This window comes from Pseudophryne corroboree, chromosome 6 (assembly GCF_028390025.1).
Source record: "Pseudophryne corroboree isolate aPseCor3 chromosome 6, aPseCor3.hap2, whole genome shotgun sequence".
Classification (NCBI taxonomy): Eukaryota; Metazoa; Chordata; class Amphibia; order Anura; family Myobatrachidae; genus Pseudophryne; species Pseudophryne corroboree.
Window position 1 is genome coordinate 511,395,322 of NC_086449.1, and position 72,089 is coordinate 511,467,410.

A 72,089-nucleotide genomic window follows, 5' to 3' on the forward strand; every position below is an offset into this window, starting at 1 on the left:
TAGCTGAAGAGAACTGCATCTGTAGGCATTGTGACAATATAGTTGAGGATGGGTGCATCAAGAAATGTCAGTCCAGTTTTAATGTCCACATCACTCCTTAGTGGGTAAAGTGTTAAACCAGACAGACTGTTGGGTATGCTCTCAAGTACCTCAAGGTCATAGCAAATCAGGACTAGTACCATTCCCTTTAACTGTAGGAGAGGTACTTGAGTTAAGTGGTGGGAGGCCGGTGGACAAGAGGTTTAATATCTCTAGTCCTCCTAGTTTGAAGCTCCACCAGTATCATGTGGATAAGTCCTTAGTATGCTTTAACATTTCCAATCCCCGAAAGCCGGGAAATTGGGAAGTGTCATGGAGTAACCAAACCATGACATTTTCATATAGAGCCGATAGAATGCCCATAGACACAGAGCTTATACGCCAGGTCGCCAACAGTGGAAAATATTTCCGGTATAGGTATACTCTAGGAAGTAGGACCATGCGAGTTAGAGAAGTATCACCAGGATACTGTGCACATATAGTACAAACTGATACGTGTACTAGACAGATAGGAGAGTTAGGGTTAGGAGATTTCACATGGAAAATTTGTAACATGGTAATAGCATACTCCGTCCCATATGTTCTCCCCGATGATGCATATTTCACATGCGGGAGAAAGGCGTATAAGTGGCTTGCCCCAAACTCAGAGGGATTGTGTTACATTGGAAAAGTACTGCCTGAAGTAATGACTGTATCCCATTTAAAAATGAAAGACATTCACCGCGGTGCCCAAGCTCCTTATACTCACACTCATTACGAGCACATCGTTAAAAGGCACCTGATAGAGAGGACAGAGCATCCGGCCTCTGATCTGATCCATGAATCCACCGGGATTCAATTCCTACTCGCGTTAGATATCACTCGTACCGCCAGAGGAGTGATAAACTATAGATATATATCTGCGCTAGCAAACTTGTTAGACAATATCACCGAAATGTATGACGACACGTTCAGGTACACTGGGAAAGAGTTACAAGCCTACAAAACAGAGCTGGTTCAGCATAGGATGATTCTAAATTATCTCACAGCAGTGACAGGTGGGTATTGTGTCACCCTAGCGACTCAGTATGGAGTAAAGTGCTGCACGTATATTACAAACAGCACTGAGGACCCGGCCGAGGTCATAGACCAAAAGATGGATGACATTTTGCAATTGAAGTGGGAGTTTCGAAGGAAACACAATCTCACACTCGCTGCTGTGGGTAATGAGCTGACCAGTTGGGTGTCATGGTTGAACCCACGAAATTGGTTCTCTGGTTTAGGAGAATGGGCCCAAGGTATTATAATGGATGTAGGGAAATTTCTCTTGTGTATTCTGGGAGTCGTCATATTGGTTGGTCTGATATTTAGATGCGTTCGGGCTTTAACGAAGTGTAAAGGTAGTACCAGAGTGATGAGTCTGAGGAGCGAGGACACTGTAATAACAACAACTAATTTGATTTATGACCCAACGATAGAGACAATGTTGTGATGAAAATGTGATTCCACGGTCCGTTTCTTTCACCCGTTTCTCCTTTGTTTTCCTCCAAGGTACAAAGACATCCGCTTGGAAGAAGAATTTGACAACCTCTTTTATACAGACCATTGATGAACTATGCCACGGACCCCCAATATCCCTAGTGACTTTAATTTTTTACGAAAGCCCAATACTTTAGAGACTGTAAATTTCTGGACAATGGAACAGCTTTTGCTCGCTATTTACAACAAAAGCACCGAGATACATCAGACAACATGTACATCAGACAAGACATCAGACAAGACCTCAAACGGCGACTGTTTATTTAAACACATAGTTTACAACTGCATTTATAACGATTGTTTCTTATCTTCATCTCTACAACTTCCAGGTAATGACACACATAGTCGACAGGGAATATAGACACATATATCAGCATTCACATGTTCCCCCCATTCATGTATCATCAACTAATTGTGCTCCCCCATTTGTTGCAACCAAAAGCCGAAAAGAGCTCGGTAGAGTTTGACAGCCCATCCACAGACCCTTGATACGGGATAAGAAGGATTCAAATGTATACTTCGCAATACCTCGAAGCTTGATTTAAAACACGTACGGCACGATGATACATGACCCCTCAAACATGGATTTCATACACACATGCTTTTACTGTCTCACTAGGTCATATCTTTCTAACCTTCTCCTCTCCTCCCTTACCCAATCATAAAAAGGTGTTTACATGATGACATATATTTTTCTGTTTTGTTTTAGGAAGTGGCAGTTATTGGTGACTGCCAAAGGGTGGACTGGAGAAAGGAGTGAAGAAACATTGTAGTGTAATAATAAAACTTGAGTCTCCAAAATCCAAAATTCTTGGGTCCAGAAGTACAGTATTTTGGATTTCCAACATTTCAGTATTTTAGAATATTTGTATTCCATTAGGAGTTATCTTGGGGATGGGACCTAATTTATTTATTTGTCATATACACCTTATAAACATAGCTTGAAGTTAATTTTATGCATTATTTTTAATAATTTTGTGCATGAAACAAAGTTTATACACACTGAACCATCAAAAAGCAAAGGTTTAATTATCTCAGTCAAACACAAAAAAATGGATTTCAGATATTGGATATTCAGATTTGGGAGACTCAATCTCTCCAATATCTATTTCCCATATACTGTAATACCATTGTTCAACCACTGAAGTAACAACAGGCATGTCCAAGGTAAATGATGGCTAAAAAGTATTCTCATAGGATTTATTAACTATGTAGCCAGTCTTTTTTCTTTCTTAATTTCTTTCACATATGCAAAATCTTATTCTTTCATTGTGAAATGCTAAATAAAGCTACCAAATGTGGTTAAAAAACTAACCTGCTTTTTAATAAAATAATTTTAAGCATAATGCATCAGTATAGTTCCTTTTCAACTTTTATGTCTTTGAGATTGAATTAACTATTTTATTATACATGATTTGATGTTCCATTAATCCATACTGGGGATTACCTTTGATGTGTGTCATCTTGATAAGTCTTATTAAGTACTATATATGTGGAGCTAATGGAACACCAGGAATGAATTGCTATACACATATAAGATTATAATAACGATTTACTCTGTAAGTGTTCAAAATTAGCTTTTTCTGAAAACTTATTTGAAGAATATTGCACTGTTACCATTTATTATTATACTTTTAACTGTACTGTATGTCACTAAGGGATCTATTTAGTAAGACTTGAGGGAGATAAAGTGGACAGAGATAAAGGGCCAACCAACCGATCCTGTGATTTTTCAAATCCAGCATGTGACATGGCAGTTAGATGCTTATTGGCTGGTACTTTACCTCCGTCCACTATATGTCCATCCAAAGCTTAGTAAATAGACCCCAAAGGTTTAATGAACTATCCAAAATTCCATTATCCCACTAATTGAGACTTGAGATCATTCCTGAATGTCTGCAACTTTGGTAATACCTTATGAACAGTTGATATAAAATATGTTAAATATTTTATTGTTGGTTCAATCTGTTTAACATTTTTATTTATTTTTAATACTCATAAAAAGTGTAATCTTTTTAAAATAGTACAATATGGGGTAGATTTACCAAAGTTTCTTAAAATGCAAAATATAGGTGTTGGCCATACCAACCAATCAGATTCTAGTTATCATTTCTCTACTGCATGGTACAAAATGATAGACATAATCTGATTAGTTGCAATTGGCAACAACACCACTTGTCTGTTTTAGAAGCTTTAGTAAATCTAGCTCCTACATCAGGCCATTTAATTGTCTTCAAAAATAGACACTTTGCTACAGTACAAATGTTTTTTTGTAGAAAATCAAGCCAACAATCCAACATCTTCAATATGGTATAAAGTATGGGGGACATGGTATGAAGGTCCATTACATACCTTCCAACATAACCCTCTCCAGGAGGGACAGAATGCTCTGTGCCTGGAGTACTCTCTTAATGTACAATTGCCATAACCTGTGTCAAAGTCGAAAAATATAGCGACCTATGATGCCTTGTACTAACCCCATGCGCTTGCCCGCTGCACGTGCACACTCTCTCCCGTGCGTGCGCATATTCGCAGTTGCGTGACGGCGCCTCCACGGTCTTGCACTCAGGCACGTGGTATGTGCATTTACGGTAGAGTTTGTGTGTGTCTGGCGGGCGACTCGATCGTTACATAGTTAATCCAAATAATGTATTTTATAGGTTATGGTCCCCTTAATAATATCAGTAAGTTTGTTTAGTGTAACTGGTTCATGGACAGATAAATCCCTCTTTACATGATACGAAGGGTCAGACAGGTTTTGAGCAGTGGTGTTTAGTATGCAACGGTAGAGTATATTGTTAGTAACATTCCGGTATTGGTTTGAAAGAGATTAATCGCTCCTGCGAATAGTTATGGTTATAAGAAGTTTATGGACATTTACTGTATTTGCAATTCATTATCCATGCGGCGGGAATCCTGAGATTCCCTCCCACCTGAGCAGTATGAAATAGTCACAGCCCACCTGTTTGAATCAACCTATGATCTTTTGTTATAATGTGAAGACAGATTACTGTGTCCAATGAACAATGAGATTGTAGGCCCCTTTGTAGTGTACTGTATGTAGTGTATATAAGAACAGCCAGCCAGGGCCAGCTCAGTCTACTCTCCACAACGGTTTTCATCATTGACTAACTAGAGAGCTGGTTCCAGGACTGCGCAGCGATCATTCCCCAGTGTGTAAGTTTTTCTCTGTAACCAACTTATTCTCTGTTTGTATTTGCCATACTCTCTCTGTTATTGTTTAGGATTAAGAAACTGTTGTATATTGTATAATTTCTGTTATTCTGTTTAGGTGTTTATGTTAGTGCTGTAGTGTATAAGCTGTAACTGTTTTCCCCTTTTACATACTAAAATCATCTAGATAAAGGTTTTGGAACCTTACAAGGTATTGTGTGTTTATCATTACATTGCTAAGGGTATTCGGAGCGTCTCAATCGCTCAAGCAGCTTTTATATTAACAAGGTTAAGAAGCGTTATATCATTACAGTATAAGTATATCCCTTCATTGTGTTGCATACAAGGTTTACTGTGTGTCATCCTGTGAGCGTCTGCGCTGCTTGTGTTCCTCTTGTGGGCGCAGCGTATGCTATGCTAGTAGCGTAGCATTACATTACTCGGACCTCCTATAGCGTGCTCGATACCCAGCGTAAGCCGTGAGCGAACGTGCCGCTCGTGCATCTCGACCACGGCCTAGCGTCTGCTACGCTAAGCGCGTACCCTTACGGTACCCCGTACGCCCATTGCGTACTGAGTCTCTTACCAATATATAGTGAATGTTATAAGATAAATAATTAGCTTTATCACCTGTGGTGAAACACCTTTGTAATCAAGTTACTAGTTCAACACAGGTGAGGGTAATCCTACATTAAGAGGGAAGTCAAGGAGCAGAGCATTTTGTCCCTCCTGGAGAGGGTCATGTTGCGAGGTATGCATTATCTACTATAATATGTTTACGGATGTTTTGAAAGATTATGTGAACCACCATGAAAGTTAAAATATGCACATAGCTAATAAGATGAATTTAGAACAGGTTAATATTCAGGCTCTTATTCCATAGCATGGAAACAGTTTGAAAAATGTGCATACAATCTACTTGAATCAGGGGAAGGGTGTTTATCTTGCGCTAGAGAGTATGGAAATGTTTTTCAGAAAAGGTAAGCAATATAGTATGTACAGTACCAACTATACAATATATATACAGGTATAATGTACAGGTAGGAGTTCGTCACTGGGAAAACATAGGCACATAGAGCTTACTATTAATGTAGTTTTGATAGGTAGCATGAGGGGGTCTGGCTTCTATGTAACTAGATTTGCAGCTTTCTGTGATAACGGGGTCGTGTTGGTGTTGTGTTCTTAGAAATTTTTAACACATAGTACAAAATATAGTTTTTAATCAGGCGGGTGATGCATTAAATTGTAATAAGTAGTGCCATCTGCTGAGTGGGTAACACTATATTGAGCACTTTATTTTATGTGCACTTTATGCACTTTTTTATTCACTATTTGTATAAAGTTTATTGACAACACAGCTATGACTGTATGACAATGTACATATAGCAAAACGCCTGTTTGATTATGACACTGGTACATGGGATCTAAAGGTGTACATCTCTTTTTGTTGTGCAGCATTACCATGGCCACGCTGCTGGGCGCTGATTCGTCACTTCCACTGAGACGTTGGAGATATAGGACAGGAAGTCCAGATGGAGTGGCCAGTGGTGAACGCGGGAGAGGTTGTTCTTCCAAGGGGGTAAGTCACATTATCTAATTAAGCACTGTTTTGAATGTCATGCACATATCCTGACGAAGGGGGAGACCCCAAAACGTTGATTTTGCACCAATACAAGTTGTCGTGATTTAAAAGCCTCCAAGTGCCGCCTCATCTTTTAAAGACATATATATATATATATATATATATATCATATATATATTTCATCCAGTCCAGTTGGAACCCATGGTCCACAACAAATATGGCTAGTGATCCATTCTTAGTGAATAAGAGTTGGTGGTGCTCCCCTGGGTTTAAAAATATTGAGTCAATAAGTGATTTCTTTGCTACTAAAGAGCAAAAAGCAAACACTAAACCTCTTTTTGGTGGCATACTTTAATGTAGTTGAAAAGTAACTTTTTATTATTTATTTATTTATTAAAATACAGAGGGATATTTTATATATATATATATATATATATATATATATATATAGAGAGAGAGAGAGTAAACTCCTAATCTGTCTCATGAATATTCAAGTAAATCAATATAACCTCTAACTAATATTAAAATATGTATCACTAACTCTGTGTGCAACAACTGCTGCCAACACAAATACACTCTACGAGGTTTCCTTCACCCCTCACCAAAGTGACTCAACAAAAATAAAACAGAGTGTAGAACTTAGCCGGCGCTGTAAGAATGTGGTTCTTATCTCAAATCCTCCTCAAACTTCCATTTTCATAACACTCGGTTTCACCATAGGGAAATGAAACAAAGGTAATAATAGTAAAGTTTGTTTAGTACATAAACTGGTTTAAAATTGTACATAAAATGTGTCAAGTATTCCACCAGTAGGCTCCTGGTAACAAGTAAATGCGGGGTAATTACCGGAAAACAATGGAACCGTGGCCAAACAGTTCCAAACAGCGCATGAATAAATGATGAAAACTGGAAATAGTTCAATCACTATACACACCGGTCACCGGCAGTAGACTCTGCGTTCCTTGTTGTCACAGTAGCGCCCAACGTGTTTCCACCCCTATCCGGGGTCTTTCTCAAGGTATCCTGGTGAATACTGACTTCCTGTGATGTGTCAATATTTAAATGCACTGGGGTAAATTTACGAAGAATCGTATTTTCCCATTTAAGGTCAAAGTTCAATCACGAATGACATCGAAAGTGTAAATATGCAACTTTTTGAATTGATTACGACTAATTTACTAAGCTGCGTATTCTGCATTTTCGGTTTTTCCGATGTCGATGTCATTAGTTTTTTTAGGCAGTGTTTTACGTGAGTGACTTGTAAAACACTGCCGACTTTAATACAATGAATATCGGCCGGATCTGAGAGATCCGTGCTGGGATTCATTGTGCACCTTGTAAAAAAAAAAATGTTTAAACTTAAAAAAAAAATTGCATGGGGTCCCCCCTCCTAAGCCAAACCAGCCTCGGGCTCTTTGAGCCGGCCCTGGTTGCAAAAATATGGGGAAAAAATTGACAGGGGTTCCCCCATATTTAAACAACCAGCACCAGGCTCTGCGCCTGGTCCTGGTTCCAAAAATACAGGGGACAAAAAGCGTAGGGGTCCCCCGTATTTTTGAAACCAGCACCGGGCTCCACTAGCTGGACAGATAATGCCACAGCCGGGGGTCACTTTTATACAGTGCCTTGCGGCCGTGGCATCAAATATCCAACTAGTCACCCCTGGCCGGGGTACCCTGGGGGAGTGGGGACCCCTTCAATCAAGGCCCCCCCCAGCCACCCAAGGGCCAGGGGTGAAGCCCGAGGCTGTCCCCCCCATCCAATGGGTTGCGGATGGGGGGCTGATAGCCTTTGTTGAAAGTTATGAAGATTGTTTTTAGTAGCAGTACTACAAGTCCCAGCAAGCCTCCCCCACAAGCTGGTACTTGGAGAACCACAAGTACCAGCATGCGGCGGAAAACCGGTCCCGCTGGTACCTGTAGTACTACTACTAAAAAAATACCCCAATAAAGACATTACACACACACCTTGAAAGTATAACTTTAATGCATACATACACACCACCATATACACATACTTACCTTATGTTCACACGAGGGTCGGTCCTCTTCTCCATGTAGAATCCAAGGTGTACCTGTTGAAAAAATCCTACTCACCAAATCCAGTGTAGAGGGCTCCTCGGGTAATCCATTTGTAATCCACGTACTTGTAAAAATAAAAAACGGACACCCGACCTCGCACTGAAAGGGGCCCCATGTTTTCACATGGGACCCCTTTCCCCGAATGCCAGAAACCCCCTCTGACTTATGTCTAAGAGGGTTTCTTCAGCCAATCAGGGAGCGCCACGTTGTGGCACCCTCCTGATCGGCTGTGTGCGCCTGTACTGTCTGACAGGCGGCACACGGCAGTGTTACAATGTAGCGCCTATGCGCTCCATTGTAACCAATGGTGGGAACTTTGTGGTCAGCGGGTGACCGAAAGTAACCTCACCGCTGACCACAAAGTTCACACCATTGGTTACAATGGAGCGCATAGGCGCTACATTGTAACACTGCCGTGTGCCGCCTGTCAGACAGTACAGGAGCACACAGCCGATCAGGAGGGTGCCACAACGTGCTGGTTGTTTAAATATGGGGGAACCCCTGTCAATTTTTCCCCCATATTTTTGCAACCAGGGCCGGCTCAAAGAGCCCGAGGCTGGTTTGGTTTAGGAGGGGGGACCCCACGCATTTTTTTAATGAAAAATTTAAACATTTCCCACCCCTTCCCACTGAAAAACATGCACGGATCTCATGGATCCGTGCATGCCTATACAAACACGGGATAAAAAAGCAGGTCTGTTTTTTTTTAGCACTTTTTCACGATTTGCATTTCATCACGGCAGTGTTTGGCTATTGTCGGCAGTGTTTGTGTTTTGCACTTTTTAGTAAATTCCCGATTTCTACCAAATTGCAGGCGTATTTGACCGATGGTGTATTGATTCGTGATTTTTTCAGAGGACTTCCAAAATATTACGAATGCCCTCATCACTGCCGTGATTTTTGCTTAGTAAATTACCGAGATGACACTTTGAAGAAAAAACGGCATCTCGGTCAAAATCGGGACCTTAGTAAATATACCCCACTGTGTCCAATCACAAGCCGAGGTGCACAGGTGGACCCTAAACATGAATCCTCTACTTGCCCCATGGTCTTGTACTGTGCGCCTCCCTATTGTCTGTGTCCATACAGGCTTATGGGTTTCCGTGGTAACCCGTTCTCATTCCTTAGAGTTGCGTCGCGTCACTTCTGGTGACGCATATCCGGGTTTCCATGGTAATCCGGTGTAATCTCCAGAGCTGTGTCACGTCACTTCCTGTGACTCCGGGAGTGTTCATATACATAAGATTTATTATGAATATCGGCAAAATATCTATTAATTCCATGAACAATCTATTACTCCTCTTTCATAAATAATTCAATGGAAAATCCAAATACTTTGATTTCAAATAGCGGAACATCACTTCCGGTGACAGCTTAGATAAACAAAGCCGTGGTTGAACTATTGTAAACAAAATGGAATATGTTAAAAACACAATACAGAACAAAGTACATAATACATAATTGTACCATGGAAGAACTGTTATGAGCAGAATTACATTAAGAACATGATCAGTGCATCTCACACAGTAGTAAAGTGCATGGTGATTGTACGCCTAAAGTGCATCCTAAAAGAGTAGAGTGCATGGTGCTCAGCAGAATAATTAAAAAAAATTACATGTAAAAAGGGGACAATTTATAAAAAACACTCCCGGAGTCACAGGAAGTGACGTGACACAGCTCTGGAGATTACACCGGATTACCTTTTTTTTTGTAGAGAAAGCAGGCAGACACAGACACAATTATATATAATGCATGTCACTAGAAACTGTGTAAATGTTAAACTTTTATAAGTAAAGCCCTGTCAACCTCATGGTTCAGGTCTGTCTGCCATTTGAACACTGCCTATCATTTGTTCAATCTCTAATTATATGATTGTTACCTAATTTAAATGATTTGACATGCAGTGAATGCTATAATTGTACCTGCTGATAATTTATATACTAGTTTAACTGATGCACAATGTATGTCACATGATGTGTACATTCATGTCTATTTTGGTTTATTTGGTTTATTGTCTGTAATTCTATCCTTGCCTACCTAGCACTGCAGAAAATTTAGCATCTTTTAAATAAACTTTGATGATTGGTAATTGCCCTGCACACAGTTGCTGTATATACTGCTGCTAAGGGTTAGGCTGGAGCTGCACCAGTGGAGCAGATGCTGGCAGAGGCATTTACATTAGGTTGCAAGACTTGTGTTTGGCTCTTACAACCTATTTATAAATGCTTCCCCACTGCCATTGGTGAAATCATAATGTGAAACCATAGTCATCCTAGTACAGGTAGGCACCTCTACTTTTGTGACTAAGCTTATGGAAACTATGCTAAGGTCAATACCATGTTCCCCTCTAAGCGAATTGCAGAGGTCCCAACATGATATGGTGTACTGCCCCACAGAAAAATTATACTGCACAAGTTGTTGTTGTTAGCCATCATCAAATCCTTAAAGAAGTTATCTCTTTGATATATGGCAAGGTGGGATAGTACTCTATCCCACCTTGACTCGGTCCATGTGAATATATCTATCTACGTTTATAAGATCTAAAGCAATGAGCAGACTCTGATTATATTAAATCCTAATTTGGAAGCTGTGAGAAACACATTCAGGAAGCCTAGTAAAGCAACGTCACAGCCGAAGTCGAGACGTGAGAAGCAGGCACGTGATCTAGAGAGGTCACGAGGACGCCGTAGTACGCAGGCGCGTGCGTTCCACTCAGAAATGAGGTGTGGGAATGAGACGCGATGCACTCCTGCAGGCGGGAGAATGTCCGCTATTTAAACAGGACCACGGAGATATAGAGCCATACTTCTCTGAGGAAGCTGCTGAACTTGCTAAAGGCGGAGAAACGCGTAAGAGGCTATCACGACTTGTCCGGTACCGGTCTGAATTTCCAACTTCCTGCAAGCACCTTCACCTCTGTTTGTACGCTCCAGATATGGCACCTACAATGGGATAATTAAAGCACCAGGAGCCGGGAGACACCATTACATGGGACTAAAGGACTAAGCAGGTTTTTTCATCTATATATCAGTGAGGATCACTGTTACTGTTTTCAAACCAAAATACTAGAAACAGCATGCTGTACTAATCACTAACACTACCTCTGACGGCTGTTGCAAATAGTCAGCCACTAATAGTGACACTAATCACTGCTCTGCTAACTCGTTCTAATTATAAAAAGTCAAGAGACTAACTAATCAGTTGAATTGGAAAAGCTTGCGTACTAACCATTAATAATACGGCTTGAAATTAAAATTGCACTTTATTATATGCTTTGCAGTACGATGAGTTTTGTTATTAATTATTATTGAAAAATATTTTTTAAATTAATAAAGGTACATATCTTTTTAATAAGCGCTGATATTTGTGTGTGCAGTTTGTGTTTTGAGGGTAGAGTACTCTCCCTTGGTAACAGCTGCTATTAATTAGTGTGTTCCTTTATGGTAATTTATGTGCACCTCCTATACCTAGCAACTAGCGCCGAGACATTTTTTCTGTTTACATTGGCAAAACTATTCATATATCCCTTCCAATTATAATAAAATGTTAGTACAAATGAGCAAAGTTAGCGGAGTTCCCAAAATTAACAAATTCAACTGATTCACAGCAAACAGAATCTACAGTATATACAAACCTATTTTCTGGAGGTCCAGTTTCATCAGAGGCTATCAGTGTAAAGAAAAAGAATGTAGCAGAGGATGATGTTCCAATTTTTAGATCTAGGAGGTCAGTCCTTTGCATGAAGAGTCAATTTAAAGTGGTTTGTATCTTCATGATACACAAATGGGCAGTAAAACAGTTGCAATATACTGTCAAAAATTTACAAGAAAAGGATATCAGGAGGTTGTACAATGATCTCTGAAATCTCTAATTTACTTATTACTTTCTCACCACTGATCTTTTACAAATAATTGTGCAGAACATGTTTACTGTATGTCTGTGGTACAAGAGAATCAAGCACTGCTTTAGTTTTTAGCACATGTGGTATTATAAAAAAATGTTCTCAAGTAATTATACTGTTCTCTAAATTCTCAACTACATTTAAAAAAAGGTGAGTTTAAATGCCACATTATTTCAGCTCTTTTGTGACATTACTCTTGAGCTGCTACAACCTGCAGATTTTTCAGAGTACACACATTGTTTTTCATTGATATCTTTATATTCAGCTTATAACATGGGGCATCATCATTATTAATCAGATTGTGTTTTAGATATGACTGATTGCAGTTGAATAATTAATGAAGAGTTTACAATAATTATTATCAAAGATTTATATGCAGGTTTTGTATAATAATGTATATTTAATTTTATATAAATACAATAATTAAATTAAATGCAGTCTATTTATTGGAAATTATTAATTACATTTAAACTAATTTAGTATATATGCTCAAAGTTTATCTAAATTGTAACTGCAATATTTTTCTATCTTGCCTGTGCACAACCACCTGTTACTGTAAATGTTTATAAGTTATGTCTAAGATCAGCATACAGGTATTCTTAAAGCAAAAGTAAAATTCATACTACTATCTGTTTTACATAACTCAAAGGAGTACAGGACCAAATCTGTGGGTGTCAGTTATGTATTTTCTATAGAGTCATTCAGTGACTTGGTTTAGCATATAGTTCACTCTACAATAAATAGGAGGGTGGTCTTCAGTATGCCAACTGTCGGGATCCCGGCATACAGTATACCGGTGCCGGGATCCCGACAGCCGGCATACCGACACTTATTCTTCCTCGTGGGGGTCCACGACCCCCCTGGAGGGAGAATAAAATAGTGTGGCGTGCGTAGCGCGCCACCGTGCCCATAGCGTGGCGAGCGTATTGAGCCCGCAAGGGGCTCATTTGTGCTCGCCACACTGTCGGTAAGCCGGCGGTCAGGCTCCCGGCGCTGGTATGCTGGTCGCTGGGAGCCCGACCGCCGGCATATCATAGTGAACCCTAAATAGGAGATTCAGTTAGCTATGATATTCCATAGAAACATCATACAGTAGATACATAGAAACATAGAATTTGATGGCATATACAGTAAGAACCACTTGACTAATCTCGTCTGCCCCTTTTTTCCATATTTTTACCTCAACCCTTATTTGATTGTTATTTATTTCTAAGGATATCCTTATGTATATCCCATACATGTTTAATTTGCTCTACTGTCTTAGCCTCTACCACCTCTGATGGGAGGCTATTCCACTTGTCCACTACCCTATCTGTGAAGTAGTTTATCCTCAAATTTCCCATGAACCTCCCCCCTCTAGTGTCAGTGCATGTCCTCATGTCCTATTGCTTCTCTTCATTTGAAGAATGTTTCCCTCCTGGACTTTGTTAAAACCTTTGATATATTTGAAAGTTTATATAATGTCCTCCCTTTCCCTTCTCTGCTCCAAACTATACATATTTAGATTTTTTAGTCTTTATACAATGTTAGGTTGTGAGCATTTCTAATAATTATGAAGGATAAAACCTGTTAATTTTAGTCACATGTCTAAGGGTCATGAGCAAAAATAAGCACAGTTGTCCTGCCCTAATAACCTGTGCTGTGATAGCTGTATAAACTTCACTGCTAAGTAAATTTACCCCAATGTGTTTTTATTTATTTTTTTATTTATAGTTTCATATTGATAGTAAAACAGGTGTAAAATCCAGGATGATTTTGTTTTGTTATATGTAATAAATGTTCTTGTTTAGAATCTAAATTTACCCCAATGTGTTTTTATTTATTTTTTTATTTATAGTTTCATATTGATAGTAAAACAGGTGTAAAATCCAGGATGATTTTGTTTTGTTATATGTAATAAATGTTCTTGTTTAGAATCTTGGGAAAACATCCTTTACTTAGGTCTAAAACATATCAATCCATTCTTAATATGAACAATCATTTACGTTTAAGAGTTATATTTGTGACAATCTCTGGCATTTTTTCATCATTTCAAACTAGTGCCAAGGTGATGGATTATCCTAATAGTAAATGTGATGTTAGACTGTATATTTCTCTGTTTCTAGGCCAAAAGCAAATACTGTGAAGGTCAGGTGTTGAATACTACTACCATAATTCAAATCATGCCTTGTGAGGCATCAAATTACATCAGCTCTAGTGATATTAGAGCAAGCCTGAAGGTGAAACAAACATTTTCACTCTTTGCTTTGTAAAACTGGATTTTCATCTGACTATCACAGAAGACAACAGATCATTCTGATGAGACAGCTATATGTCTTGGTTATGACTTTCAATGGAATAGTAATAAGAATACAGGTACAACAATTGTATTTTTGTACAGTTATTTTTCTTCTGAGTTTATGATTAATGGCAACATGTAATTCCTGAAATAAAAACAGTACATGTTTACATATCTCAGATGGTACCAGGTATAGTAACCAATCATTCATGGTTTTCTTATATATATTGTTTGCTCAAAATAGCACAGTTCATACTGTTTATTTGAATTAATCATAGTCTGTCCTTAGGTCAAGATATTTTAAACACTTACCTTAAACTAATGAAAGCTTGTTGTAAAAATATATATTCCATTTAATATTATTGATCTTCTTGAAAAATTAACTTTCCTTTCAGAATTGTAACAATTCATAATACTAACATGTCTTTAACAACAAGATAGGTTAACACCTTCTGATAGAATAATAAGAGGTTCCTAAAAAGCTGCTCCTTTCATATTAATTGAATTTGAGAAGAAGAAGAAAAAAATATTTCTATTTAGAAAATAACAGATGCAGGCTTGGAAAATAAGAGCTGCCTCTGCTTACATTCTTGGTAGGAAGCAACCTTATAACATTGTTCTGTAAATATCCTGTATGGCCATGTCATAAAATGGTATTAACATGGAATTTAAATGTAATATGCTAAACATGCTAGAAAATGTTAGACATGTGCGGTATGGTTGTTTAGAAATCCAAACCCATCCAAATTTTAGGAATCTGAACTGAAAAGAGTCCCGGTTCAGATCTCCTGAGGATATTTAGTTGGGATCTTCCCTAGGTTCAGAATTGGGATTTTAAATAAGAAATTTGGGTTTTGGATTGCAAAAAATAAATAATTCTAACTGTTTTTACTTGAGGTTCTGATTTTTAATCCAAATCATGAACCAAAAGCACAACAATGAAATTAGAACCAAAACATGAGACTCTGCGCACATCTCTATGACATATACCCTATACTTAAGCATAAATTGTGTGCATATACAGTAAACAAATAAAAAAATGTATAAACAAAATGTGCACTTAAAGACCCTTCAACCAGAGAGGCAGCTCAGGGATGGGCTAGCACAACTTATGTAGTATAGGAGAATACACATGTACATGTAATACACTCCCAGAGATCTGGGCTGGTTAGAGCAAACAACGATTCAAGAGAAGCCCAGGTATCTTTTATGGCTCTCCTGGGTCTGATCAAAAGATACTTTTTAAGAGGATAGTCATCATCACCCATCATCATTGTCAAGTTGACGATGTTAAAATATATATGGATGTATAATTACACAGAAATATGAGCTGCTCATATCGGGTGGTATTCATGTGACCGGCGGTCAGCTGACCAACAGTCACATGGCCTACCCCACCATCCCGACGGCTCACTATCCCGATGGTCGGCATGCCGACCAACAGGGACTATTTCCACTTGTGGGTGTCTACGACACCCATAGAGTGGGAATAGAACCCGTGGCGACCGCAGGTCACCACTGAGCCCGCAAGGGGCTTGCTGCACTCGCCCCTCCCCGCCGGGATCAAGGCATCGGTATGCTGCAGGGATCCCGGCGTCAGTAAGCTGACTGGCGGTCTCCTGACCGCCAGTCAGCTGTACTACACCCGCTCATATCATAAGGCACATGCAAGCCAAAATACAGTACCCCTTTTTCTGTAACTCTGTAACCGGGAAATATAGATACAATATGTGTACATGGAGTTGAGGTCGTACTGTAAGTGAGGTCACAATATGCAAATCAATAAAAATAGCACATTTAGCTGAAACTTTTAAGTTGATTGTGTTAAACCTATTATTCATATGTTAGTTGAACAAATGTAGAAAATGCAATCAAGAAAAAATATATTTAATTTTTTTTCTTGTACAGTACATGACCCGTCCATTGTGACTTGAAAAATACCCAATTTACTTGGAAAATATCCAATATATATTTGATTTTATTTGTTTAAATGCTAATTAACAAAAATGTATCCAGCACCACTGTACATAGATTAATAATTTGTATATCAGCATCACAGACTTTAAATTAGTAATATGCAAATTATATATTTTTTTTTTATCCTGGGTACCAGCACAATCCTTTGATGATTCTAATGCTACATTTAGTAAGTGAAAGTCTTCCATGTGTGTAATAAGTGCTGCTCTTGCTCTTTTAATGAACATAGCATTACGATACATTTTAAATATGATAAACATAGCTGAATTTTAAAAGGATTTTGTTTAAAGTTATCATGCCTGCCAAAATAACTGATGCAGAATTAGATTTTGTTTATTTAAATTTGATTTTCATTGTTTGTTATTGAACTTTTAAAAATAAATGTTAATTATTAATATATTTTAATGAGGAATAGTTATAAAATAATTTTACAAAATTATAAAAAAATTATTAACATTATTTAAAGTTGGATGCTTTGTGCTATTGTTTCTTAAAATATTATATTTAGTATGTTTATACATGTATGTTATTATTAAGTAGATGTGTGAAGAAAAGATAATTTGTTCATTAACAATTGTAATACTGAGTATGTATTCTCAAAAATTGTTAACAAAAGTATATAAATTAGTGTATTTTAGTTAAAATGGTGCTCAAAGGATTAGGATTGAGTGGTATTTTTGTGCTACATTTTCATATTAACAAAATTAGATTTTGTGAAGTATTAACTGTGAATATCTCTGAATATCTGCATTGACTTGAAAGACTTGTTTGTGTTGTTCATCTTTTACTAATGCAAGTCAAATAGATGAGTGAAGGTCTCAGTGCATTGTCAAAACTTTGCTCCTCTACAAAATGGCCTGTTCTGCAAAATTCAAATTGTGCAGATTTGTACTGACATTTCATGCATCTCTAGCAGCAATAAAGCAAAATACTTGTATTCTCATGCAAGGAATGGTGATTTTTAAAATATTCACATAACCTGCTGATTGTAAAAGATAAATAACCAAGTTTCCCAGCAAACTAAACTAAACATATTGTCTTCTTTTTTTCAGCAGCTGGTTGTAGGAAATTTCACATTTAAAAAACCCAAACATCAATTTATAGAATAAATATGTTTAAACAATAACAGTATTATGAAATTCTAAATTTCTGACCTCTGTAGCTGAGTTTTAAAACACTCATAATGTATTTTACTTTTGTAGATTTGTTTATATTCTTATAGGCTTCTTAGTCATGAATATTTACCTGATCAATGAGCCCTGAATGCTAATGTTCCTGACCTGTATTAGGCATTACGGTGCTCATGCTGAATTGGAATCAATGTGTAACTACATTACAAGGGCAAAATGTACCTCAAAATAAGAGGCATATTGTTTAATATGTTTAATATGTTTACAGGAAAGCAAGGGTATGAGTGTATAGTAGTATAAGCATCTGGTGGAGTTATTTTTGTCACCTTAATCTACACAAAAAGTTATAGGAATGGATCATATATCTATAAATACCATACTTTTTGAACTTTATCACTTCTCACACAAACTTATTCTTTCTGCTGGATTTTCATATGCTTTTTTGGCAGTTTACATAACCAGTACTTCATTTTATCAGTGGATTGTATTAGAAAATTGAGATACCAATATGTAGTGTATGTGCTTGATACATGTACACTGTACATGTATCATGCCCATACACTACATATTGGTATCTGGAAGTTGCTAAATCTATGAAAACATACTGTACATTGTACAGTATGTTTTCATAGATTTAGCAAATCTAATGGCTTCAAATCTGATGGACAAAACACCATAACCTGGTGGTTTAACAAAACCACTGCTTAGTTAATTTCCTCCCATATTGGTTTGGCTAGAACAATTATGATATGGTTCAAGAAAATGTAAATGAAACCAGAAGTTTGGAATGTTTATCATGACCTTTGGAATATTTTATAAATGTATTATCGCTAACAAGAAATTAAATGTAAACTGTGTGGTCAAGGAAGCTCTTATTAAATAAAAATTTTTTTTCCATTTAAACTACTGTAGTCTTTTGTACATACAATGCATGGCTACATGCTCTATAGATGTATATGTAAATATTTATTTATGAGGACTTTTAAGCTCCTAAACAATTATAGCCTAGTTAATAATAAATTGCATTTGCTATTTAGCCATTTACAAGTCCTACCTAGATTTATTTATTGAGTGGCTGATACAGAGTTGTATAGTAAGTAAAATAGGTGCAATGTGTGTCCCCAAAAAAAGTTTCACAACTGTAAGATATGGCCTACACTCCCTGGGCAGTACATACAAAACATTTGCACAAACTACAAAAACAGATTACATATGAAAATTTTCAGTTCTGTGCACACAACCAGAAAACAACATTGGCCACAGATACAGCACATTTCTGACAGGCATATTTACACTTCAGCCAAGACTACATACAAAATTAGCCATATCCTTAATTAGGCACATTACAACCTGTTTCAGACCAAGTAAAGAATACTAAACTTTTTACATTAATGATTGAGATTTATTGTCTTCTCAGAAATACCATTAATATATTATTACCTTTAGAAAAACTTCACACCTGTTTCTCTTGGATAGACTCCATTATGAAGGTTTTAACACTAACACTTGTAATTAACATAATTAAGACTTGTAATTCTAAATGTATATTATTCTGTTACCTATATTTCATCCTGTTTTCTATCATTGCTCTGTATGGTGCTGCAGAAATTTGTGGTGCCTTGTGAATTAATGCTGCTGCTGCTAATAATAATATTATTAATAATAATAATAATAATAATAATCATCATACAGGACCTATAAATATGTATTAGCTAACAATACTGCATTTGTGAGTTTTGGATAATAACAAGGCTCATTCAAGTGCAGTTGTTTTTACTGCCTCTTTTGCTATCTTTTGCCATACGCAATTGCGATTATATGCTAATGAGGGCAGAAGCTGACCTAAGCATAGGGATGCCCACTGCAGTCACATCATTTCCATTCCACAGCTTATAATTGCTGATACATTTGTACCATCATCCCAAATCGGAATATGTTGCATAGTCTAAGTGCCTCTGAAGATATACAGGCTGAGCCGCTCTCCCCGGGACAAAGAACTCTCCAGTAGCAAAAAAATGCTAATTTATGCATGCCCAGAAACTAATGAGAGGGGGCTGGAGGGACAAGAGAGGTGGAGTAGCTGCTGGAGGGATACAGGGCATGGAGCTTCTGAAGGGCCACAGGCGGTGAGCTGCTGGAGTGACAGAGGCAGAGATGTGTATAAGGGCACTACTGTGGGCATTATGTATAAGCAGCACTACTGTGGTCATTATATCTAAGGGGCACTTCAACTGTGGACTTTATCTGTATAGGGGCACTACTCTGTGGCATAACGTGTACAAAGGGTACCATTGTGTAGCGCAATGTGAATAAAGGACACTATTGAGTAACGTAACCATAATAAGGTGCATTACTATGTGGTGTAATATAAACCAGGGGTACTACATGTGGTGTAATGTGAATAAAATTGTGCCACTGTGTGGTGTAATTCAAATTGGAGGTATTGTACTATTGTGTGACCACACTGCATCATTGCGAGAGCAATGTCTATTTATAAAGTATGGGAAGTAGGGCACTAATTTATAGTTTGCAGGGGGTGCCAAAAACACTAGCACTAGCCCTGTCTTTACTTAATGTGAGTTGGAGGGGTAAATGAGTTCCACCACCTCTCCAGGACCACTTTAAGCCCTGCAAAAAAAAACTATTTCATTACGTCATTGAATTTGGCATTAAGATGGACTTCATATGTTTCTGTAGTTTGTGTTTAGAATCTTTTTTTTGCGTACCAAGTGTAAACTTGAATTTGCAGTTGTGACAGAGAGAAAACAGAACTATGTATAGTACACAAGCAAGGTCTAATAGTAGCAAATAATGCTGTTTACTAAATGTAAACCTAAGTTTGAGACATCTTAAAGCATCAGAGGAAAAATACATGGTTTTTTACTTACAATCAGTGTGCATTGCACATATTTCAAATTTATTGCCCTGGTTGAGGTATAAAAAGTATTCTTAAAACCAACAGTTGCATTACATTTATAATTATCTCAGAGCAAATGCAACACTGCAGCTTTTTGTTTTATATGACCATTCATTGTATTTAAAAAAAACACTAAATATTTTAAATCATTTAAGATATTTATAATATTGAAATTCAAGAGCTTACATTAGTAATTATTTTTTTTATGGTTGTTCAAGCATACTGTATCCTACACTATAACAGTAAAACTTTTGAAAAGAAAGGTCTTAATGCATAAAATAGCTTTAGTTGTTCTTGCAGAATTAAAATGTAAATAACGTACACAACAGGAGATTAGTACAAAAAGCTCTTAATAGATGTTTTAGCAGAAGCTGAAGAAATGAAAAATTGATTTGTCACTGTGCATAAGTTTCTGCATATTCATTCAGGGTAGTTTCTATTTGATATGTACTAATGGGAATCAAAAGAAAACTGACAACCACCCTTGGCTTCCATCTTATTGTTCATATTCATCTTATTCTACAAAAGCATAAATATGAACATAAAGTTAATACTCAATATTTTAAGTTTCTAAAAAGTTGAAGTTTCTCAATGTGTATGGTTGGATCAATGGCAGAAAAAAGACTACCAATCTTACAATAATAATACTTTCCATCTCACTTAAATAGATTTGCAGAGCAGAATTTTCACAAAATAACTAAAGTTGTTTTACTATTTTAGACATTATAATTGTTCTTGTAAATTATACAGTTGTCACTTGAAAGGTGGACTCTGTTCACCTGTAATTGTAGTGATGTAATGTAATTATCATTGGAGAGTAAGTTGCTCTAGATAACAAAATCTTACCCCTCCAAGATACAAGATCTGTGAAGCTGCCTGTTGACTTTACAAATTCAGAGATGTTTGTCACATAGATAAACCAAGCCTGACAAGCACTTAGCATAGCACAACATGATTGGTGTCTGGAATAAAAGTCCCCTCAAACCCTCAGACAGATTCAGCAACTGCCTGCTGCCCAAATGAGAATGTCATTTCTGTGGAGAACCAAAGTGCCTGGAGAATGCATAGACCTGACAGATAGGTGAAAAAATTCAATTTAATAAGGGATACTTTCAGTACATTTGCTAAAAATTGTGTTTGACATCTAAACAAACATGCTGAACATCACTGGAAGGTTTTCTAGACTCAAAAATACCTATTTGCTAAACAGTTTGTGTGTCTATTTATTTCCAATGATGAAACTTATCACTTTCTGGCATGTCCAATCCAATTTCAGTTGACTTCAGTCAGATTTCAGGTCAAATGTAGTCAATTTTAGTCACATCAAATATGTTCTGTGCAGGCTTTGGTGTATTGTTCAGTTTTAGGAAAAATAATTGCGTAGGGTTCCCCCCAAAAGCATAACCATCCTGTGTCTAATACTGGAACATCATGGGAAAACTCCAGTAAGCAGCACCAGGCTCAACCAACTAAGGGTAATGGCGAAGCAGGAAGACACACATCATGGGGTCCCACTGCCATCATATTATCCTGACCCATACTGGTCATGCAGGCCTGGAATTTCTGAGAAGTGGGGACCTCAATAAAAGGTTCCCCCTTCCCATGTATCCCCCAGGCCTGGGGGGAATCCCTGATGCTATGCTCCACACCGCTGCCTGCAGTGGGTGCAGAGTTTATAGGGACTGATTTAGATGTTTATGCAAACCTGATGGTTTATGTAGAGTATACAGTAAATCTGATGGTGGGTGATCTGCACATGGGCAGAATAAGTCCTGCAATCACACTTACAGTGCCTGACAGCTGCAGCCTCATTGAAAGACTGTAGCCATTCAGAAGGGGGTAGGTGTGGTGACGGACAGCATTTCCATTTTCTAGTACTGAGGCCAAGGTCTGCATTATTCTCGGATGCAGCAGTGGATTACACATGCATGCACACCAGACACCTCCTGCTGCATTAGCATATGTTAATCATCTGCATGCAAGAATGCATAAGTGATGCTAGCAGTATCCACATCTGTATCAGGCCCATAGAGTAAAAAATAGAAATAAACTTGTTATTACAGTGGGACTACAGGCCCTAGCCAGCCTAACCCAGAATCTGTGCACTTGGCGAACCACAATTTCCAGTATGTCCGGAGAGTAAGGGCCCACTGGCATCTGTACCCCGACTGTAAAGAAATACTGTAAAAAAAAAGACTAAACTCACACACAGAATACATTAAGCCTTTATTAACCACCCACTCCATGTCTTGTCCAGTTCCTTTCTCCAGGTAGACATCCAGTGAGCTTGAGGAAAAAAAGCACTCTCTCAAACCCACGGACATACAAGCTTTATATATGTATAAATGTGTAAATACAATTCATCCCCAAGAATGACAGTTCCCATGTGGTATCCTGTCCCTTAGCACTGATTGGCTAAGAGTCAGACCTCTCTCAGTCAATCAGTAGGTACTGCCATAGAAACTGCTCACTGATTAATTTGTATTTGTGTCAATATTAATAGTGCAATGTTTGGGCCAATAGTGCATTGCTTTTACTTAGTGTGTTTAGTCATGTTTGAGGTGCTATTTGGATGGGAGTTTGCCTTTAGTAAATCTCTGATTTGCAAAATCCCACCCAAATCACATTAAATGCCAAATTGGCCAACATTGATGTTTAGTAAATTTGCCTCCTACTGTATATAATTAAAAATGCTACACTTCTTCTTTTATTTTACATTTGAGCTACTATACCTCAACTGAAAATGTAAAATTTATCTTTACAATATTTAGGAAAGTCCTCTTAAATGGGTTGTGTACAGTACCTGCAGATGACTTGAATGTATTAGACTCTGCATACCTCCTGGATTTATTATTGTACTTTTTTTGTAGATCATTCATACTGCATTTGAATTACAACACTTTATATAATACAAACCAGCACTGTTATGTATACATAAAGCTGTTGTATTTTGTACTCAAGGGCATTGAGGGAAAATGGCTGGGTGATAAAAACACTGTAAAATAAACAAAACAAAAACATTGAAATAATCCAAATAGATGCAATGCACATAAGGTAGGCAATTTATTAAGGGTTAGTTTTTCAAGGGGGGTCATTTGCAGCAAATATCTCACCTCACTGGTGATTTTCCCTCCAAACCATGGATATTCTAGGTGTAGGACAATTAAACAAGTTTGGGCTATAGCATCTAGCGATGCACAAGCCAAGCTAAGTAAAATTGTCCGCGTCCTGGTATACCAGGCCATTAGGTACCAAACTAAGAAAGATAAATGTTTGTAGTTATAGTTTTCAACAATTAAAGTTCCCCTTAACACATAAAAATAACTGTGATTTATTTTTGAACTACAAATTAAATATTTCCTTCTTTTAATAAATATTCTTTTTTTTCTTGAAAAAAATCAGGTTGAGATTTGCTATACACAGTTTCTAAATTATGGGTTTACAGTCATTCTTCATTGGCTTTGTTTTGATAAATGCAGTCACTTTAAAATTCCCCCAATTATGATTTATTCAGATAATTTGATGCATATAACAAATGTACTCCTTTTTCCATGGCACTAAGTTAACATATTAAACATACTGCAACAAGTGTCAAAAAGTGAAGTAAACTCATTAAAGTCCTCCAATTTTGCCTAGTGTAGATCCACAATTAGAGATGCAGCTATTTTTGCATAATCACACAAGAGTCCCAAAAAGAAATAAAAAGTGCCATCTAGTGCAATAACATCATGTAAACACCACTTGTTGGTTAACCAATAAAAAGTTGTTCAGTACCAAATGTGAAGAAAAAGCACAGCTCATTTAATATTTCATCAATACAGACCCATGAACAAAACTCTACAAGTTATTCCTTATTAACACTCAGAAAATAATAAAAGCTTCAATGCATAGCATAATTTTATTAAGGTATGATGAAATACCAAGATATTCTAATAAGCTTGCAATAATAAAAAGTGAGTCAGTGCTTATCTGAATCCACAGAAGATTTAAAGGCAGAAAGACCTGGTGCATGTCATAATGTCACTGTAGATGGACAGATAGGTAGTGATAGAAGGGATTAATATATATATATATAATGGAAAATATAGCACTCAGAAAAAGATATAACCAACAAAACAAATGGTGGTGCAAGGTCAAAAAAGGGTTAATATTAATACTCACTGTTCCCAGGTAATGAAAAAAGAGAAACCAGCACTCACTTTTACAGATGAAAAAATATTTTTTTTTTATTCTTTATAAAGATTCCGTTGCATATAGACCGACAGCTGTAGCCCAACAGCTGTTTCAACGACCACTCTGTGCTGGTTGAAACAGCTGTCAGGCTGCAGCTGTTGCTCTATATGCAATTAAATCTTTATGAAGAATACATAATTATTTGTTATCTTTAAAAGCGTGTGCTACAGTAGTTTATCTTTTTTCATTACCTGGGCAAAATGAGTGTTTGTATGTATATATATATATATATATATATATATAGAAGTACAAACAGGCAGCACTCAGAAGACTTCCTCCAGTTTCTTTTACTCAAGGTGACACATCCTACAATTGTTTTGGATGTTTCACCTTGAATAAAAGAAACTTGAGGAAGTCTTCTGAGTGACGACTGTTTGTACTTCTGTGTTTGGGGTTACGCACCCCGGGAGGGAACCGGAGCAATTACCATTTACATCACGTGAGTGCCAGGTGTTAATGAAAGACTATATATATATATATATATATACATACATACCCACATTTTGTTGATATGTAATTAGGAAGTATTATTTATTTAATTACTACTGAGTCTGTACAGTATATGCGAAAACTGATTTGAAATGCCTTTTCCCTTGTGAGAAGCTTATAGGTATTGTGAGAAGCCTATGGGTGATTGCTGATGGGGCTGGTGATCGCTGATGCTAAAGCTATGAACCGGAAACTGGAAGTGGTCAGACGCGTGTGCGGGGGTGCCAGTGCCAGAGAGGGGGACCGGAGTGGAGCCAGAGAGGAGACAGAGCAGGTGCTGGTGCTTAACAGAGTGGGCACCGGAGAGGGGGTCGGTGCTGAGCAGTGCTGAGTGGAGCTGTGCAAAGCGTGCCGCAAGAGTAAGAGCTACTGCTCTTTATGAAAGTTTTTCTGAGGGGCTGTGTGAGTGTGTGAGTGTGTGAAGGGCTAAGTTTTGCGTGTGTGCGTGTCTGATGGGCTGCATTTTTGTGTGTGCGAGTGTGTGAACAGCTGCGTTTTGTTTTTGTGTGTGTGAGGGGCTAAGATTTTGTTTGTGTGTGAGTGTGTGAGGGGCTGCAATTTTATGTGAGTGTGAGCGGCTGCATTTTTGTTTTTGTGTGAGTGTGTGAGGGGCTGTGATTTTGTGTAAGTGTGTAAGGGGCTGCGATTTTGTGTGTGTGAGTGTGTTTTAGGTGCAGCTGTCAGAAAAGCATGACAGAGGGGGCGGAGACTGCTGCCATTGCTGCTGCTGCTACCTGAGTGTGCTGCAGGGAGATACTGCTGCTGCGTAAAAGAAAAGGATCAGGGCTTGCACAAGGGTAGATAAATATAAGCTCAACTATATAACTATATAGGTGACTGGTTTGTTTTTTTCTCTGTCCTTCTGTATCTTCCCTTGTCCTTGATTGTATTGTATTATCAATTACTGTCCAGCTGTTGTATATTATTTCTCATCACACCTAGGCTATAGTACCGTATTAGGTTTGGGAGATACCGCACTGTTCAAGAAATGATGATAGATATTACTCAAGAGCCAAATTAAACAGTTGTGGGGATAGTTATTCCCAATTAGTGTTTTTATTGGTGGTGTACCCTGAGTCAGAATTAATACTAGACAAGGCAACAAAAGAAAATGAAGACTCTTTTCTGGGTGCACTCTTAGAAATAGTCAAACGAAGACTAGATTATTTGTGAAATTAAAACATATTGAATTTTATTATTATTTTATAAAACAATAAGTCCACTTGGTGTATCCTGAACAGACATATAAACACATAAACAATATACAAAAGTTATATACTGTATTAACAACACAGATCTCTCCTATACCACTATTCCAGGTAAATCCATATTATAGAGACCAGATGTAAATATGGGAAATCAAGACCCAAACTGGGTCAGTTTTGGTGATAAAGACCCCAACTTGGTCGATCTATTAGAGACTCATGGGTATGCTAACAAGTAGTCAAGTTTAATTGATTGAAAATTAGGGTTGAATAACTCCTGTTTGTATATAAATCTTAAACATAATTTACACTTAGTATGTGACCAATGACAATTCACCACCAAGAAGATTTAAAGACATTGAAAGATCAGGGTACACTTTGTACAGAAAAGAAAATGTGAATCTGCTTTCAGTGTTAGGCATAGAGTATATTGAGAACTCCAGAATCTACTAAACTGGGTCTTCCCAGGAGGTCTCCCATCCAAGTACTGACCATGCCCACCACTGCTTAGCTTCTGAGATCAAATGGATTTAGGCATATACAGTGAGGTATGATAGTAGAAACATGATACCCTTTCTGCTCCAGGATCACTGATGAGAGTTCACATACAATAAAGATGTTTCTATTTTCTTCACATCTTTATCGTATGTGAACTCTCATCATTGACACTGCAGTAGACCTGTGTTGTTATTATTTAACTTTTGTATATTGTTTATATATCTGTTCAGGATACACCAAGTGGAATTATTGTTTTATTGAATAATAACAAAATTCAATATGTTTTAATTTCATAAATAATCTAGTCTTTGTTTCACTATTTCTAAGAGTGCACCCAGAAAAGAGTCTTCTTTTTATTTTGTTACTTTGTATAGTACCATATTGAATTGAATTGATTGAATTGCTTTTTCTGAAGGTAACAGATAGTTAGACTTTACAAACAAAATTAGTGGGGCCGTGATTGAGAATCTCACTCAGTGCATGTAGTGCCAGATGTATGCACACCTGGATCAACTATCCCAGTGTTATTACATCTGAGCAAGGTGTGTGCAGACAGCTGCCCTGGGAGCCCAGGTAACTGATCTAGAGTAAACCATTACAAGACTGAAGTACATTCACAATCTCAAGCAAAGTTTAGATAGAATGGTAACGGAGTTGCAGGAGGTGACACCAGTAGATAAGGATGAACAGGTAGCCAGCTGGGTCACGGTCAGAAGGAAGAAAAAGTGAGGGAGGCAGGACATCTCTGAACTACTAAACCCCAATAAATTTGCCTATTGGATGAAGATTTGGTGGATGGTAGGGAAGAAATGAAGGAGCTGGAGGAGACTGTTCCCTCTAGCAACTGGAAGAGCAGTCCCTCCGGCATGGATGGGATAAAAGAAAGCAAGTTACTTAGTAAGATTGTGGTGGTGGGGCATTCTATTATCAGGTCAACAGACAGGGCAATTTTCTACAGGAACCATGATCGCCATACAGTCTGTTGTCTCCTGGGTACTCGAGTATGACACATTACAGACCAGGTAGAAAGTTTGTTGGGAGGGGCTGGGTACAACCCAGCATTTTTGGTGCACATTGGCACCAACTACAAAGATAGAGGTAGGTGGGATGTCCTTAAGAAAGATTATAGGGACCTAGGCCAGAAACTAAAGGCAAGGACATCTAGAATAATATTCTCTGAAATATTACCTGTGACATGCGCTAGTACAGGGAAGCAGAGGGAGATTAGGGAGGTAAATATGTGGCTTAGAGACTGGTGTAGGAAAGAGGGGTTTGTGTTCCTGGAATACTGGGCGGACTTCTCAGTGAGGAGCCATCTTTTTTGTTGCAATGGATTGCACCTGAATAGGGTGGGGGCAGCAGTGCTAAGGGGAAGGATGGTTAGAAGGTTGGAGGAGATTTTAAACTAAATGCCTGGGGGGAGGGTTTTGCTAGAAACTATGGGTCAATTAGTGAGAATAGTAAGGATGGAGTTAGTGAGCTCAATAGGGATGGAGAAGGGTGGAGGGAAAAAGCAGCTGGCAAGGTATTACCAAGGGTACTGCCAAAACATAAATTAATCATGAACATGGATTGCCAATAATGCACATAGAAAATAAAGTTCCTTGCATTAGAGGGAATACTTATCCTAATTGTATGTATTTAAATGATAGAAGCATTACAGGGAAAAAGGGGGAAATAAATACGGGAAAGACAGAAGAACAGTAGACTCTTGTTGGGGAGCACTCATATTCAGACTTACAAATATTTACTGTAAATATCTGTTAAAAATTATAAGTTTTTATTAGTTAAGTTAATAATATGGAATTCAGGTTTTGCGAATATATGTGAAAATAAAAAACAATCTATAGCCTTAGCTAAGATAAATAAATTAGCCGGATTCCTTGATGTTATGATTGATGTATAGAAGATATACTCAATAAAGTGGTATCTTAAAGAGAGAAAGTGTGTGTTTTTATGACCATCATTTGATCTGCATAGGCAACATTAGAAAAAGATTGTTGCAGAAATTTAAATCATAGGTCATGTATCCAATTGACGGTAGCCTGTCTACATAGACTGCTTCCTGTTATCACACAGGTGGATCTAATAAAATGATATTTTTAATGACCATCATTTGATCTGCATAGACAACTTTAAGGAAAGGTTATTGCAGAAATTTAAATCATAGGTCATGTGTACAGCTGAAGGTATTCTATTTTTATAGACTGCTTCCTGTTATCACACAGGTGGATCTAATATGCAGCCTTGAATTGCAGTACCTGGGTGTTCCAAGGTGGTCTCCCATCCGAGTACTGGCCCGGCCCTCCACTTCTTGGCTTCCAAGATCAGACGAGATTGGGCATCTCCAGTGGGGTGTGACCGCAAATTGCTGCACTTAGACCTCCCGTCTGGCTAGACAGTGGTAACAGGCCTTATTACTTGTCAAAATGAAGTGGGAAGAGTATATAACATTACTCAGTTTGAGCAGTAGCCACTTACATTTGTAAAATATTTGGCTAGTCTATACAATGATCACCGTCTGGTATATATTTTTTCACATGCGTGTAAATGATCACAGATGAGAGTGCAGGAAATATTAATAAATATCCAGTTTGAAAAGTAAACCGTGCATTGGTTGTAATCTCTATGATCATAAATATACCACAATAGTACATTTTATCATTTGTTTGGAATTGAACGCAGTCCTCCAGAAATAAATGCTCCTCTGTCATAAGACACAACTGTATCTATAATCAATGCTAATAGCAAAATGCCCATATGAGGTGAAAAAACTCATTTACACCGTGAGAGCTTATAATTCAATGCCACATACTGAAATAAATTGCCTTTGATGTCTGAAGTTAAATGCTATACACATTATAATTCCACATTTAGTGCTAGAGAATAGCAATTCATGTATGGAACACAACCTCAAAAGCATAGAATATTATATCAGTATAACTCATATACCAATGGAACTTAAAATTCAGATGCCACGCACAATAATGTGGCTATCTGGAATTGAAACAGTCCTCCAGAAATAAATGCTCCTCTGTCATAAGACACAACTGTATCTATAATCAATGCTAATGATAGCAAAATGCCCATATGAGGTGAAAAAACTAATTTACACCGTGAAAGCTTATAATTCAATGCCACATACTGAAATCAATTGCCTTTGATGTCTGAAGTCAATTGCTATACACATTACAATTCCACATTCAGCGCTAGAGAATAGCAATTCGTGTATGGAACACAAACCTCGAAAGCATAGAATAATATATCAGTATAACTCATATACCAATGGAACATAAAATTCAGATGCCACGCACTATAATGTGGCTGAGAAAATTATATATTCTTTTGCTTGATGCTGAGAATGGCAATTCATATAGAAAGAGACCGATTACAATTGGCAATCCAAAATAGCAATAATGGCTTTTCTGTGCTAGAGAATAGTAATTGTGGCTGAAGAATTCCTTCACTATACACAGTGATAGTAGCAAGAATCGATACAGTTTCTTATTAACTGCTAGGTATAATAATACATGTATTGCATGGAATAATACATATGTAGCAATTCAGATGCTATTGACGGATTCACAAGTAACTGTAGCTATACAGCCACCGTGTTCAGCCTGAAGCTACAAAATAGCAATTCTATAAAGAAACCTTCATCTGCAGTTGCTCACAATCTCCTCCAGTGAGGCTGCTGAGATACAGCCATTCTGTTGCAGGGTTCATATACCATTATATCACACAGCATACAGGCGTGCTCTAAAAGAGTGTACATATACAGATATAGCACTTGAATTTAAAGGATAAGGTATCTTTGATAATAAGTGATATACTTCTTTACAATAAACGTAGATATATATTTGTAAATAATCACCAATAGCTTTACACACGTGTGGTATACTTTCAAAGAACACACAGTGTGTAGAAAAGAAGTATGGCATAAGGTTCACTGTTATATACGATACCGACAATCCTGATGTCTGCTCAGTGTGGCCCACGTGTGCTACTGTTATCAGCCGGGAAACATCCGTGGTATAATTGAAGCATGCTGTTGTTACCTAGACATTGGGGTAATGAGCACTTTGGCCATAGCATTCAGGCTGGACGGATACCAGCGTCCGTGGAGGAGCTCCGGAGCCGTGAATGGTATCTGCAGGATGGGTCCCAGGGTTCATGCTATCGGAATCGGCGGCTGACTCCGATCACATGTGCACATCACATGATCGGATTCTCCCTGACGTACGTTTCGCAATGATAGCTTGGTCACAGGGTAGTGTAAAGACTTGATCCCTGATTGGGTTTATATGCAAGAGGTACTAGTCTGATTGGTTAATGCATAGTAATGGGCAATTGTGAATCTGAGTCCGTGATGATTAAACTTACTAGTATAAATTGGTTAATTATATATACACTTTTCATTAATGGTCTCCTGAGGAATATAGAAAAATAAGTATAAAAATAATGTTAAAAATAAAAATATAAATATATTTTAAAAAAATAATAAAGATATAAAATAAGTTCAGCAATTAAAATAAAATGGCTAATGACATGTAATAGTGGCTGTTGCAGTCATTACTATAACGAATGAATGGTTTCTATTAATGTGAGTCGTAGTTAGTAAAAGAAAGATGGGGAGAGAGCAGAAAGTGAAGTGGAAAAGTATACTGTGTTCCACTTGAATTAATAATAATAAATATATAGGGTGCAAACAATATTTATTAGACTATGTTAGTGTAAATGGGAAATAAATGTATGTGATTATATTAAATGACCTGGAGAGAAATCCCTAAATGATAATGGTGTAAGTGGAAAATATGAAAAATAAAAGAGTAAATTATGAAATAAAGAGGAATTAGTTATGGTGAAAAATTAATTAAATTAAAATTATATAATGTAAGTAATCGTGAAGAGCTGTAATGTTATGATATTGTGATTCTGTGATATAATGAGAGCATAGTAGAAACTTTCATTCCTGCAAAATATTAGTTAAGAACCCATAGTGAGAAAATAAATTAATTAGTGATAATTATCGTAGTGATGGTAATAAAATGGCCACATTACTTGTGAGAATTAGAAAAATATGTGAGGAGAATGTGACCTTGATAAACTTATTATATATCACCAAAATTAAGGAGACAATCCTTGGAGGCAGTTATAGTCAGGAATTTTAAATTTAATTTAAAAAGGCTCCGTAGTTGATATTTTCGTTCATACCATGGGGGTAGGTGGTGCCTAGATTGAAAATCCATTCACATTCCTTCTTCAATAGGCTGTCCGTATTATTGCCCCCACGGATACCAAGTTTGATTCTTTGTAATCCAGAAGGCTCTCAAGTCCTCCCATCTGCTATTATGATGGATGTAGAAGTGTCGTGCTACTGAGGTAAGCTGTTTCATTTTTGCTTTGTCCATGACATCATTACGTATGGATCCCACGTGTTCCAAAATGCATTGTTTAAGTGGTCTGGCTGTCATGCCCACGTATCTCCTATTGCATGTGCATCTGATACAGTAAATGACCCCTTCTGTTACACAGTTAATATAATCCACAATCTTGTGTTCATGTCCGTACTTGTCCACCACCTCATTGACTGTTTCCATGTATTCACAGGCTTTACATCTCCCGCATGGATGAGTTCCAGTTACTGGTGGTTCTTTCTTTGGTAATCTTTGAAAATGGCTTTGAACCAAGTAGTCTTTGAGGTTTCTGGATCGGCGCAAGCTCATGGATACTCGAGGCACTAATTTTTCAGACAAAATGGGATCAGTGTGTAGAATATGCCAGTGTTTTTGTATGGAGCTGGTAACCTTCCTCCATTCCTGGCAGAAATTGCCCACAAACCTAATAGTGCTACTGGTTTTCTTATCCCGTTTCTTGAAAATAATATCCTGTTGGGTTGTGTTTTTAGCGGTTCTTGTGGCTTTTTTGATGGAAATGTTGCTATATCCTCTTTCTCGTAATCTCTGAGATAGTTCATCACTCTGTATCTTGAACTGTCCATCGTCTGAGCAGTTTCTGCGGAGGCATAGGAATTCCCCTTTTGGTATATTTTCAACGGTTGGGGGGAAGTGGGAGCTTGTTTGGTGCAGCAGTGTGTTCGTTGCTGTGGTTTTCCAATATAAATTGGTAGCTACCATCCCATTCGGGTCTTTATATATCTTTAGGTCCAAAAAGGGCAGCTCTGATTGACTGATACTGTGGGTGAGGCGGATGTTAAGATCATTATTGTTCAAATGTTTGATGAATTTGTGTAGCTGCTTTAGTTCGCCTTCCCAAATCATAAAAATATCATCTATGTATCTGGCCCACATGATGACACTGGATGTAAATTTATCATTGTCATCTTTAAAAACAATTTCTTTCTCCCACCAGCCAAGGAAGATGTTGGCATATGTTGGTGCACACACTTCCCCCATGGCTGTTCCTCTCGTTTGTAAGTAGAACTTATCATTAAATGTAAAGAAGTTGAAGTGAAGTACAAAGTGCAATAATTTAATTAGAAATTGATGAAAGCCCTCCCATCCTTCCATCCGTAAGAAATGCTCAACTGCAGCCATTCCATCCTGGTGGCCGATGGACGTATATAGTGCTTCAACATCCAGTGATACTAGATATTGGTTATCCTCCAGTCTCACATCCTGTAGTTTCCTAAGTATGTCTGCTGTATCTTGGACATAAGAGGGAAGACTTAGGACCAAATGTCTCAAATGTAAATCCAAGAAGATACTAGCTCTTTCTGTAAGTCCTCCTATTCCTGAGACTATTGGTCTCCCGGGTGGAGTCTGAGGATGAATACTGAGCCGTGTATTTTGAGGGGCCCTTTTTCCAGGTTGTTCTTTTCCACTTGAAGATTTTTCATCCCAGAGTCTTTCCCACTTTTGATCTAGTAAGTGAGAATCTCAAAAAAGAATGGGAAAATACTCTCCTGAAATGCTCTAACGACCTTATGAGTATCCTAATTAAGCACAATAATTTAGAACTAGAAGAAGTCGAACGTGACCTGGACGATATAGGTAAGAAATTAGAAACTTGGGAAAAGGATATTCAATTACAGAAATGTTTTGAAAAAAATAAAGTAGAATTACAAGCATATGAGCAAACAATTATTAATCGTAAAAAAAACTAAATTTGCCCGAGACAAAAGAGATTTTGCATCTGGAAAAATCTTCAAGTGGCAAAGAACAACCTGGAAAAAGGGCCCCTCAAAATACACGGCTCAGTATTCATCATCAGAAGCAGAAACATCAGGTGCGGAGGATAGTGGGGAATATACCCTGGAGCAATAAGCCAACTCCAGAGCTGAGGCATCCAAAACCCAATTTAATTCCTCTTTTTTAGAGGATTCCCGGGAAGGGATAGGAAGGCAAAAGCAAGGAGGAGGAAGACAAGGAGGGGGTGCAAGAAGAGGAAGAGGATGACAATAATGGGACTCATCACCAACACTGACCCGCAACACACGGAAGAGATAGTACAAGAATTCTTAGCCATTAGTGACCCACCAAGTGAAGAAAGAACCACAATTTCAGCACAACTATCAGCCAATCATGAGAATGCTGATACTTTATTACAAATTATTAACCTATCAGATCACGTAATTACGGAAGCACAGAAACAAATTCTGGGTAAGGGTCTGTCTTTTTCTCCCACGGAACATTTTAACAGATTTTACTGGGAGAAAGATCTTAAGATGTTCGGCAGAAAACTCCTATTGACAAAAATGTATGCAGGCAAAGAAGAAGATGCAATTACGCCAGACTCTCTGTCGGACACAATGGCAATAATGGAAGTTACCACCCAAGAATTGTCTCCCATGACACAAACTACTCCCAATATATTAACTTTAGAACAGGAAGCTCTTCTAGCACTTCAAGAGTTGGAGCAAGAAAAAGGAGAACTGACCCCTACCGAACATATCATTTCTACCAGGCCCACTTGTAAGAAGAACTCCACATACTTTCCACAAGAACATATAAGCCCCGAAGTACAGATATTTATGAAACTGGTGGCTAAAGAGTTTGACAAAATACATACTGACAAAAAGAAATTCCAAATTGTTCTAATCTTACACTACGAGAAAGAAAGGCTCTGAAAGAAATACAAAAGTGGGAAGACGTTATCATTAAACCGTCGGACAAAGGAGGAAACGTTGTGATCTGGCCCAAATCCAAATATATTAAGGAGGCTCTGCGACAGCTAGAAGACACTGACTGTTATAAAAGAATACTCCTGAATCGACTGGAAAATTATAAGATCATTTACTTATGAATCATCAATAAAGCCTTAGAACAAGCAGTAATTACAAAGCAAGAGTATGAATACCTATCAGTCCAAAATCCCAGGATTCCAACTTATTATATGTTACCCAAGGTACATAAGAACATCCAGACTCCATCCGGGAGACCATTAGTCTCAGGAATAGGAGGTCTTACAGAAAGAGCTAGTATCTTCTTGGATTTACATTTGAGACATTTGGTCCTAAGTCTTCCCTCTTATGTCCAAGATACAGCAGACATACTTAGGAAACTACAGGATGTGAGACTGGAGGATAACCAATATCTAGTATCACTGGATGTTGAAGCACTATATACGTCCATCGGCCACCAGGATGGAATGGCTGCAGTTGAGCATTTCTTACGGATGGAAGGATGGGAGGGCTTTCATCAATTTCTAATTAAATTATTGCACTTTGTACTTCACTTCAACTTCTTTACATTTAATGATAAGTTCTACTTACAAACGAGAGGAACGGCCATGGGGGCAGCGTGTGCACCAACATATGCCAACATCTTCCTTGGCTGGTGGGAGAAAGAAATTGTTTTTAAAGATGACAATGATAAATTTACATCAAGTGTCATCATGTGGGCCAGATACATAGATGATATTTTTATGATCTGGGAAGGCGAACTAAAGCAGCTACACGAATTCATCAAACATTTGAACAATAATGATCTTAACATCCGCCTCACCCACAGTATCAGTCAATCGGAGCTGCCCTTTTTGGACCTAAAGATATATAAAGACCCGAATGGGATGGTAGCTACCAATTTATATCGGAAAACCACAGCAACAAACACACTGCTGCACCAAACAAGCTCCCATTTCCCCCCAACCGTTGAAAATATACCAAAAGGGGAATTCCTACGCCTCCGCAGAAACTGCTCAGACGATGGACAGTTCAAGATACAGAGTGATGAACTATCTCAGAGATTATGAGAAAGAGGATATAGCACCACTTCCATCAAAAAAGCCACAAGAACCGCTAAAAACACAACCCGACAGGATATTATTTTCAAGAAACGGGATAAGAAAACCAGTAACACTATTAGGTTCGTGGGCAATTTCTGCCAGGAATGGAGGAAGGTTACCAGCTCCATACAAAAACACTGGCATATTCTACTCACTGATCCCATTTTGTCTGAAAAATTAGGGCCTCGAGTATCCATGAGCTGGCGCCGGTCCAGAAACCTCAAAGACTACTTGGTTCAAAGCCATTTTCAAAGATTACCAAAGAAAGAACCACCAGTAACTGGAACTCATCCATGCGGGAGATGTAAAGCCTGTGAATACATGGAAACAGTCAATGAGGTGGTGGACAAGTACGGACATGAACACAAGATTGTGGATTATATTAACTGTGTAACAGAAGGGGTCATTTACTGTATCAGATGCACATGCAATAGGAGATACGTGGGCATGACAGCCAGACCACTTAAACAACGCATTTTGGAACACGTGGGATCCATACGTAATGATGTCATGGACAAAGCAAAAATGAAACAGCTTACCTCAGTAGCACGACACTTCTACATCCATCATAATAGCAGATGGGAGGACTTGAGAGCCTTTGGATTACAAAGAATCAAACTTGGTATCCGTGGGGGCAATAAAACGGACAGCCTATTGAAGAAGGAATGTGAATGGATTTTCAATCTAGGCACCACCTACCCCCATGGTATGAACGAAAATATCAACTACGGAGCCTTTTTAAATTAAATTTAAAATTCCTGACTATAACTGCCTCCAAGGATTGTCTCCTTAAATTTGGTGATATATAATAAGTTTATCAAGGTCACATTCTCCTCACATATTTTTCTAATTCTCACAGGTTTCACAATGTGGCCATTTTATTACCATCACTACGATAATAATCACTAATTAATTTTATTTTCTCACTATGGGTTCTTAACTAATATTTTGCAGTAATGAAAGTTTCTAAAAAGCTCTCATTACATCACAGAATCACAATATCATAACATTACAGTTTTTCACGATTACTTACATTAAATAATTTTAATTTAATTAATTTTTCACCATAACTAATTCCTCTTTATTTCATAATTTACTCTTTTATTTTTCATATTTTCCACTTACACCATTATCATTTAGGGATTTCTCTCCAGGTCATTTAATATAATCACATACATTTCTTTCCCATTTACACTTAACATAGTCTAATAAATATTGTTTGCACCCTATATATTTATTATTATTAATTCAAGTGTAACACAGTATACTTTTCCACTCCACGTTCTGCTCTCTCCCCTCTTTCTTTTACTAACTACGACTCACATTAATAGAAACCATTCATTCGTTATAGTAATGATGGCAACAGCCACTATTACATGTCATTAGCCATTTTATTTTAATTGCTGAACTTATTTTATATTTTTATTATTATTTTTTTAATATATTTATATTTTTATTTTTAACATTATTTTTATACTTATTTTTCTATATTCCTCAGGAGAACATTAATGAAAAGTGTATATATAATTAACCAATTTATACTAGTAAGTTTAATCATCACGGACTCAGATTCACAATTGCCCAGTACTATGCATTAACCAATCAGACTAGTACCTCTTGCATATAAACCCAATTAGGGATCAAGTCTTTACACTCCCCTGTGACCAAGCTATCATTGCGAAATGTACGTCAGAAAGAATCCGATCATGTGATGCGCACATGTGATCGGAGTCAGCCGCCGATTCCGAGAGCGTGAATGCCGGGACCCATCCTTCAGATACCATTCACGGCTCCGGTGCTTCTCCACGGACGCTGGTATCTGTCCACCATGAATGCTATAGCCAAAGTGCTCATTACCCCATCGCCTAGGTAACAACAGCATGCTTCAATTATATTACGGATGTTTCCCCGCTGATAACAGTAGCACACGTCGGCCACACTGAGCAGACATCAGGATTGTCGGTATCGTATATAACAGTGAACCTTATGCCTTACTTCTTTTCTACACACTGTGTGTTTTTTGAAAGTATACCACACGTGTGTAAAGCTATTGGTGATTATTTACAAATATATATCTACGTTTATTGTAAAGAAGTATATCACTTATTATCAAAGATACCTTATCCTTTAAATTCAAGTGTTATAGCTGTATATGTACACTATTCTAGAGCACTCCTGTATGCTGTGTGATATAATGATATATGAACCCTGCAACAGAATGGCTGTATCTCAGCAGCCTCACTGGAGGAGATTGTGAGCAACTGCAGATGAAGGTTTCTTTATAGAATTGCTATTTTGTAGCTTCAGGCTGAACACGGTGGCTGCATAGCTACAGTTACTTTTGAATCCGTCAATAGCATCTGAATTGCTACATATGTATTATTCCATGCAATACATGTATCATTATACCTAGCAGTTAATAAGAATCTGTATCAATTCTTGCTACTTCCACTGTGTATAGTGAAGGAATTCTTCAGCCACAATTACTATTCTCTAGCACAGAAAAGCCATTATTGCTATTTTGGATTGCCAATTGTAATCGGTCTCTTTCTATATGAATTGCCATTCTCAGCATCAAGCAAAAGAATATATCATTTTCTCAGCCACATTATTGTGCGTGGCATCTGAATTTTATGTTCCATTGTTATATGAGTTATACTGATATATTATTCTATGCTTTCGAGGTTTGTGTTCAATACATGAATTGCTATTCTCTAGCACTAAATGTGGAATTGTAATGTGTATAGCAACTGACTTCAGACATCAAAGGCAATTGATTTCAATATGTGGCATTGAATTATAAGCTCTCACAGTGTAAATGAGTTTTTTCACCTCATATGGGCATTTTGCTATCATTAGCATTGATTATAGATACAATTGTGTCTTATGACAGAGGAGCATTTATTTCTGGAGGACTGTTTCAATTCCAGATAGCCACATTATTGTGCGTGGCATCTGAATTTTAAGTTCTATTGGTATATGAGTTATACTGATATAATATTCTATGCTTTTGAGGTTGTGTTCCATACATGAATTGCTATTCTCTAGCACTAAATGTGGAATTATAATGTGTATAGCATTTAACTTCAGACATCAAAGGCAATTTATTTCAGTATGTGGCATTGAATTATAAGCTCTCACGATGTAAATTAGTTTTTTCACCTCATATGGGCATTTTGCTATTAGCATTGATTATAGATACAGTTGTGTCTTATGACAGAGGAGCATTTATTTCTGGAGGACTGCGTTCAATTCCAAACAAATGATAAAATATACTATTGTGGTATATTTATGATCATAGAGATTACAACCAATGCACGGTTTACTTTTCAAACTGGATATTTATTAATATTTCCTGCACTCTCATCTGTGATCATTTACACGCATGTGAAAAAATATATACCAGACGGTGATCATTGTATAGACTAGCCAAATATTTTACAAATGTAAGTGGCTACTGCTCAAACTGAGTAATGTTATATACTCTTCCCACTTCATTTTGACAAGTAATAAGGCCTGTTACCACTGTCTAGCCAGACGGGAGGTCTAAGTGCAGCAATTTGCGGTCACACCCCACTGGAGATGCCCAATCTCGTCTGATCTTGGAAGCCAAGAAGTGGAGGGCCGGGCCAGTACTCGGATGGGAGACCACCTTGGAACACCCAGGTACTGCAATTCAAGGCTGCATATTAGATCCACCTGTGTGATAACAGGAAGCAGTCTATAAAAATAGAATACCTTCAGCTGTACACATGACCTATGATTTAAATTTCTGCAATAACCTTTCCTTAAAGTTGTCTATGCAGATCAAATGATGGTCATTAAAAATATCATTTTATTAGATCCACCTGTGTGATAACAGGAAGCAGTCTATGTAGACAGGCTACCGTCAATTGGATACATGACCTATGATTTAAATTTCTGCAACAATCTTTTTCTAATGTTGCCTATGCAGATCAAATGATGGTCATAAAAACACACACTTTCTCTCTTTAAGATACCACTTTATTGAGTATATCTTCTATACATCAATCATAACATCAAGGAATCCGGCTAATTTATTTATCTTAGCTAAGGCTATAGATTGTTTTTTATTTTCACATATATTCGCAAAACCTGAATTCCATATTATTAACTTAACTAATAAAAACTTATAATTTTTAACAGATATTTACAGTAAATATTTGTAAGTCTGAATATGAGTGCTCCCCAACAAGAGTCTACTGTTCTTCTGTCTTTCCCGTATTTATTTTGATAAAAAATTTTGACTCTGGGGAGCACCACTGAGGTTTAACCTATATACACCGTATTGGTGAGAATAATTCTCTAGGTGTTTGGTAACCTGATTATGAAGCAATTTCATTAATTATTTTCAGTTTTTTCAGACTATCATTATCACCGATTGACTATAATTACATTAATCTGTGCGGTTCCCTTTATGACCAATTTCCAACCAAAAAAGGGGGAAATAGAAGTTCTTGCAGAAAACAAACAGTATGATATTATAGGTATTACTGAAACTTGGTGGGATGAATCTCATGATTGGACAGATAATTTGGAGGGTTACACACTGTTCAGGACAGACAGACTAAATAAAAGGGGTGGAGGGGTATGTCTATGTAAAACCTTTTTTAAAACCTGATATAAAGAAATACATTTGCAATGGGACTGTAAATACTATTGAGACTTTATGGGTAGAAATTGCATGCGGGGGGGAAAGGGACTAAAAATGATACTTATAGGGATATGCTAAAAACTGCCTGATATTAATGTGTCTGATGAGTAATTGTTACTGAATCAAATCAAAAAATCGGCAGGATTGGGAGACATAAGAGTGATGGGAGATTTTAATTATCCAGAGATTAATTGAACAAATGATTCATGTGATAATGCTATGGGTAATAGGTTTTTAAACACACTAAATGATCACTACTTACTTAAACTAATTGAGGAACCAACTAGGTACAATCCAATCTTAGTCCTGGTACTAACAAACAATGGTGAGTTGATATCAAATATTAAAGTAGCGAAGCCCATCGGAAACAGTGACCACAATATGGTTACATTCAACATCAGTTTTCAAAAGCAGCCCTATATAGGCCCAACTAAGACCCTAATCTTTAGCAAAGCTAACTTTGACATGATGAGAGAAGCTTAAAGTGACATTGAATGGAAAATGTTGTTTCAAGGCAAGAATATTACAGAGAAATGGTATGTATTCAAAACATTGCTTGCTAGTTATACTCGTAAATTCATTCCCTTGGGCAGCAAATGAAGGAGTAATAATTTCAAACCAATGTGGCTTAACAAAAAGATTAAGAAACCAATGTCCAAAAAGAGGCAAGCATTCAAAACTTATAAATCAGACGGGAAGGCTGAGTCATTCAGTACTAAAAGGATTGTAACAAAGTATGCAAATAAGAAATCAGAGCATCTAAAATAGAAATGGAAAAGCTAACAGCAAAGGAAAGTAAAACAAACCCCAACATTTTTTTTAAATACATCAACAGCAAAAGATTAAAGAAAGAGTGTATAGGCCCTTTAAAAAGCAATTTGGGCATCCTAATCAAAGATGACAATTACATATTAGAAAAATGTAATTAGTTTTTCTCATCAGTATTCACAAGACAGGACTTGATGGCGGGATTAACGCATAACCTCAGCAACATTACTGACCCACAGCTTAATGCTTATTTAAGTGGGGAAGCGGTCAGAGACCAATTAAAATAAATAAGATTAATAAGTCACCTGGTCCCGACGGAATTCACCCAAGGGTTCACATGGAGCTATACTCTGAATTATCAAGACCTCTATACTTGATTTTCATTGACTCACTTACATCAGGCATGGTCCCCAAAGACTGGCGTATATCAGAAGTAGTGCCAATATTAAAAAAAGGAAGTAAATCTGAACCAGGTAATTATAGACCAGTAAGTCTTACATATATAGTGGGGAAAGTACTGGAAGGTATTTTAAGGAATAGAATACAGGAGTTCCTCGAAACCAATAAAGTTATTAATAGGAACCAACTCGGATTTTTGAAGGATAGATCATGTCAAACTAACTTAATAGGCTTTTATGAAATGGTTAGTGTGAACCTAGATCAGGATAAAGAGGGGGATGTAATCTTTTTAGACTTTGCCAAAGCTTTCTATACAGTACCTCACATGAGACTCATATACAAATTAAGAGAACTTGGGCTAGGGAAAACAATATGCACTTGGGTTAGAAATTGGTTTGCTAAAAGGGAGCAGCGAGTGGTGGTAAATGGAACATTTTTTAATTGGACTGAAGTACTAAGTGGTGTGCCACAAGAGTCTGTACTTGGACTACTGTTGTTTAACATTTTAATAAATGGTCTAGATGTGGGTCTAGAGAATACAGTGTAAATTTTTGCAGATGATACCAAACTGTGTAAGGTTATAAATTCAGAGGGGGATGCTAAGTCTCTACAGAATGACTTATTTAGATTAGAAACATGGGCAGCAAAATGGAGAATGTGGTTCAACATAGACAAATGTAAGGTAATGCACTTTGGTAGCAAGAACAGAAATACTACCTACATACTAAATGTAGAGAAACTAGGGGATTCTGTACTGGAAATAAATTTAGGTGTTCACATTGATAACAAACTTAGCAGTAGTACCCAAAGTAGGAATGCAGCAAAACAGGCAAACAAGGTATTAGCATGCCTAAAGCATGGAATTGATGCAAGGGATGAGAGTGTTATACTTCCATTGTACAAATCACTGGTGCAGCCACATCCCGAATACTGTGCACAACTATGGGCACCATACCATAAGAAAGACATTCTGGAACTAAAAAATGTTCAAAGACGGGCAATGAAATTGATTAAGGGGATGGAGATGCTAGAATACGAGAAAAGGCTTGATAGGCTAGATATGTTTACACTGGAAAAAAGGAAATTAAGAGGGGACATGATTAATATTTACAAATATATATGAGGTCAATGCACTTAGGTAGCAATGGATTTGTTTTTGGTAAGATCATCGCAAAGGACACGGGGACACCCGCTTTGGTTAGAGGAGAAGAGATTTAGCACTCTGAGACGGAAGGATTTCTTCACAGTAAGGACAATACATACTTGGAATTCCCTGACTAAAAAAGTAGTAATGGTGGAATCTGTCACTACTTTTAAGAATGGGCTTGATAAATTCCTAATGGCTAAGGATATTCAGGGTTATGGTGGGTAAATTATGCACTTTAATAATTAAATTAAATAACTATTAAAAAAGAAGAATGGACATAACAGTTAAACATTCACCAAAGTTAAAATTAGTGATCTCCTATACTGCAATATTTTAAGACTAATAGGTTGAACTCAATGGACATATTGTCTTTTTTCAACCTCAAAAACTATGTTACTATGTATGTTACTATGTAATATCAATCTTGCACATTATGCACTAGTGCATGAGGAGAATTACTGCAGAATACTGGTAAATGTAAGCAAATGTACTGAAGGGGTTCCTTAATATCATATGTTTGTGCCAAGTGCCATTCTATCTTGGGAACCACACCACAAATAGCCACAGCAGATGACTTTAAACACACAATTAAATATCTAAATTTGTTTTTTGTAATTACTAAATTAGTATATGGGTGATAGGCAGATGCTGGCACAATCATTGTTTGTCTTCCAAGTATCTAGCTTAGACTTTGAGTAAAAAGATTTAAAATTTAAAACTACAGAAACTGTATAATTAAATAACACATCTTAAACTAAGGTAACAAAATGCATATTCATTAATAGAAGTATCCTGTGATGCATAGAGTATGTCATTTATAGGCACTGCCTATGATGTTTAAATTAATATTAAACTTGTATTGCATTATGGTTTAAAACATACTTTTAAGTAATTTTCAATTACATTTAAATATTTAAAAACATAAAAACAAATTTATATTACCAATTTGTGACCACTGCTGTGTAATTCAATTTTATCTAATAAAAGTAAGTGCAGGTGAAAGTGAGTCTTTCCACTTGATTGCAGACATCTTCATTAAAATGATCTACCACAAATCTGAAACAGTAACTTTAGAAATAATGTTGGCATCTGCAATTTGTGTTCTTTTTTATTTTTATTTTGCAGGTTTAGTCCTACTATTCACATTACTACTTAATTTAGTAGTTTAACATTTTATGATACCAATATTCTTTTATGACCTGTTAAGTTTATCAACTGACAAGACTTTATGTACCTATTCCAGTGCACTAACTTTAGAAATGACAATTATTTGGAACATACAGTGTAAATAGGATGATTCTAGCGTATATAAGCTATAACAAGTATTCAAAGAAAAGACTATACCCATAGAGACAATAATAAAGTTATATGTTTACCTCAAAATACATTTTAATACAGCTAGGGGTATTTTGCATATCCAAAAAACAGAAATAGGGTTTTTTTTGTGAGGGCTAGGGTCCTCCCCAATGAAACTACTCCTCCAAATTGTAATGACTTTCACAATCTACAGTGTGTGAGCTGAATACTTGAGAACATTCTATTACAATACATAAACAAACAAACAAACAAACAAACAAACCATATAACAAATTCCAAAGTTCCACCCATGACTGATCAGCCAACACTGTCACTGCAGAGAGAATACAATTTAGCACTCAAACCATTTTTTTAACAGTATCATTTCCTTTTAGTATAGCATGGTAAAAATTGATTAATATTTACAAATAAAATAATAATTTAGTAAACGAACAAGCCAGTTCTATGAATATGAAATATTACTGTAGGTTGAAAGTAAAATGTGTAAGTATTTAACATGCTTGATAAAGCAGTTCCATCTTCATTTAATCTCATTTATGTGTCTCAGAATCACAGCATGTGCCTATATTAATATTTCACAATGTACACCAAATAATATGCTTGTCTACATACAGTATGTGAAAAACAACCTAAATAACAGTGAAATGCATGGTCAGAGTCATTATGATTGTTTGCATGAACATTTATTCATTTTATAGTTGCTTATTATTAGGTGTGTAATACACTATTGTGCTGTATGTATTGTTAAATATACTTATCCAAAAGGATGAAATTAGCAGTATACATTTTGAAAATGTTACTTCCCAAAGAGCATAGCTGCAACACATTCACAAACTCTTTACCTTAATTCTAGGTTAGATTAATTTATGCTTAGTGCTCTATGGGCAACAAAGTGCTCGCATGATAAGGGTAGCCCTCTGCCTGCGTAGCCCAGCTGCAAAGGCAGATGGCTACCTGCCATGATCTGGGGCGCACCAGCTGCATGTGATGTCATGCAGCCATTGCAGCCTGCCTCGCAAACGGTCCGGACATGCCTGCATTGTCCAGACCATGCCCCCTAATGCTGCAATTCCACCCACTATTTGCTGCGTAGATGCCCCTTCCCTCCCTGCAAACAAATCTGCCTGTCAATCAGGCAGAGGTGTTCTCATTGTGTGCGCATGCGCAGTGCGGCTTCTGCATGTGCGCACACTGCAAAAGGGCTTCAGCATGCGAATGCATCGTAGTTGCATTCCTTGCTGAATCGGGCTCTATGTTCTTGAAGTGTCAGACTATTATGCAACTTTTTATTCCAAACAGTAGTATCAAAAATGCTAAATAAATTCCATAATGTAACATTTTGATAGTCATATACTGTATATAGGGGGGCATTCTCTTAGCTACAATTACATCTTTATATGCTCACAGAACTCTTGAACTCCTTAGTAACTACTAATAACATTGAAACCTACGTTTATAATTTATCCCTTATATGAATTACAGTGCTATATTTAATTAAGAAAGGGGATGCAAATTGTTCTTTTCATACCTTAACTAATATAACAGAAAGTTAGTTGTTTTTTTTAACAATATATAAGGTACAAATTCATTACATACAATTTATTGTGTGTAATAAATTTGTACTTTAAATATTGGTGTGTGGGTGTAAGACAATGTAACACTTGATTGCGGGGACAGATTAGGAGTTGGTGGTCTGTCTCAACTATGCACTTGTCACACATACTGTAGATAAACTCATTAAACTTTTAACAAGCAAAGACTATAGCCAGCAGTTTCTTTTCCATCTGAAAGGGCATAGAAGAAAAACTGATGGATTTGTAACACTGCAGGCAGACAGCACAAAGATCATGCTGGGAGGGAGGCACTGGCAGAGGTCAAAATAGGAACATGCACATCATAATTTTCATAGCACTGAGTTGAGAAACTGTATCAGCATGGCAGTCCAAAAGACACCATTTAACATTGTTGTGCAAAAGCTGGCAGAGTGGGACTGTGACCTCACTGTAGTGTGTCAGAAATTTTGAAAGGTAGTGGTCATACCCACAAAGCGCTGAAGACTCAACTTATCTGTGGGTGCAGGCTTGTGGTGGATGGCCTGTGACTTGACAGGATCTCACTTAACTCCCTATGGAGTTAGGAGATGGCCAACATATGGAACCTCAGTAACTGTGAAACAACACTTGTCAGGGTTTCACTACATAGTGATTTAAATGATTCTTTAGAGTACATGTTGTGTTCTTCCATGGACAACCCCAAACAAGGATGTCATCAATAATAACCTCACAATGGTATCCATTAAAGAGATACTTCATGCAATGTTAGAATACTTCACTGCCAGTGCATAAGTTGTAGGGCATTCAGAGAAAGGCGTACCTGCCCACAAGTGTTATGAACATGGATAATTCCTTGTCCATTGGTTCTACCTGACTCCACATTTGGAATCTAGAGTTGTAAATAACATTGTATTTGCTGTGCCCATAATGATGCAGTGCCCATTTTCCCAATGTTTTGTGAATGTGCAGTAGGAAAATCACTGGGAAATGGCCACCCTAGTAACCCTACTGCACAGTGTTACAGTGCTGTCAGCTAGAGAGTAGGGGGCCCAGACACACACAAACCTCCTTCTCTGTAGATGTCCTCTTTTCTGGGAGCATATACTTTGGGAGAAACTGTCCCATCTAAATACATGTGATAGGTGACTAGGAGTTTCCCACTGGTATTACTATTGAACAGATCAGCAGAGTCTTTTATCTCTGGAATGACATGCATATCAGCACTTAAAGTTATTAACCCTAGTTTTAAGCTGTCTGGCAAACATAGGAGTGCTGTCCAGTATATGAAACTGCAGCTTGAAATTTGTGTATTGCAGCGTGACCATGCTCATTATGTTTATTACCTAGCCACCATAAGCAATTAGATTCATATTGTGATAGCAGTCTATTGGTGTCTTGGGGTTTGTGTGCTGGAGGAGTTCATGTGACATGATGTTATATTTGGTGCCAGAGTCAATTCTTTATTTTGATGGCAATATTTGTCTTCTTATCTAATATGGTGGTAAATAGTTCACCCTTCTTGGCCCTGAGCTCAATATTCTTATAGTGGAGACTGGTGTCTGGGTGTTTTCTGGTGGAGTATCCACAGTATGAACTTGGTGTGGTCAGCATTTGGAAACATGCAGTATAAAGTTGTCTGTCACCAAATTTAGGTTTAGACCTGTACCAGTATGCATCTATTAGCTTCAATCTGGCAGCATATGACTGAATACTCACAGAGGAGCTCGGCACAGTGTTAAAAGAATATCTGTCCATTATTTCATTTTCACTGTTAGCATATGTCATCGAATATTCTTTTTTAGTGTTTCTGGATCCTCCTGATCTTCCCCTCTGAATAGACAAATGTGTCTGCCTTATCAACAGCCTCAGTTCTAACTCATAAGTTGAGCAAGGAATGTACCTGTATTTTTTTTACTTGTCTGAGGGTCATGCACAGCAGTATACATACCAATTTTTTTATTTTGAGCCATGCATCCATGATGGAATTGTCAAAAAAACAGTGGGTCTATTCATCAGGGACCTTGTGCCATCACAGCCAGACTTCTGGCACCATGTCTGTGTGCAAATTACCATAGGACTGGTGAGATGCCGATGTATGTCTTTACTCACTGCAATCATACTAACTAATGGCTGCAGATCCACTTCCTGTATTACAAACACTTCCTGTATGATACAGTCAGGAGTGGTTTTAGGCATGGGCAAGCCGGGCGGGTCCTCGAGGTGTTGCGGCCTGCAGCGCTGGAGGCACATCTACAGGGGGCACATCTACTGGGGGCATATCTACTGGGGGCACAACTACTGGGAGCACATCTACAGGGGGCATAACTACTGGGTGCATAACTACAGGGGGCATATCTACAGGAGGCATTACTACTGGGGACAATACTACATGGAGGCATTACCACTGGGGACATTACTACTGGGAGCACTACTAACAAGGGCCTTGCATACGGGGCACTTAATAAGTGCAATGTGTCTAAGGGTCTACCTGTCACAGTGTGTATAAGGGGCTACCTGTCACAATGAGTATAAGGGGATACCTGTCACAGCGTGTATAAGGGTCTACCTGGTGCAATGTGTATAAGGGGCTACCTGGCGTAACATGTATAAGGGACTCTGCTCTACTGTGGTGTATTGTGTGTAAGGGGTTTTAACATGGTATAAGGGGTACTACTGTGTGGTGTAATGTGACTGATGGACACTACTGTGTGGTGTAATGTGACTGATGGACACTACGTATGCGACTGACGGACAATACTGTGTGGTGTAAGATGAATCGGCACTATTCTGTGGCCATGCACCTTCCTTATGAAGCCACGCCCCTATTTTTTGCCGCGTGCCTTAGACACTAACCCTATTTTGCCTGGGGGGGGGGGGGGCAAAGGAATACTTTTGCCTTGGGCGCCACAATATCTAGAACCAGCCCTGGATACAGTGAATGGATATGATGCAACTTCCACCATCAACGTACAGCATACATCTACATTTATGATGCAAATGTCTTGATTTCATCCCATGAATCTAGCTGCTAAGAATCTTCGAAAGATTTGTTTACTCTTGAAGATAAAACAAAAAATTTTGGGTGTAGTTCACACAGACAGGCAATGTATTTTACAAGCCCTTCAATGTGTTCATTTAATGGTTAATAGCTATTATTCCTTGAAAAACTAATATTTTCCTAGAAGCATGTTAGGTCTAAAATTGTAGCAACAAAACCAAGGGTTTACATTAGTCATTAAAAATATATATTACTGGGAGAAGTGTTTTAGAACTCAATTTATATAGCATGGATTATTTAGTAGCTGTATAGATGTTGCATCACTTTGACTTAAATGTAAATATTTACTTACTTAATTCCCATGATATGTAATGATAGTATTAATAGAAATTATGTGTTTCCTGACCTTAAAAAAAACCAGTTGATTTTGTTGTTTCAAATGAGTATAAATTATTCAACAGTTTCTGTAAGCAGGTTAATATTACCTATCAAACTAGAGCTCTTAACGTAACCTTCATCATTAAATATGTATAAGTTTCATATGTATTATTAATACACATAAAAATGTTAACAGCATGCACTAAAATAAGAGAGATGCATTGGTGTTTTTAATGCATGAAGCAAGTGATAAAAAAAAATAGTTGTTAACACCAGTACTTTAGATTTTCAGACATTTTTTAGGAAATTCAGATTACCCAATATCAAATGTGTTAAAAATATAGTAACACTTAAACTTATCAGACTCGCTGATGCACAAGAGTTAACTATTTTATAAATTACAGCAACACTGTTTCAACAAATTTAAATGCTACAGTATACTTGAGAGACAAATAATTTGATTATAAAAACTGAAAGCGTCATCTTATGTAAGTGCACTCTCACATTTCTGCTTGTGGCTGCAGTCTTAACTCTGTTTGGGTACAGTATCTACTGTATATATTGTCCTGATTACCAATTTGTTTGCTTAGATGCTGGCAGTTTTGTGAACCACAGCTATGCATTTATCGCTCTGATCAGCTGATATTAGCTTACCAGCTGGAATATTTGCATAGGTGTGTGTGCAGGAGTGTTAGCTGATAAAAAATTTAAAATGGTCCTGCAACGGTTGGGTTGGGAGGCTGCATCTTATCATCTGCTTAAAACTTGAGGTGTCAGACATCCCTATCTCATTGAAGACAGTACACACTGAAAATATAGCTCAGTGTGTACGGGGTGCACACTGATCAGATAATCACTCTGAGGATTGAGTTTATTTGATTTGTAGTGTGACCTGCACAGCGTGTGCCCAGCTTTACTCTAATGTAAGTTCTAAATTTAGGGGTCTATTCATGAAGCAGTGAAAAGTGTGGAGAAGTGAGCCAGTGGAGAAGTTGCCCATGGCAATCAATCAGCATAGAAGTAACATTTATAATTTGCTTACTGTACAATTGTATGGAGCAGCTGATTGGTTGCCATGGGCAACTTCTCCACAGGCTCACTTCTCCATTCTTTTCACTGCTTCATGAATAGACCCCTTAGAACTTACACAAGAGTAACTAAAAAATTATGTTGTGACAGAGGCACGACTGTATTGGGACTGAAAATATGATAGCTGATCTAGCTGCAGTATACACGTAAGCTGGGTACACACCTACTCGATCCCTGGCTAATTGGGTTAAACACTCCAGATCAGCTGAGCGGTATTTATCTATCTGTGACCCCCTTTGAGGTAACGACAGCAGCAGTCAGGGAAGCGACTCCTCTATGGGTGTTGTGAGATCGGCTATGCAGCACATAAGATGCAACCTCCTGGACCCAACTGTTGCAGGAGCATTATAAGCCATTTATTGGCTAATGATCGTAGATCATCACTGCATGAAATTGTTGGCCATTAACCCAATATGGGAGAATGGACCAACGATTGTATAGGTGTGTACATAATTTAAGTCTTATCACCAATACAGGCTGTCTGTTCAATATTAAATACATTTGTATTGTGCAAAACTTATTTGACATTTGTTTTTTACAACCTGTTTACCCTTTTCATATAAATAAATTGTTTTGGAGGACAGTGTTACAGAATGGATACAAACAACATGATAAAGTGTATTTTTATTATAGGGAGGAGAAAACAATCGGCTGATTCAACAAATGCCATTATGAAATGACATATCAGAATTTACAGACATACTGGGGGTTATTTAGAGATGAACGCAGATTACTTCATATGCACCCATATCTGCATTCATGTCTGCACATACTGACCGCCGCCCAGAACAGGACAAGGTCACCCAGCATGTGTGGGGCTGCCTCCTAATGCATCCGCAATCCATTTGCGAATGCATCAGATCTAGGGTTGACCCCTGGCAGTGCAGCCTGGCTGTGCTGTCAGGCGGTCAGCTATTTTTTTTCCGGAGCAGCTGCGAGTGATGCCCCAAAAACAGTCCCAACACTCCCCTGTTCAGTATGCCCTGCACCCCATCACTGCAACGACTTCCCTCTGACTGCCTCCGCTGTCAATCACACTGCGACCGCATCCTTCCTGGATGCGTCCGCAATGTGTAAGGTTGCGCACGTGCACTGCAGTCAGTGCACGTGCACAGACCAGATGGAACCGGCTGCTGCGAGCAACCGTGCAGCTGTGTCCATCTCTGAATAACCCCCACTGTACTCATACTGTAGATGTATAAAGATGTATGCTTTAAATTAACTGCTAGTGTGGCATATGCATACCTTGCACTAGTCTGAATTTAACCAGAAATACATGTTAGTCAAAGATCTGATACATACTGTAATGTAAAGCAAAGTAAGCCACAATGTCAATTTAATTAATTAAACTATCCTATAAGAAGCACTATTTTAATTGAATATATATTTAGAAAGGTTAAAGTTTTTGTTCACTTTTGGACAATGCCTCCTCAATATAATATGCTTTTGTACAGTGCACTGTTAGTGTGCCTTGAGGACCGAGGTTGGGAATGCCTAGTATAGTGCATGGAAACCTTATTTAAATAGGTAGACTAGAGCCATATAAAGATTGAGGGCCTGATTCAGACCTGATCGCTGCTGTGCATTTTTGCAGCAGTCTGCGATCAGATTGCCGCCACTCATAGAGAGTGACAGCTGCAAATCCGTTCGCAACTCACAATCAAATTATTTTTCCAGTCTTTTCATAGCCCAATATTTACTCATAGTAACATAGTTTCTGAGAATGAAAAAAGATAATTTGTCCATCGAGTTAAACCTGTTAGTCATCTCCTGCACTGTAATATTGTAAGACTAATTTTAACTGTGGTGAATGTTTAGCCATAAACTAAAATACTCCTTTTTTATTACTATAGTACATGATTTACCCACCATAACCCTGTATATCCATTATCCATTAGGAATTTATGTAGCCCATTCTTAAAAGTAGTGACCAAATCTGCCATTACTACTTTCTCAGGCTGGGAATTAAAAAATATGTATTGTCCTTACTGTGAAGAAACCTTTCCGTCTCTGGTGTGAAATCTCCTCTCCTCTAACCTAAGCGGGTGTCCACTTGTCCTTTGTGATGATATTACCAAAAACAATGACCCCTTATATATTTGTAAATATTAATCATGTCCCCTCTTAATCTCCTTTTTTCCAGTGTAAATATAGAAAGATAATGGATTTTGTACATCAATAATAGCGCTATCCAAATACCATGTTTAAACATGTGACACCAATGTGTGACATTTGCAAATGACAAATTCAATCACCATAAATAAGTAACGTCCTCTAGACTCCCATGAACAGATATAACCAATGATTGGATGAAATCCTCGTTTTCAGGGGTATTCTTGAAATGAACAGATTCTATTCCTTAAATGCTTCAATGTACCTGAAAGATATGTGTCTCCTTCATACCAAACAAATGAGGATAAGTTGGAGACACTTAGAAAGCACAGAACATAGTATAGCAATCCTTTAAACTGAACACATTTAATGAGACAGATTGCAGTTACAAAAACACAATTTAAAAACAGCATAACACAATAGGCTCCATAGGACACAACAGCATTCATATATCACCCTGGGGGATTCCTGGATCCACAGATGGTCAGCCAGTGGATAGGTTCCAAGCTCCAGATGCCCAGTTCCACACAGGAAAGTAACCTCCCCAAAAGCGATAGAAGAGTCCTGGAGTCCACAAAAGAAAACACGTGAGCCACGCTTAACACGTTTCAGACTAGTAGTCCTTCGTCAGACCGAGATCATCCGGAGCTTTTAACCTATCCACTGGCTGACCATCTGCATTGCTAATATTTGTTCCAATTATATTTGTTCCAATAAAGTTAGAAAGAAATAGTAGGCTTCCTGCCAAGTTGTTTTATGGATTACAGCAAAGGTGGGGGAATGTAAGAGCTTAGACCACTCTCTATTCAGTCTCACTTGATACATGTCAGATGTCAATTCTAGTATGATCATTGACAGGTTACACATACATTTAATATACTGTATGCTTATTTCAGTGAGCATCAGTCTATAACTTATCTATTCACAACTTAGAAATGCATATAAATAAATATATATATATATATATATATATATATGTGTATGTAGTTTGTTTTTGTTCTTTCAACTATCACATTCCCTCTTGCATTCTGAGACATCTGGATAAAATGTTTATCTTGTGCATGTTCCATTGCTCATTTTGGGAATAAAGCCTTATCAAAGTTGTCCCACTGAAATGACAAGAGATAAAAATATTTGCAATCTGTTCATTTCATTAATTTGATGTGCTGTGATGTGAATAGCCACAGTGTCAGAAATAATTAGACCAAAGGGTGGTATGTCTGCCAAGAATAAAGTTGCATCTGTTCCAATTTATCAAGTCACTGTTACTTCATTACTAAATACTTAACTCTATTAGCAGATCTGTTAAGGCTATTATTGAAAAAGAGATTGATAATGATAACACTGTGTTTGCTGAACTAAACTTTTCATTGCACTTCTACTCAATTAATGAACGCAGTGAGAAAGTGGAACAAAGTTACAAAATGATTAAAGGTTTAAAATAATTGACATTTACAATAACTTGTTTATCAAAACTACAATTTATTTGTAACTCTGCAATAATGAATTTACTTTATTGCTCTCTGCTTAATGTCTGCCATGCTTCAATAGTCAAAATAGATGGAGATTGATAGGGATTTAAGAATTAGCTGTACCACAACATTATAATACTCATCAGGTCTTTGTTGTACAGTTCCCTAGTGTGCCTGGTTGTGTTCATTATTCTGCATGTCAATTACAGAGCCTGTGTGATTTTGTTCTTGTTTCAGTCCTCTGACAATATAATCACTGACTGCCTGTGGCTGGTAGAACATTCCATCCACCAGTGTGATTCCACTTGTACTATTATTCCTCTAATTTTGAAACTTACAATAAAAGTTGTAAATGCTGCAGGACTCCATATCATGTAGAAAATAAGTATACTCAAAAATCTTTTAAATGTTATATGCAGTGTTGGATTAAGATGGAAAACCAGCCCGGGGAATTTCTGGAAGCAGCCCTAATGGGTGCAGGTTGTTAGGTTCCTGGTGCTCAGAACAAAGGAGATGTTATAAAGAGAGTCCAGAGCACCAGGACGTAATGCTGGGAAAGGGAATGGGAATAGCCCCTGGCACCCTACCTCCGTTGTTTTACCCATGCTGTCAATTCACTCTTGCGATACTATGGTTTCTTGGGCCCATGGCAGCCACGTTTGAAGGGCGGATTAAGTCTGCCCAACTCCGATGCCCCCTTAGGTCTTAAGAAGAGACAAAGAGTGAACTGAGACAGGGTAATAACAAGGGGCCCTCTAACTGAAACAACCAAAGCCAGGGGCTACTGACTAGCCTAAAACTAAATGTATGTGCGGCTTGCCGCCCAAGGAAAAGAACAATAAAGGAAATGCTGTCCACACGCCGACACAATACTTTTGTGTATCGGCGGTGACAGCATAAGCAGAACCCCCTGCAAAACACCAGTGACAGATATAACCAAGGAATACAGCGGCCTAGGCCGACGGACAGACTCTCAGAACTGGAGGACAGGCAGAATCCCAAACGACAGACCGGTGGACACCAAGAAGCCAGAAACTCAACCAGGCATAGGCAAAGCCACAGGACTTCTGGACAGGAATGCTTCACTGCAGGACACGGGATCAGACACAGGAATCGACACAGGGACTGACACAGGAATCGACACAGGAAGCAGCTAGACAGACACTGCTAGACAGAAGCTCAGGAACTGGCAGGAACAAGCTCAGAACTCAAGCACTCTGGAAGACTGGAAACCTAGAAATATCACCAGCGTCTGTGAATTCCACTCAGCCAGCATATAACAGAGAGGCCTAATTAAATATGTCATGCAGCTGCCCTGTTGCATGACTCCAAACTGACAAGATGCAATTAGCAGCCAGGTGAGGCTGAACACATGGGAACAAGCTGCAATTACACAAACTCACCACCGGTAGCAAACAAGAGTATTCTTAAACAGAGCAACGGGAAATCCTGGCCTGCAAGACGACTTATAAACATAAAATAGGAATGAACCACTACCTGTGGTTCATAACAGTATCCTCTCCTTAAGGGTGAGATCCGAGCACCCCATGACACCCACGGGGAACATAAACAGAAGTATAACATAAAATACATAACCAAAATGAAAAATGGAAATGAGCCACAGCCGTGGCTCATAACACAGGTGTGTTGAAGGGGAAGGGTCTGTTGAGGGGGCGGTATACTCATTCCAGTTGAGGCCTTCCTTATGTCTTTTGCTGCAGTTGCTTCTGAGACTTTATACTAATGCTGCTACAAAGCCTGGTGTACATCCATGCATCTGAAAGTGCAAGGACTGAGATGCCCCTTGTCAATATCTACAGACGCTTCAGCCATTCTTAGTGCGTGTTTATAAGCATACATCAATAACATCATTGAAACTTGCACAAGCCCATAGCTAGAAAAGTTAATAACTGACATATCAGGGGCAAACAAGCCTGCTAGTAGAAAGTGAGTCCAAAAGGCATTGGAAGCTGGTACCTGGTTTGAAAAAGGAACCATGGCACTCTCTACCAATAGACTTGCTTACCCCTGATTTGCCAGTTTTTAACTTTTCTGGTGTACATGTGATTTATCCTAAGTAAACCATTGTGATTTTAACATACTGCGCCCACTATTCCTTTTGTCTTTGATATAAATAAATATAGATATAAATATCATTATCTATACATTCCTCAATGCCTGGCACACCTTGTAATAGTGATAATGTGACAGAGTGCGTTTCCAATACATGATTCAATCGACACAGTCCACAGACAGCACTCCTGCACAATAGTCATACCAATGAAACGACCCACACACGCAGGGTTAATGGTGACATTTCATGGTTACTCAATCATTTTTTCAAGAATCAAATACATAACCAAAACTACATACCTTTTAGAACAATGTAATACCTCAAAGAGCTTCCCTCGCTGGTGTGAAATAAGTATATGCCCTGGTCATGCATAGCAGCTCCTCCTAGTCATGTCATACTATACAATGAGGCAAGACTATTGAGTGATGGGTCCGGTGCAGAAATGTGCTTTTGGCCCCCCATCCTTAAACTCACACCCCCTTGCAAAAGACTGGCTGGATACAGAGGTGTGGATCTGTGAGAATATGCAGCAGCATGTGTGGCAGCAGTGGGGATATGTATTGAGCTGCCCACTGACAGTGTCCCTAATCTGTAGATTGCATACAAAAACACAGCAACGGACTCACATTTATTATTATTATTATTATTATTATTATTATTATTATTATTGTTACTACTACTACTACTACTATTAGTTATTTATATACAGTAGCACACATATTCAGCAGTTCTTTACAGAGAATATTTGTCCATTCCCATCAGTCCCTGCCCCAGTGGAATTTACAATCTATATTATATTCCATCTTTTTTCATGTCACCCCTACGATAAACATTTTTTATTGATATATTTTGAAGGAAAAAAAATTAAGTTATGTGGTGGTGTACAGTTGTGCTTCTGATTGGAACTAGCACTGGTTTTGCCTTTAACTGTGACCATAAATAATTTGATTTGGTCCAGGACCACCAACCCGAGGCACCCCACCAAAAGCCTCGCAGCACTTCAGGTTGCCTAGTCACACAGTTTGAGAACCACTGCTCTAAGGTAGAGATGAGCGGGTTCGAACCCCCCAGAACTTCACCTATTTTACACAGTTCCGATGCAGCCTTGGATCATCCCGCCTTGCTCAGTTAACCAGAATGCACCCGAACGTCATCATCCCGCTGTCGGATTCTCGCGAGATTCGTATTCTATATAAGGAGCCGCGGGTCGGCACCTTTTTCACTTATGCTTTGGAGATTGAACGGAGAGGACGTGGCTGCGTCTCTCCCTGAAAAGCTCCGTAATCTGTGCTCAGTGTGCTGGAAATATCTGTGCTCAGTGTGCTGAAAATATCTACGTTCTCTGCCTGAAAAACGCTCCATATCTGTGCTCAGTGTGCTGCAAATATCTGATCAGTGTACTGCATTGTGGGGACTGGGAACCACCAGTATATACTTTTCTATAGCTTCTATACTGCTTGTCAGGACACACATGGGTCACAGTTACACCGCTCTATACTGATATATACAATAATATATATACTTTTCTATAGCTTCTATACTGCTTGTCAGGATACATGGGTCACAGTTACACCGCTCTGTACTGATATACAGTAATATATATAATTTTCTATAGCTTCTATACTGCTTGTCAGGACACATGGGTCACAGTTACACCGCTCTGTACTGATATATACAATAATATATATACTTTTCTTATTTTCTATAGCTTCTATACTGCTTGTCAGGACACATGTGTCACAGTTACACTGCTCTGTACTGATATATACAATAATATATATAATTTTCTATAGCTTCTATACTGCTTGTCAGGACACATGGGTCACAGTTACACCTTTCTGTACTGATATATACAATAATATATATACTTATCTATAGCTTCTATAGTGCTTGTCAGGACACATGGGTCACAGTTACACCGCTCTGTACTGATATACAGTAATATTATATATACTTTTCTATAGCCTCTATACTGCTTGTCAGGACACATGTGTTACAGTTACACTGCTCTGTACTGATATATACAATAATATATATACTTTTCTATAGCTTCTATACTGCTTGTCAGGACACATGTGTCACAGTTACACCGCTCTGTACTGATATACAGTAATATTATGTAAACTTTTCTATAGCTTCTATAGTGCTTGTCAGGACACATGGTCACAGATACACCGCTCTGTACTGATATATACAATAATATATATACTTTTCTATAGCTTCTATAGTGCTTGTCAGGACACATGGGTCACAGTTACACCACTCTGTTCTGATATACAGTAATATTATATATACTTTTCTATAGCTTCTATACTGCTTGTAAGGACACATGGGTCACAGTTACACTGCTCTGTACTGATATATACAATAATATATATACTTTTCTATAGCTTCTATACTGCTTGTCAGGACACATGTGTCACAGTTACACCTCTCTGTACTGATATATATACAATAATATATATACTTTTCTTATTTTCTATAGCTTCTACACAGCTTGTCAGGACACATGGGTCACAGTTACACTGCTCTGTACTGATATATACAATAATATATATATACTTTTCTATAGCTTCTATACTGCTTGTCAGGACACATGTGTCACAGTTACACTGATCTGTACTGATATATACAATAATATATATACTTTTCTATAGCTTCTATAGTGCTTGTCAGGACACATGGTCACAGATACACCGCTCTGTACTGATATATACAATTATATATATACTTTTCTTATTTTCTATAGCTTCTATACTGCTTGTCAGGACACATGTGTCACAGTTACACTGCTCTGTACTGATATATACAATACTATATATACTTTTCTATAGCTTCTATACTGCTTGTCAGGACACATGGTCACAGATACACCGCTCTATACTGATATATACAATAATATATATATATATACTTTTCTATAGCTTCTATACTGCTTGTCAGGACACATGGTCACAGATACACCGCTCTATACTGATATATACAATAATATATATACTTTTCTTATATTCTATAGCTTCTATACTGCTTGTCAGGACACATGTGTCACAGTTACACCGCTCTGTACTGATATATACAATTATATATATACTTTTCTTATTTTCTATAGCTTCTATACTGCTTGTCAGGACACATGTGTCACAGTTACACTGCTCTGTACTGATATATACAATACTATATATACTTTTCTATAGCTTCTATACTGCTTGTCAGGACACATGGTCACAGATACACCACTCTATACTGATATATACAATAATATATATACTTTTCTTATATTCTATAGCTTCTATACTGCTTGTCAGGACACATGTGTCACAGTTACACCGCTCTGTACTGATATATACAATAATAAATATACTTTTCTATAGCTTCTAGTATTACAGTGCAGCATTTTGGTGACTAACAGTATATAGTTGTACAGTAGGCCATTGCTGTATCTTGCAGCTCTGTGTCTCTGCAAGTATCCATTACATATCTGTGCGGAATTTTTGTGAGCAGTATATATAGTATTACAGTGCAGCATTTTGGTGACTAACAATATATAGTTGTACAGTAGGCCATTGCTGTATCTTGCAGCTGTGTCACTGCAAGTATCCATCCATTCCATTTTATTTCAGTGATTTGGACCAATAATACCATTGATTAGAACGAATAATTCCAGTGATTTTGTCATTTTCTTCCAGTGATTTGGACCAATATTACCATTGATTAGAATGAATAATTCCAGTGATTTTGTCATTTTCTTCCAGTGATTTGGACCAATAATACCATTGATTAGAACGAATAATTCCAGTGATTTTGTCATTTTCTTCCAGTGATTTGGACCAATAATACCATTGATTAGAACGAATAATTCCAGTGATTTTGTCATTTTCTTCCAGTGATTTTGACCAATAATACCATTGATTAGAACGAATAATTCCAGTGATGTTGTCATTTTCTTCCAGTGATTTTGACCAATAATACCATTGATTAGAACGAATAATTCCTGTGATATTGAGGTGTTTGTGTCGCTTAGCTTAGCCGTCCAGCGACCACAGTGCACCTCTTTTTCTCTTTTCTTTGCATCATGTGCTGTTTGGGGCCAATTTTTTGAAGTGCTATCCTGTCTGACACTACAGTGCCACTCCTAGATGGGCCAGGTGTTTGTGCCACCCTCTTGGGTCGCTGTGCTTAGTCATCCAGCGACCTCGGTGCAAATTTTAGGACTAAAAATAGTATTGTGAGGTGTGAGGTGTTCAGATTAGACTGGAAATGAGTGGAAATTGTGGTTATTGAGATTAATAATACTATAGGATCAAAATTACCCCCAAATTCTATGATTTACTGTAAGCTGTTTTTGAGGGTTTTTTGAAAAAAAGCACCCGAATCCGACAAAAAAATTTCAGGGAGGTTTTGCCAAAACGCCTCTGGATCCAAAACACGGCCACGGAACCGAATCCAAAACCAAAACCCGAAAAATTTCCGGTGCACATCTCTACTCTAAGGGGTTTACATACAAAGCTTTGGGTTGTAAAACATAGAGCTTTTGATCATGTTTGTGCCTAATATTTAAAAGGGCAATGCTTTTACTGGCAAGACATGCTTTAACAACCCAAATCTTTGTAAATAAACCCATAGATATTTTCCCAAGCACACAAAGCAACATTATGACTCTGAAATTTGCATATTTTAAGTTATGCAATAAAATGTAGACTCATTAATCACATATTGCCTTGCAGCTGTTTAATATTTAAGTGCAGGACTATTGTTTTCTGTATTTGTTTCAGAATACTTCCTAATATTGTCTTACAGTAGTTGTTTTCTATGAAGCCTATATAAGGCTTTTTGTCTTGTGGTATAAAAAAACATTCTAGTGTATGACTGAAAGGGAGCACATTTGATGCCATTGACATGGACTGCATGCTTATATGTTTTGACCAAAATATAAACTGTCACTAAATCTCTCTGTGCATGGTACATCTGCCCCACTTGCAGTATGACATGGTTTTGCATACTGTAGTTGTTTGCTTTTTTTTGTTTGTTAACAAACCTGAATAACCCTCTATGCATAACCTAAAATGTACTATTGCTCTTGGCATGGCTTCATTAAATAAACACTACCCACTATTTGTAGACCCAAGAGCTCTCTTTTCCAACTATTGTTAAGAAGTATGTAAGACTATAGTAATAACTGTTCAACATGTGGGAGAGTGTGTCAGCAATCTGTATACAGCATGCCTGCACGTATCTATGTGCCACTCTGCACTGTCCTGGAGAAGTCCCCAATGTCTGCAAAGGTGACTAATTGTCACAGGGCTGTCTCCAGTGTGTCTGCCATGTGGGGGTTTGGAAGTTCGTTGCATCATATCAGTGTAAGGACTGCTACCATCTTGGATCTGATCAGTTGATCATTGAAACTCCAATAACATTCCAGCTTTGCCTCATGTGATTCTCTCCAAAGTCCAGCCTCAGGGAATAAAAGGGCACCAGTCATTCCATTCCAATTCCAAATTCAGCCACGTCCTTGGCTCCCTGACCTTTGGCAGTCAAGTGGATTCTCCAGACTCTACTGCATTTTCTGTGTCTCCAGCATCTTCAGAGAAATACATTAACAGCTTGCCCACTGCACAGAGCAGTAAACATTATTCTATCTCTGTTTCTTGTGGAACTACTGGACTCAGTCAGCTTTCAACTTCCTAGTATATCTCCTGAATCAAGCTTGCTGCTAGGCTGCCTTCCAGGACTAGCCAGATGCTAGTTTACCTAGGCAGATCCAGTCCCTAGCCTGCTGTATCATGTATAATACAGTATTAGTCCAATCATCTGAGAGATATCCTGTGTAGCTGGTGCTTCTCCGCAATCCAGCATATCCTGTGTAGCTGGTACTGCTCCGCATTCCAGCATTTCCTGTATTGCAGGTGCTGCTCTGCATTCCAGCATTTCCTGTATAGCTGGTACTGGTCTGAATTCCAACATTTCCTGTGTATCTTCTGCTGCTCAGCATTCCAGCATTCCCTGAGTTTATCACAGTACACAGAGTATTCCAAGCATAATCTGCTCTCTGGGTTTAGCCAAGTAAACCAAGCATTCCCTGTACATTCCGCTCACTGGGTATCAGCCCAGTTTCCTGACATCCAAAGTATACTGTACCTCAGCTTTACCACAGACTCTCTTACTACGTTCCTCCCTCTCACTTCTACCATGTGAAAACTGCCAATCTCCATCTAGTGGTTACACCAATAACACCATCCACCAGTAGCGTGACAGAGTGGTACAACATTAAATTCCCAGTGGTTTACTATATTCTCTGCTGTACCTTCTGGACCTTGAAAATTCTATCCATATCTTTTGATTTTATTCTTGACCTGCCACAGTCTAAAATTTATCACACCATCCTAGGTTTGTTGGACTGGTTTTCTAAACTGAAACATTTTGTTCCTTTAGTCAAGCTGCATTTTGTATCTCAGACATATCCGCTAATTAAACTTTATTTAATTCTAATCAAAAACCTCAGTTTTTTTCCCCCACTTCTGAAAGTTATTTATTAAGATCCTGCAGATACAGATAGATAGATAGATAGATAGATAGATAGATAGATAGATAGAAAGATAGATAGATAGAGACTGGTCTGTCCTCTGAGTACCATAAACATAAATAGATGAAAAGCGAGAAATAATATACTGTACACCTAGCTTTATAAAATAATTATTCAAAAAGTACCCTAATAAATCTGGAGCATTTTAGAGTCATTTTGGACTGAAGGGATTAGTGTAACATACTGTTGCATGTGATTTCCTTCAGGATCTGGAGTTAGTCTTCCATCAGGTTATGGATTCATAACTTTTGCGAATTCCAGCCATTACTAACTACGGCACATGGAGATTGGAGGCCTTACTACATGCAGGCACAGAAGGGGTTCCATCAGGGTTTAGTTCCTTACCCTAGTGCAATATAAGGTACCCCACCAGTTACACTAAAAGAAGTACAGAATGCAACACTGAGGATTTTATTACTAGAGCACCATTTGGAAATTTATGAATAATACTATAGAACAACGACATGTCTTTTCACAGAGAAGGATCATAATCCTTTGGGAATATAATATTTGAATATTATGATCTTGCTTCCATTAAAGAAAATAGGTTATCCTAGCGCTAATAGCACTTTAATGCAAATAAACAACTGTGAAATTTAATATGTGATAGGGCCCTACTGTGCAACCCTCCTTTTCTCCCTATGTGAAGATACTATGGTCTCCCCTAGACCCACAATGTGTAGAAATGAGAATTGTATAGTAGTCCACAATGGGCACTGGAGTGTCCTATAAGTATGTATTTATTTCACATAAAACAAAATGACATTAATGATTATAAAAAAGACACCTCACGTGTCATCAGCAACAACACGAAAACAACATAGAGAATGTAAAAATCACATAGGGAATGTAAAAATCCTTAGTACTGCAATTGGATGTGTAAAACACTTGTCTAAAACAGCAAGATATAAAAACTTGAAAATAACCAAAAAGCGTTTGGTAAATGAAATATTTAGGGAGAAAGTTCTTAATTGTCCCAGTAGAGCAGGTGGGTATTAGTCTTACCCAGTAATTGGAGATGAAGCCACTGGTGGTAAGTAAGCAGAGTGAAGTCAGGACTACATACCCTGCTGGGCTCCAACACTTTAACCAGGCAGACAAATCCCTTCTACTGATGGTCCTCAGCAGTCACAGTCACTACCAATGTGTTTCAAGCCGCACAGGCTCTTTTTCAAGGTAAGAAAAAGAGCATGTGTGGCTTGAAACACGTCAGTAGTGACTGTGACTGCTGAAGACCATCAGTAGAAGGAATTTGTCTGCCTGGTTAAAGTGTTGGAGCTCAGTAGGGTGTTCACTAAATAATACCAATAAATTGATATGAACAGCTTGTATTAAATAGATATAACTTATAAAAAATGAAAACCCATACCCTATAGTTTATAAATAAACTTCCATGCATTTTTAATAACAGCGGTACCCAAAAATATATCTTATTTCCTTATGTAATGCATATATTGAGTTTTTAACATTCCCTCTATATGTGGAGAACCTGGCACATGGTTCCCACTGAAAATGAGGTAATTTCCAGGCTGAAGTTCCGGTAATTTTTAATATAAATTAAAAATCAAATAAATAACTTTTATCCACTCCTCGAAAAAATGCAACCGCATGAAACGCGTTGGAGACTGCATAATTCTAAGGAGAAAAAGCCCACTGCACGGCCAGGACATTGGCCACAACATGACCTGCTCACATCAGCGGTGACGGGAGCCGGGAACACGCCATCTGCGCACACAGCCCGCTGGACGCAGCGGGACTCAGCGCCGCCAGCCACGCCATCCGCCGAACTCAAGGATCAGAGCCGCAGTGCTCACCAACACCAGCGGCTCCGGAACAACCAAGTTCAGGGACAGGTAGGCAACAACCATCTGGCAAACCAGGACTAATAACAACAGTGTTGCGGGCTACTCCTTATCATTTCACTCAAAAAAGTGTAAACATTATTTTACTAACACCCCCTTTTTTTTCCTACAGGTACCGCTTTTAGTATTCTGACCACCTTAATATTTATAGCACTTTCTCTAAACGCAACATAATCTATCTTCTAAGAAAGCAGCTTATTCACCCAAGCGCAGCAATTCAACACATTTTTAGCTCTCTGAGTACACACTGGATAGTAAACAATTTAAGTAAAGCAAAGTCAGTTTGTGCAAGGGCCTCCACATTGCCTTTTTTTCTTCCACTAGGAAATGGACTATCTGACATACCTATTTGGATGCTATCACTAAAATAAAACTCAACCTTTATTTGAATGACCATATCATCTGCAGTCACAGTAGACATGTCACTAATTGTAGGCAGTTCCTTCAGTCTGGACCAATGTCAAAAGTTTTTGCTGACTGATCTGCATCAGCACCAGTGGGTCTCTTTGGAAAAAACATTTATTTCCTTGCAGCCGGAGTTGCCGGAGACACTGAAGGAAGAGATGTTGCCAAGTCACATTCCACTTGAGCTGACAATGTGCTCACCAGAAGCTTTTTTCATCTCTTCAGATTTGTGTCCATTAGAAAGGCACAACGAATGACTTAAACCTATGATCAGGTATGGTGCCAGAAAATAGTGATCGATCTCAAGAGATTGATGATATTTGGATCCTGGAGAAGCGAATAAAGGGCTTGATCCACAAGTTCAACATACTTAGCAGAATAATCTCAACTCTTTCAGTTTCTCCAGATGCTTTTCCAAGAGTCTAATTAGGGGAATTACTTGACTAAAGATGGCAGTGCCTCAACTAACTTCACTTGTGGCAACATCAAAGGGTTTGAGAACCTTGCAAACACAGAAAGTATTCTCCACTGTGCTTGACTAAGGTGCATTCCCCCTCCTTTCCTATGTCATAGGTTGTTGTGTAGCCTTGGATGGCCTTTTGCTGTTTCTCCATTCGCTAAAGCATATAAAGGTCTTGTTTTAGCTGGTGGCAGGGCAAATATAACTATTCTTGCAGGTGCTGCAATCTTCGACATGCACTTTCTGAATGTTAAAAATGTCTCGAAATTTTTGGGGGGTACAGAGAGTATCTCCTGCACGCCCCTGTCATTTAAAAAATAATATGCACCACCAAGTTAATTGTGTGAGCAAAACATGAGGCCTGTTGGAAATCACCCATCTGTAATACTCTCACAATATTGGTGGCATTGTCAGAAATCTTAAATCCCAAGGAGAGTCCAAACAGGGTAACCCATTTTGCAATGAGAGGTTTTTCGAGGTTGTCAGTGGTATGCCTCTTAGTGAAACCAGTGATACACAGAATAGCCTGCCTCTGAATGAGATGGCATTTGGGAGATGCTGCTGAAGGCAATACACCTACCCAGTGGGCTGTAACAGTCATGTAACCTTTAGTTTGCCCTGTTTCACTTGTCCACATATCTGTGGTTAAGTGGACAGTGAGTACAACGGCATTTTGGTGGGCACTAATTATGTTTTTTTTAATGTCCTTGTACATAATATAAATTGCTCTTTTAGTGAAGTGGAATCTAGATGGGATTTGGTAGCAGGGACACAGGTCCTCAATTAACCATTTAAAACCCACTGCATTAATGGCGGATACTGGATGCACATCTAAAACCAGATTAGCTGTTATGATGTCAGTAATCCGCTGTGCAACTGGGTGACTGCTGCCATACTTGCTGCCCCTTCCAAAGAATTTTTTTAACAGTCAATTGTTTTGTTAAACAACTACAAGTAGTCTTCCAGGTACACTTCTGGGATGAAGATCCACTCACAGCAGCAGCAGAAGACGTAACACTCAAGGATCCTTCAGAGGAATCCTGGATAAGAGAGGAGTCAGTCATACTTATGAAATTGGATGCAGGACTATCATGATTGAGGATATTGATGATGAAGGTGTTGGTGGAGATTGCATGTGCTTGGATCTAACAGAGAGAAGGGAGCTATGTGCCACTGGACTGGTTGTCACATTTTTAGCCAAAGTTTCTGAATTTGTCAAAACTTTTAATGAATGTGCAGCAAGTTACATAACAGGGAGGAGGTACCTAGATGGTGAAGGTCCATAACTCTACTTACTATGGCTTTACAAAGGGTACAGATGGCTTGACAGTTGTAGTCCGGATTTGGGTAGAACTAATTCAACACATAAGAGGTGTAATTTTTTTGTCTTTGCCCAGGCATAACAATGGCCTTTTTCACATCATGGGCAACAACTGTTTCCACTGGTGCCTGATTTACACAAGGTGCATCATCATAAGAGGCAGAACCACCAGTCATAAAAAAGGCCAAGGGCTTAGCCTTTCCTTGCCACTCCATGTGGTGAATGGCATATTGCCAATTTCTATGTTCTCGGCAGCTAACTTTACATTTGATGTTTTTTTCTTTACCACTGTAAAATGATATTTCTTCTTTGTTTTTATGTGCCCTGACTTAGTCCCTGTATGCCCTTGGGCATCAGCTTTAGTAGATGACATTGATGGACTTGTATCGTCATAACTGGTGGCAGCAGCTGCAGCACTAGTATGTGCGTCCTTCTTTCCTCTCAATTATTAGTCCTCCATATCTATCAACAAACACGAATAAAGTGGGGCACAGCACACACCACAATTTTTACAAAAAATGTACCACCTACAGTGTCACAATATGTGTATGAGTCAGAAATAATAATATTACACTGCAGTTATTTCCAACCATGGTGTCAAATAATACGTGTATGAGTCCGAAAGAATGTTACACTGCCGTTTCACCTACAGTGTCACAATACGTGTTTGAGAAAGAAAATATATTACACTGCAGTTTCACCTACACTGTCACACAATATGTGTATGAGTCAGAATATATATATATATATATATATATATATATTACACTGCTGTTAACTTCCACATACAGTGTCACACAATATGTGTATGAGTCAGAATATATATATTACACTGCTGTTAACTTCCACATACAGTGTCACATAATATGTGTATGAGTCAGAAATAATAATATTACACTGCGGTTCACTTCCACCTACAGTGTCACACAATACTTGTATGAGTCAGAAATAATATTAAACTGCGGTTCACTTTTTACTATTATTTTATTTTTACAATGGAACAGAGCCCCTGGATGAACAGAGAGAGCGCTCCTGGAGGACACAGCATCCCCTTTATGGATGGATAGATTACCCCTGGAAGACACATCATCCCCTTTATGGATGGACAGAGCACTCTTGGAGGACACATTAGCCTCTTTTTGGATTGTCAGAGCACCAAGGAGGACACAGCAGCCTCTTTATGGATGGACAGAGCACCCCTGGAGGACACAGTAGCCCCTTGTTGGACACATCAGCTCCTATATGGACAACAAAGCACCCCTTTATGTACAACAAAGCACCCCTGGGGATGAACACAGCACCAATTTATGTACAACAAAGCTCCCCTGGGTATGGATGACCTACAGTTGGGGTAATACCTACAGTGTCACAATACTGTATGTGTATGATTATTACACTGCAGTCTGACTGACTGGCAGTTTCACAGAAAAATAATAGTATAGCACACTGGGGTATAGCACAAAATATATATATATATTTTAAATTCTATTTTTAGCTCTTTTTTTACACTAGGGCACAGCCCCTGGATGAAAAGGCAGAGCACCCCTAGATAGACAGAGCAGCCACTTGTCAGACACAGCAGCCCCTTGATGGATGGACAGAGCACCCCTGGAGGACACGGCAGCCCCTTGATGGACAGACAGAGCACCCCTGGATAGACACAGTAGCCCCTTAACCCCTTCAGTGGTATGCACGTAAATCTTCCGGGGTTGCCAGTGGTTACAGCTCTGGCCACCACAGAAGATTTCCATGCATACTACCTGCTGATTCCCTGGGGACATCCATGCAGCATGCATGGCACCTGGGAATCAGCATACTCCACAATGGAGTGGAGCCCGCCCCCCGGACTCCTATTGGCTGGGGGGCGGCCTTAGCTCTATAATTGTTTATGCTGATTCCCAGATGTCACAAGGCGATCTCCTGGTGATAAGCTCGCCCTGCCCTTTCACTCGCCCCCCTGCCCCTTCCCCACCTGCTCCCACGCCAATTTAAAAATACACCCACAAGGGTGTGTTTTTAAATTAAAAAGTCACCACTGAAGGGGTTAATAGACAACACAGCACAGCAACCCCTGGATGAACAACACAGCACCCCTGGATGGACACAGCACAGTCATGTTGCTTATCCGATCTCAGATGTTTTTTTAAAAGAAGCAATCACTTATAAGACATGGTTTTGCCTTATAAGTGGTTGCCTCTTTAAAAATACATCCAAGATCGTCCGATATCCCGCATGTCCAGCGATCTCAGTGTCCATTCCATTCCATTTAAATGTTTTGAATAATCATCTGGAATGTATGTTATTTATTTACTACACTGCAATCCTAGAATAAATTATATTGGTTATCATTTTCAGTGTATAGCATATACTATTTTAATTGAAACCTACTGAAATTGACAAGTCACTGATTCTTTTATAAGATATTAGCTCTAGTAGTGGCCTTTCAGGAGATCACTAACATGCTAATACTGAACCCATAAGGCATTAGTGGTCAACTTACACACTGTACATTTGCCTATAAAGCCGTAAATAATGTAGTTCTTTGAACTGTTTGTACAGGTAAACTGGTTACATAATTTGCTCCTACAGTGGACTCAAATTATTGTGCATGTAAGGCCAACAGAGAGAGAATGTGTTTCTTTATCATATGTTTTTTGTTTCCTTAACTTACAACTGTAGTTTGATTAGACTCACTGAATATACTTTCTATTGCTTGCTTTTATCCACTTTAAATCCAATGCACATTAACATTCATTAGAATATCATCTATCAAAATATAAATTAAAGCAATTTATCTGCAATTCACAAGACGTATGCTGTCAACATCTTTCCGATTAGGTTGATCTTTGACTGCACACAAATGCAACATAGTACAGTACATCATTCTTCCACTGAAGGCTATGAACTGTTAGTATGATACTATAAAACAATTAAGGCAAAGACTTTGAGGAGAAACTAATATATGCAAAATATTCTGCTGGATCGGTGCTATCATGGAAAACAAGGGCCAATTTAAGATGTGCTGACAACATAACAGACATTTAATGAATAAATTAGCACAATGCAAGTTTATGCAGAAAAATCCATTGCAGATAGCATTTTCAAGCTCTTGTTCATAACACCTCTATAGATTCAAATATTGTACAGCTTTGACAATCGATATTGCCCATGGAAAAGAAACTACAAGTTTATTTCAGAAATCTTCTTGGTTGAGGAGGCCATTGCTATCAAGTCAATTTAAAATTAAAATACTAGTTCTCTTTGAATGCAAACTAATATGAACTAAATTAAGCTCTGCCCTAAATGAAAGATCAATGAATCACTTTCCACTCTCCAATTAGTAGGGTCTTTTACAAACATGGACAATTGTATATGTAGGTATATTTTTTTTCTATTATGAGCCTGTTTTAATGCATGAACACATGATAGCTGTACACGATAAGAATTGAAAATGAGCAGTGGAAAGAGAGGAGATGTGATGTCCCTTCACCTCTGTTTTTTCTCCTTTTCACATTGGACTATGTTTGCAAATTTGTATGTCATACATAACTCTGCATTTTGTAGAAATTAACAACTGAGATGTATTTGTTCTAAAAAGTATCCTACTACTATATAACGCACTATTGCCACCATTTATACTGACCTAGGCCCTCATTCCGAGTTGTTCGCTCGCAAGCTGCTTTTAGCAGCATTGCACACGCTAAGCCGCCGCCTACTGGGAGTGAATCTTAGCTTAGCAAAATTGCGACCGAAAGATTCTCAAAATTGCGAATAGAAATTTCTAAGCAGTTTCTGAGTAGCTCGACACTTACTCTACCACTGCGATCAGTTCAGTCAGTTTCGTTCCTGGTTTGACATCACAAACACACCCAGAGTTCGCCCAGACACTCCCCCGTTTCTCCAGCCACTCCCACGTTTTTCCCAGAAACTGCAGCGTTTTTTCACACACACCCATAAAACGGCAAGTTTCCGCCCAGAAACACCCACTTCCTGTCAATCACACTACGATCACCAGAACGAAGAAAAAAACCTCGTAATGCCGTGAGTAAAATACCAAACTTCTTAGCAAATTTACTTGGCGCAGTCGCAGTGCGAACATTGCGCATGCGCAGTTTGCGGAAAATCGCTGCGATGCGATGAAAAAGAACGAGCGAAGAACTCGGAATGAGGGCCCTAAATCGGAATAATAATAAGCTTATTTCTAGAAATATATGGTCCATTATCATCTTTTGAGAATATGCAGTCTAATGCTGGGATACACACTAGATGATATGTTTCCTGATCCCGTGGATCAGAGTGACATAGTGGGTACATCATCTAGTGTGTGCCCATGAGTCGCTAGCAACATCCCCTGTCAGCCCTGCAGCAGGACAGATGGGAGGTGTTGTTAGCGACGACATGCTGCAGAATACAACATGTTGCGTGGCTCCGCCATCTGACCCAGTACCGGTAAGTGTGTATGCATTTGCCACATGCTGAGTTCTGGCAGCGGCGGCTGGATACACTTTGTTAACTGTGTACCCAGATTTAGGAAATTGATCATTTGCTTTATAAAATAAATGTATTTATTATTATATTATCCCTGTGTGATATACTGTATATGAAAGTAGCACGTATTATTACTGATTATAATTTCAAAGTTTGCAATTAGGAAAAATGTATTTCTAAATTTAAATTTATAAAATTAGTTATACTGTATACATATATATATATATATATATATATATATATATATATGTATCCATACAATCCGGCACTCCAATGCAAAGATTTGTATAAACACATGTGTGCTCGTGCTCAAATTGTATAGTCCTCCATTGCAATAGCTATAAGCAGGCTGCACTCAGTACTTTTGTATCATGGTGCTTATTAACATGGAATAAATATCAACTTTTTCTATCATTCCTGGAGTGACGTGCATATTGTGAGATATTGCAATGGAGGACTATATTAGAGATGTGCAGTGGGCATTTTTCGTGTTTTGTGTTTTGGTTTTAGATTCGGATCCGCGGTCGTATTTTGGATTCAGACGCGTTTTGGCAAAACTACCCTTTTGAATTTTTGTCGAATTCTGATGCGTTTTGGATTCGGGTGTTTTTTTTTTTTTAAAACCATCAAAAACAGATAAAATCATAGAATTTTGGGGTAATTTTGATCCTATGGTATTATTAACCTCAATAACCATAATTTCCACTCATTTCCAGTCTATTC

General features: G+C 38.0%; 3 pseudogenes; 1 reads left to right on the forward strand and 2 right to left on the reverse strand.

Annotated features, from left to right (window-relative positions):
* Positions 1–26,967: 26,967 nt before the first annotated feature.
* Positions 26,968–27,086, reverse strand: LOC134939104 (5S ribosomal RNA; annotated as a pseudogene).
* A 2,185-nt stretch (positions 27,087–29,271) lies between these two features.
* On the reverse strand, positions 29,272–29,391 carry LOC134939170 (5S ribosomal RNA; annotated as a pseudogene).
* Positions 29,392–39,826: 10,435 nt separating this feature from the next.
* Positions 39,827–39,946, forward strand: LOC134939171 (5S ribosomal RNA; annotated as a pseudogene).
* Positions 39,947–72,089: the final 32,143 nt, after the last annotated feature.